This window comes from Borostomias antarcticus (genome assembly GCF_949987555.1).
Source record: "Borostomias antarcticus genome assembly, chromosome: 24".
Taxonomy (NCBI): Eukaryota; Metazoa; Chordata; class Actinopteri; order Stomiiformes; family Stomiidae; genus Borostomias; species Borostomias antarcticus.
In genome coordinates, this window is record NC_140257.1 from 13001265 (window position 1) to 13072490 (window position 71226).

Consider the following 71226-nt stretch of genomic DNA (forward strand, 5'->3'; position numbering starts at 1 on the left):
GAGCTGTATATTCCGATGTGTAATTTGTAACTTGATTTGGAGTCTTATCTGTTATTGAGCATGATCATGGAGTCGGCAGCAACATTTCACTGTGACTTTACACGTACATTACATGTGACAAATCTTGAATCTTGTACATGATGTTAAAACAGTGGATGTTGGGTGCGGGGTCGGCCAATCCTTTCAGCTGAGCTGTCATATCTAAGCATCACTCTCGGTATCTGATCTCAAGCCTGCAGAACAGGCCCAGGGTCGACAGCACATTCAGTTGTAGCATGCATGAGTACGTGAGTAAAACATGCAAATTCAGTGCAGCCCACAGTGCGCTTATGTGAATCCCATTTGTTGGGGGGAGGTGAGTGTCACTGACAAGTCTGAACTTATTTGGGGAAAATGGACCCAAGGCCAGGTATGTGATTTATACAAAAACAAGGTTGAGAGTAAGTTAGTACCCAGATAGCACAATACCAAAATGACATGGACAATATGGACAGTCCTTTATACATGCTTACTTTGGGGGTAGGGAAGGTGCAGACCTGCAAACTTGTCACCTTTTGGCTACAGTCACCTTTTTTATGTTAACCATGGTAGTTTCAGTGAATCTAGAGGGTTTTAGTTGTGTATGTCGTCACCTTTTTCACTACTCCAGAGTTTGCAGGTCTGAGGTGGTTCTGTTGATTTGACTGAATAGGAAACACACTTTCACACATGGGTACACAAGTAGACTTGTGTATTTGCGTTTACAACATATCTGCCCAAACTGGTTCTTCACCACAGAAGGCATGCGTGTGACGTGTGTGAAGGTTAAAATATAGTGAATGTTGTGCAAATATTGCAGTTCCTGGTTATCGGTACATTTGATTTCCTTTCCAAGCCAAGCCTTTCCAAGACATCCAATCTAATCTTAAATCAAATAGATGTGTTGTCCAACATCACAGGGTGGTTGGTTTACCCACCATGGTCAGTCACCTATGACCTTTCAGAACACACCCTGAACATACCAGGGACACACACAGACACAGGTTTCATTCATATACTTATTGTATATTTGTGGGGGCCCCTAAACCTAACACTTAGCATAACCTTTGACCCTAAGCCATAAGAATCTAACCCTATAATCTAAGCCTAACCATAACCCTTGACCCCTAACCTGCTAACCATAATTGTAACCCAAGCCCTAAACCCTAACCTTGTGGGGACCATCAAAATGTCCTCACAAGGGACGATTTTTTCTTGTTTCACTTCAAGTGAAAGAGGTCTCCTATATTGGCTCAAATGGGTTTGTGTGCTTCCCTCTGGAAAATTAGGGGTTGGACCAGTACGTACCCCCCCCCCCCCCCCCCCCTTCTTCATGTAAAGCACATTGTGTTGCGTTGGTGTATAAAATAAGGTACATACAATTAAATGTATCTTCTTTTCTTTCCAACTTTTTTGTAAATTTTCAACTGCTGAAACGCCAAATCTCCCCCTGGGGGGATCAATAAAGTCTCTGCATGTCTGTCTATCATCAAGTTTGATTTGATTTGAAGTATAGTTTAACAAGGACTCAGGAGAACCCAGTTTCACTCGGTTACACATACACTATGTATCACCATCATGTGTGTTCAGTTCAGTCAAGCTGTGGTTCTTTACTACCATTCATCTCAGAGCCAAACAGTGAGTGGACACTGGGGTTCCAAACAACCCCTTTGCAATAGAGTGACCATAATGATATAATCATGAAAAAGACAAAGATGACAACCACACTGGTAATGCATTGCCTGGGGTGATTAGTTTCACTCATTGACTTCTGCGGTTTGAATGGTGAGATAGGATCACGTCGGCAAGGCAAGTTTATTTGTACAGCACATTTCAGCAACATGGCAATTCAAAGTGCTTTACATGAGACATTAAAAGCATCAAAGTGCAACACATAAACGGTAATATAAACGAAATGCAAAAAATGACATTTAAAACAAAATACAGGAATAAAAGTTACAGTGCAGTGTATGAATAAATCATTATGCTGGTAGTTCCTCGAGGAACTGATCAGCAGACTCCAAGCTCTCTCTACTCACAGACACGAGAATGACAATGATGTCATTATGATTGTGCAAAACGGTAGTACCCAATGAGGTCATGACTATTTCGAGGCCTTCATCAGTTGTGCCACTGAGACACCGAGATTTATTCTCATAATATGACACAACGACCTCAAGGAAACGGTAACTAACTAACTTAGTCTCATCCTAATTTGTCTTGCTGATGTCCCAAAGGAATCATCTAGAACTAATTATCAAAGAACAATAGCCTACTAATCAAATCTGAACATCCTCTGAGTTGAACTGAATGTGAAGGAGTTTGTTCTGCTTTCTGTAACGCCACGGGACATAGTGGAATTCATGGTGTTCTGAAAGAGGAACACAACCAGGGCTGAAAATGAACACCGGCCAAATGCAGGTAAAATTTCCAATTGGCGACTAGATTTCGGAAGGCTATCTGAAAAAATATATATAGGCTACTTGGCCAGTAGATTTTTTCATCTACAGTCCCCTTGGCAGGTGACTCACCGTGAGACAAAAAGTTAATTTTCACCCCTGAACACAACCTGAAAGTGATGGTCTGGCCGTTTCGAATCCTCCCATATTGTCACATATCATACATCCCTTCAGGCATATACATCTTACTCATTTTCTCCTATATCTTTCTGTGGCTCAGTCTTCGTCCCGGCCACCCAGCGCTGCTGTTCTCCAGTCTAATTGTGCAACATTAACATGTTAACCAAAGGAAAGGTTTTGTTTGTAAGTGTGCTGGTGAAGCTCCAGCCCGAGGACAGTCGCTCTCCTGATTCTCTTCTCTTCTCCACCTCCACCGCCACACCCACAGAGCCAGAGAGGGAGGGGGAAGTGGAGCAAGAAACCAAGGCAACCGTTACATTCAAAAGCATACTCTTAGTATCCACACTCTCAGGTCTGCGTGGACCTCTCTTTCTCTCTCTCACACACACACATACACACACACACGCAGGGCGCACACCGATACATGGACCAAAGGGACGCGCATACGCACACAAGGCTTAACTGGCAGCTGCTGTCTGTGAAAGGTGTGACAACTCCAGTCACCCGGGGAAAAGTAAACGGAAAACTACAGTCCTTCACAGGGAGAGGATCTGTACAGGAATCTTCACCCGGAGGTCGTTAAACTTGCTGCTTCTCGCTGACTCTTGGATACACCCAACACAAGACCAGCAGGGATAGTCTAACAGGTGAGTGCTGCTTACTCTGACGAGGGAATATTTCTCACTCCCACTTTGAAATCTATTTATGTGACCTGTGACTTTAGAGCTATACTGTTGGGACGGTTGGGAGGTTTCAGAGGACTCGTTTTACATTCGTCTGAGCGGTTAGGGGAAGCAACAGAGAAGGATCAATTACAGCTCTCGTTGAGTTTCAGGTGTTGTAGGCTGCGCGTCCTTTAGAATGAGGCAGAAACAAACAGGAGAACCTGTTTTCAGGATGTGACTGTGGAAGAAATGACAACACCCTGCTTTGACAGAGAAACTAGGCTATGTGAAGTTGGAGTGAGATAGCCTACTTGCGTCGTGGTAACAATGACATGGATCAATTATCGTGTCGCAGTCACAATCATAGGATCAACTGGAAAATGTTGAAATGTTTCCATATTATAGAGAACAATTTGATTGTATTAGTGTACGAATATTTGAAAATAAGGCAGTGTGGCAGAGAAAGCGCACCTATCAGACAGTACTGTGACACGTACGTCTCTCTCTCTCTCTCTCTCTCTCTCTCTCTCTCTCTCTCTCTCTCTCTCTCTCTCTCTCTCTCTCTCTCTCTTCCTCTGGCTTTTTGTCCACAGGGCTTCAGTGACACAGTTCTCTTTAGAATCAAAACTCTAGCCTACTCCTAACCTTCAGCCACTGCAACACGGTACTTAAGATCTAGAGTCTACAACAGCAAATTATTTTAAAAAGGAATATATTATGGTGAGGTAATGCCACAATGCCCCAACGATGCATGCTTATGGACTTTCTTGGAAATTAAATTTAATAGCTTTTCAGGGAGTTAAGGGTATCAGTGGGGGGAACTAACATAAGGTTATTTTTAGTTGGATATGACACATAATCACCACAGACATAGTCACACGACATACGTAATGTATCATAAGGGCCACTATTCATCAATTGTTCACATTTACAAATAGAAATGGTGCTCAGAGAGCACAGACCTCCGCCCCGAATGCAAATTGAATGGGTTCTAAATTGCCCCATGCTCCACCGAGTTTCATTAAAGCAGTCTGGTAGTTTTTGTGTAAACCTTATCTAAAAAATGAATGGAGGTGAATGGTCGGCCCAATTCAGATGCACTCCAGAATTTAACAGGTTGTTAGTTGACCCATGCTACACTCCTCTACTTGTTGCATGAAAATCTCTGGTAGTTTTTGCGTAATCTCTGTCCAAAAAATGAATGGCGGTGAATGGCCGGACGTGTTTGTGTGGCTTATGGACCTGCCTCGTAATTTGGACCCGCTCCTAAATTGAATGTGTTGTTGGACAATCCTACATCCTTCCACCGAGTTTCATGAAAATAGGTCTAGTAGTTTTTGCGTTATATATATTGCTAACACACAAACACACACCACGAAAACATTACCTCTCGCCGTGCGCTGCCGGTGGCTGCGCTGCCGCTGGGGCGGAGGTAATCATGTATCTTGGCTTATGTAGTGTACTGTCTAATATCATTGCTGTATCGAGGGTTAACAATTAGTTAATTCGATTAGTGTGGGACTCATGTTAATGTTAGACATAAGATTGGACAGCACCTTTATTTTTGATTGTGTTGTTATTTTATATACACTAGTGTTCGGAGTGTGCCCGTTCTGCGCGTGCCCTTTCAAAACCTGCCTGTTCCAACCTATAGTTCTTTTTGTGTTTGCCAACAGTGATGACATGTTTTGTGGGCGGAGCCCAGCCTTGTGAGACCCCACGAGTATTAGAAAAGGGAGTGAATACTTATCTACATGTGATATTTCAGTCCTTTTTTTTTTATTATTCATTTGCAAAATTTTCTTAAATATTTTTTCTCTTTGTCATTATGGGCTATTGTGTGTAGATTTTTTAGAAAAAAATGAATTGAATCAGTTTTGGAATAAGGCTGTAACATAACAAAAAGTGAAGGGTTATGAGTACCTCCCGGATGCACTGTAAAGATATCTCTTAATATGATGTCCACTCACATAATCTGAGATGCAGATGTACTTCAGGTTATAACTGGTTACTTTGAGTAATACTCCAACACGCATTAGTGGCCCTGCTCAGGGGTCTTGGGGTCAAGAGAGATGAATGGGCGTCTTTCGTTATAGGAACAGGAGATCTAGCACTGTACTGATGATGTGCCGTGGCCTCTATGATTTCAGTACAAGGGTATGTACAAGGTTGGGAGGGTTTAGGTAGCCAAAATGAAGCCAAAATGAAGTGTGTTGCAAACGTGTGTGTTTATAGAGATCCTACGAATGACTGTAGATGCTAGCATGAGATCAAGCTAACTGGCTAGGAGAAACCTGTCATAACACCTGTAACCTAGAATAGTAAATAGTATGTGTGTTCATCATATTGGTCTGTGTGTGTGTGTTTGTTTGTGTGTGTGTGTGTGTGTTGGCAATAGAATGTCTCTCCTGAAAACTCACTTTTTTCAGTGGCCTTCATTACATGATGAGCTTAGCACCAGTATCTATGTATGCACTTTCTGTTTTAGTGCCTTTAGCCCACTGTACAGAACTTTGGTCAACCACAGGTGTTTTTAAATGCGCTTTATGAATAAAGTTTGACTTGACTTGACTAAGGAAATATAGGCTGTCTTATGTCATCATAACACAGGTAGTCGTCATTGTACCACTACTCGCCAGAACTCAGAAGTGCATCTCCTTTATAAACAAGTAACTAAGGGAGTAATCTAGTAAAGTCGTATGTTACTGTATATATGTTCCTTGGGTGATCCTAAGACATCCTAGAAGGGGTGCTCCAAAAATATTAAACAAGAAGTGAATTTCAATTCAAAATGGCCTCCCAAACAGTTGGCAGTTGACTCAAAAGGCAACTGAAGGACTTCATAAAAGCATGAAGTTTAGCATACACATTTCTCGGGTAGGCTACTAACAAATAAAAAGCTTTTGGCACTTTGATCACTGCAAGTCTTCATCAACAAAGTCTTGTTTTCCTGAGTTCACACTCTGACAGTTTTAATTTCTCCAATTTGGCGAATGCAAATCTCAGATGGCATAGCTTCCCTCCCTCTGAGCAAACCAGACGCTCTTGAAAGCCTTTGAAATGAGAACTAGCATTGTACAGTTGCTGATGCGCTTCCATGATGGTTTCCATGATTTCAGGAAACTGACAGAGAAAAGAAAATTCTTAAAACGTATGCATGCCTGGAAATCATTGTTAATTGTCCAAGTGTGCAACAGTGGTGATTCCTTTTTTGCAAAACCGCTAGCGGTTAAGTTCACCAGCCCAGCGAGAAAAAAATATTGATAGCCAAGCAGCATAATCCTTGCTTATGCTTATTATGTCACCAAAGTATGTACCTCCCTTATAGCTGGCTGTCTTTCAGGCACACGTTCTCATTAATACATGAGTGCCTGAGAGCTTTTGAGGAGCTGAGGTGAACCAGAGGTTAGCCACTGTTTCCGCTCCCATCACCAGGCTGGTCTTTCTCCAGACGAGAGGGAGCCTTTCTGAGTGAGTGACCCCATTAGGTACAGACCATGGTACAAACCGACTAATGATGTTTCTAAAGCTCTCAGGGTGCGAAGGGAGTCCCAGGCCCATGATCCCCCTTGGTGTCAGCCCAGGGCCGTGGCGGAAGCAGCCTATTCTCATCCTGCTTTGTGCTCCAGAGCTATTCTGACACCATCCATTGTGCTCAAACCGCTTTCCACGACTCTCAGCGATTTCAGCAGGTCTGTGCCTTAAACCCTCCATTATGACCAACCCCACTGACACATTTGCTGCGCTGGCTTTTACATTCAGTAGCGTGACCTTTGACTTCTCTGCTAATATGACCACTTTAGCGTAACTGTCACACAGAATTTGGACACAGATGTGTAATGGATGGGACCCTGTGGTGTGAAACGCATTTACTGTCTCTGTGTCAAAATATCATGTGACCCTCTAACCCTGGGTAAATTTTATTGTTTGTTTTTTGAAGCAGACCTATGATTTTATAATTGTAATACGGAACTGTCTGTTTATGTCATAACATCACTAAACCAGGTTAAAGTTAATTATGCCTGTAAAGTTCAAGTATGATTTTATCATTGAGGTAAAATGTCAATATAGTTTTTTTCTAATGCAATCTCCATGCTTGCATAACTCCCCTAATGATTACTCACTATCCTTGTTATTTGTTGAGCAATCAGTAGTCTTGGTATGCCCATTCTGTACTACTGCAGAGTTAGTGGCAGATCAATATTTATTAGCTGGATTTTGTATGCCCGGAAGTTCCGGACGGGAACCGAACATATAAGACTTAAAGCTAAAACTCTTCATTCATTCATTCATTCATTCATTCATTCATTCATTCATTCATTCATTCATCATTCTGGAATTATTCTGGAATTCATCATTGTGGAATTCAATTACAGTACCTTGATTAGCAACATGTATGCATCGAGATCCAACAATGGTTACTGTACAAGAGCGCTAGAGCACTAACTGAACCTTTGAACTGTCAATACAACCCTAGGCACGGACAATTAGGTTTATCTTCCTGCGGTCCCCTTTATCACCTCTCCTAATACACCTTATCACCTCTCCTGTAGTATATTACTAGTTACTGTAAGTTGTTCCCTTTGTTTCCATTGCAGAGCGATGATCGGAAGAGTGAGGCAGCTGCATGGGACCCGGTCGCTATGAGGCCAGCTGTGTGTGGCTCAGTAATGGCCGGAGTGTGAGCGACGCACTTAAGACGGTGGAGATGGTGTCTGGGCGGCCCTGACGAGTATCACCGCCACGTAAAACCAATGCTCTCTGCTGCATGTGGAGGAAACCTAGGATGGAACACGCACACACAGCCCTGGAACACACAGCCGCTGGAACAACCCCCACAGCCTCTACCTCCGCCACCCTCTACGCACACTCCGACACGCACAGTCCCGCCGCCGCCACAGCCGTACTTCGGACCTGACGAGAGACCTGGCCCGCCCCTCCCCAGAGAGAGGTCCGTGGAGATTCCAGGATGTTCATGAATTTCCGGCGCATCCACAAGTGCCAGGTTGTGCAGCTGATGACCACCTGCCTGGTGTTGTCGGTGGTGATGGTGTGCTGGGAGCAACTGGACGGAGGCGTGCCGAACCACGTCAAGGCCTACTCCTACCGCTACCTGGTCAACCGCTACGCCTTCCTCAACAAGAGCTTCACCATCACACGCAAGGAAGCCCGCAGCTTCAGCGACTACCGCTACCTGCTCAACCACCCGGACAAGTGCTCCGGCCAGGACGTCCTCCTCCTGCTCTTCGTCAAAACCTCGCCGGAAAACATAGAGAGGAGGCAGGCAATCCGCTCCACCTGGGGCAGCGAGACCTACATCCGCCAGGCCCTGGGGGCGACCGTGAAGGTGGTGTTCGCCCTGGGGGCGCCCCGGTCCCAGCAGCAGGCCCGGGCGCGGGGGGCGGCGGTGGGGAGCGGGGCGCGTCTCCAGGAGGCGCTCGTCCGCGAGGACCGCCTCCACGGCGACCTCGTCCAGCAGGACTTCGCGGACACCTTCCACAACCTCACGCTGAAGCTGATCCAGCAGTTCCGCTGGGCGCACGCCCACTGCGGCCACGCCCGCTTCTTCATGACGGCGGACGACGACATCTTCGTCCACATGCCGAACCTGGTGCGCTACCTGCAGGGCGTGGCCGAGAGAGGCGCGACAGACTTCTGGATTGGCCGTGTGCACCGGGGGGCACCGCCCATCCGACGCAAGGACAGCAAGTACTACGTCCCCTACGAAATGTACCCGTGGGCGTCTTACCCCGACTACACGGCCGGGGCGGGGTATGTGGTGTCCAGGGACGTGGCGGATAAAATCTACCAGGCCACCCTGACCCTCAACGCCTCCATCTACATCGACGACGTCTTCATGGGGATCTGCGCCAGCGCCATGGGCGTCTCACCTCAGGAGCACATCTACTTCTCAGGGGAGGGCAAGGCGCCCTATCACAGCTGCATTTACGACAAGATGATGACGTCGCACGGCCACGTGGCCGACATCTACGACCTGTGGAGGGCGGCCACGCACCCGCGGGTCAAGACGCTGAACTCTGGACTCCTGGGGAGACTGTACTGCACGGCCGTGAGGCTCGCCTTGCTCTGTAAACCCTACTACGTCGACACCTACCCCTGCAAGGCAGCCTTTTCCTAGGTAGCCCTGCTCACATGTGAATGTTTCTCGGTCCAAAATAGAGTGAGGGATTGTTTCGTAATAATACCTCATCGTTTTCAGTTGTTAAGTAAGCCTGAGAGGAGGCGAGTGTTCAGTGTTGCTGGAGGGCGGGAAAGGTATGAGTCATACTGTAGCTATTACTGTGGTATTACCAGGTGCTACAGGTCGTGATAGCTTAATGGTGCATTGAGAAGTAGACCTACTCCTGTGGGGAGGCAGAGACCGAGGGTGATGAACAGCAGACGTACCCCAGGGAGATGCTGTCCAGATGCTAGGTTGACAAATGGGACTTTAACTAAATTTATTTTGTTCTTCTCTTCCATCTCCTCCAATTAAACTGATTGTGAGAATGTGTACCTGGTCTTGAATTCTATTCTTCTCCACAGTTGATATACATGGAGGCTATCACTGTCTGGTTGTCAGGGGAACTTACTAGACCATCCATTTCTACAAACTTAAACATAATCATTAATATTTAATTAATTAAATATTTAATTAATGTGTTTGATGTATTAATTTATGTATTTGAATTTATATTTAAGTAAAGTAAGTAAACAAGCAAATGGCTACACAACAAGCATATCAAAAAGTTTAAGGTTTTCGATTGTTTATGTGTGTAAATCATTATTTGTGACTCAGACTTTAAGTGTGCCAAAAATGTCATGTTACGAGGTACAAAATCCCAGTCCAAATGTGTGCCAGTTAATGCATTATGTAATCTCCCTGATCATCAGTTGTCCATTAAAGAAGAGGTATTCACAGCAGTGTAACTCCCATTTCTTTATATATCCCTGTGAAACTCAAGCCAGTAATTAGGTAACAACTGGGCCTTGGAATAGGCTACCTTTAATTATTAAATTAAAGCCATCTAAGATGAAGATCTTATAAAATAGCATCTACAACCCTTTCATGTGTTTTAACTTGTCTCCATAGCAACAGTGGAATAAGGCTCATACCATACTGTTCTGTAGGGCCTGAGCTTTCCCTGTGACACTCAGTTACTACTACACTAGATTACATTTCAGACCTGGCTACAAAAAGACTTTCACAATGAAAATGTCTAATGTTGTGCTGCTTGGCTGGCAAGGGTCAAGAAACTAGCAAGGATTAGCCAATTGTGTCAAACCCAGCTGTCCATAAACAACAACAATTGTCTAAATTGTTTTAGGTCAGTGACATGTAGGCTACCAATGTGTGTAGGCTACCAGTGTACCAATACAGCGGCAAATGTCACATAGTGGTGGTGTTGTAATCAGTTCGGTTTTGTTTCGCATGTATTTTTGGCCGCCACCATTTTAGCCGTTTTGGATGTCACTGCATCACATTCGCAGAGCATTGTGAGATTTTTCCTTGTGCGCCGTTGTAGTTTGCCCCAATGTATTATCAATAGAATAAACCTGCAAATTACTCTTAAATTTGTACAATCGCTTCCACTGCTTAATTGACACAACATGTTTACAGTGCACTTGTTACAGCTGTAGCTGTAGTCTCAAGTCTGCCTCTGGAGGTAAGGAGCTCAGTGAATGTATAATCGGCTATGATGATAGGAATGTTCATTTATATATAGCACTTCAACTTCGCTCTTTGACTCCTTTGTGCAGAAGCCAATGCAATTTATTCTAGGAGGCCGCACGGGGAACAAGGAGAAAGAAGAATCAATTAACCCACTGGACATTTAGATTACTTTAGAGAGTGGGTGGTTTCTCATGGCCTCATTCTCTCCCATTACTCAACGTTTATAAAATAAATCAACCTGATAATTGATCATTCTTTAGGATGCAAAACATTACAATTATTGGAGGGTACACCACCAAACCAAGAGAATATAAAGATGTTGAGGTAATCCTGCACGTGAGAAGGTGCATGGCCCCCTCTCTGTCCCCTTTTAAATCATTTGTGTGAATTATTCTCTTTGTGAGGTTGTCTTGGAAACAGACCAGCTGTTTTGGAGAACAGGTAATCCTAACAGTGTCCCTGCTGTTCCTTTCTGAGACCGTACCATCATACATATAGAACACAGAACACGAGGGGCCGAGAATAGACATGAGGAGGAGAAATGTAGGCTGCAAACAAATACTGCTTGGCAGCCTTACACAAGGTTAAATGTATTGTTCTCTGAATGCAGAGACAGACATTACGCCCAGTCGAGAAGATTGTAACCAACATGATCCTCTGAGCAGCCAGACCAGTTCTCCCAAATCAACAGCTGTCATTTCTATGGTCTCAGCAGGAGCCAAACTGAGTTATGCATGACATCATGACATGGCACAGTGGAACATGGCTTAATAACGCATGCACAGGAGTGACGCAGATGACAGTCCTCCATATGAAAATCATATACTCCTCACCATATCTCCTACAAGTAGTCTTAAAATTGATTTAAACAAGAATCCTACTGGCTGTTCGCTTGTAGCATCTTGGTGTTAGTTATTAATTCATACTGTAGTCCAGGAGTCTCATGCTGCTATTTTGATTAACCTGGTTTTGTTGGGTAAAAAAAATTCTCTGCTGATTCTTGTAGCTTGGGGGAACCTTTTCAAAATACAGGAGGGTGCCAAGTGATAACCCTTGAGCATTTTCGTATTAGCCCGGTGATGAGTGGTGCCTGGTTTCCTCCAGACATAATGCTTGGTATTCAGGCCAAAAGGTTCAATTTTGGTTTCATCAGACCAGAGAATCTTGATTCTCATGGTTTGAGAGTCTTCTAGGTGCCTTTTGGCGAACTCTAATTGAGCTGTCGTGTGCCTTTTGCTACTTTTGCTAGTCTGGCCACTCTACCATAAAGGCCTGATTGGTGGAGTGCTGCCTGGATGGTTGATCTTCTGAAAGGTTCTCCCATATCCACAAGGATACGCTGGAGCTCTGTCAGAGTGACCCTTGGGTTCCTGCTCACCTCCCTGGCCAAGGCCCGTCTTCCCCTATTGCTCAGTTTGGCCGGGCGGCCAGGTCTAGGAAGAGTCTTGAGGGTTCCAAACTTCTTCCATTTACGAATGATGGTGGGCACTGTGCTCTTTCAAATGTCTAAAAACCTGTTTTCACTTTGTCATTATGGGCTATTTTCTATAGAATATTGAAACAAAAATGAATTCAATCTATTGTAGAACGTCTGTAATGTAATAAAACATGGAGAAGGAAAAAGAGGTGTGCAGACTTTCCGGTTTGACTGTACTTCCTGAGGCAGCTGAAGAAATTCGGACTACCAAAGAAAATGATGGTGCTCTTCTACACCTCCATCATTGAGTCCATCCTCACCTCCTCCATCACCATCTGGTACTCCACCGCTACAGCCAAGGACAGGGCCAGACTGCAGCGCGTCATCCGATCCGCCAAGAAGGTGATCGGCTGCAACCTGCCCTCCCTCCTGGTCCTGCACAACTCCAGGACCCTGAAGCGGGCCAGGAAGATTGCAGCAGCTGACCCCTCCCACCCCGGCCATAATCTCTTCATGCCACTCCCCTCAGGCAGGAGGCTGTGATCCTCATCAAGACCACATCTGCACGCCACAGAGGCAGTTTCTTCCCCATGGATGGCCACCAGCTTCTTCAACAAGGCTTGTTAAAGACACAAATAAATACTGTCCGCCTGACAATGTCTCATAAAAATGATTTTTTTTTCAGCGCTTTCTGGTGAATATCTATGCCTCACTTGTATATAGAAAGCTTCCCTAGTTCATAAGCTTCAATCTGAGCCCAAGTTGACCTTTCTATCTCAAAGGTTACACTTGCTGTGGCCAAAAATCTTCTCTATACCTAAAATCAGAGAAAACTGAATCTTCAGTCACTAGCCATCCATATTGGGGGTACAATGCAATTTCTTGCATTTAACAACAGGTTAATATGTATGGGTACTACTGCTATCTGAAGTGAACATGAAAAGTGAATACTAAAGTAGAAAATCAAATGCTTTTAAATGTTATTTCACATATAGCTTGTCCAATGCGATACACTCAAGTAGAAGCCAACCAACAATAGAGTAAACTTTATTTATTTATTATTATTTTGCATTTACATCATTTTGCCAGGACCATGTCCAAACAAGTTTTTTTCTGGCTCCCTGAGACCAAACAGGTCACATCACTTGTTTTGGCCCAAGGTATCCATGTAGGCTAACGAGAAATAACAAAGGAAAAAAGGCTAGCAGAAAACATCCTGAGGGCTGTTCCTGGCTCCCGGCCTGTTGTAATTGTCCTGGACATTGAAAAAACCTCTTGAAAGCAAACCAGTAGGTGCCTGCTGGCTCTGGTCCAGGTGCAAAATATTTATTTTTGTATAAAAAGTGGGGGTTACAACTGGGGCCAACATGGAGAAAAGACTTTCATCTTTCAAAAAATGTCTTCATTTCGGTAACGGAATAGGTGCCTGCATGACAAATGTCAATAAAAAAATAAAAAAGAACTCTGACCCCCATAACTTTAATAGCTGCCATCAGGTTATAAAAGTGCCTGAGTGATCCTGAGTCTACAGTATCTACTGTATCTATCTACATTGTTTTCCATAAACTCTACATGCAGGGTAGACCGTAGTCAAAGCGACCATGTCGTGGTCTACCTGCATAGCTGGGAGCTTTTCTGAGAGCCGGAGGGGCAGGATGGTGATGAATGCACTGCAAAAGTATAACCAGGCCAGGTCCAGCCTGGCTTATGTGCGTGGCTGGCTTGTTTCTGTTCAGGACTGGTAGGGCGGAAGCTAGTCATGCCACTGAAATAGCTGTGAATTGAAATGACATGAAATAATATCTGATAAATTAAGATAGGTCTTGTCGCCTGGACACATCAGTTCCAATGCTTCCTATGCTAATCCAACACAATAAAAGCGGGATAGCCAGTTAGCTCATGAGCTCACAACAACTAGCAGCAGCTTCCATAACATTAATGGTAGCGGTCAGTGGCTAAAGCAGTTAGACTGATTATTCCTGTAACGTTAGCTATTTTGCTGCAATTGGTTCAACTTCTGTTTCTGGACAAAGGTAAGGGATAAACCCAGATAACACAAGGCTAGCGGACCTACAGCAGGTCCCCGATGGACGAGCTGGCGGACCTCCAGCTGAATCCGCTGGCGGGTTCCTGGCCATTTGCACATCGAATGGCAAGCAGACCTCTGGTGGATTATTAGCGTCAGGGACAGCGGTCCGCTAGTAATCCGAAATGCTCCCGCTATTGCTCCACCACCATTCCACTGGTAGTTTATTGTCTATATCCTAGGCCCATTGGCTCTAGGCTTATGGATTTCTATTGCTAAATTAACTTACTCTGAACATTTTTTGGTAACCCTTTCTTTCATAGTCCCCCAATTACTAAACATTTACCTGGTAAAAAACATGCAACGTATAGCCTAATTTATTACTGAGACAATTGTTGTAAGTTGTAGAAACATCTCAAGCAGTGTCAGTGGAAACAAAATGCACCTCAGCTCACTTTTGGTTGTCATATCAAACTGTGTAGACTTGTGCACATATGATATTTTACCGCCCAGATATTTCTATAAAAGGTCCTCGAATTTACATGACTTTTTAGTTAGATCGGACATAGGCCCACCTAAGCCACCCACACATTGTATGTCTCAGATACCAAGTGGTAACTTTCCGTGCCATAACTGTGTATATTGTTATTCTATGTGTAGGGGTCACCAGTTCACTCACCCGAAATCGGGTGAAGTCATCAGGATTGGAGACAGAATCACCTGTAACACTAAATATGTGATCTATTTATCGAAATGTCCGTGCAACCTGTATTATGTTGGTAAAACAATATGTGAACTCAAGACCAGGATCTGTGAACATAAATCGCCAATCCGAAATCATGATTTGAAATCCTCGGTGGCGCGACACTTCACCAGCCTTCAACACAGCGTCAGTGAACTAGGGTTCATGGGTATACAGACAGTAAACTGACCACGGAGAGGTGGCGATAGAGACAAGGTTCTTCTGGAGAGAGAGACATACTGGATACACTACTTAGACACCCTCATGCCTAATGGGCTGAATGAGGAAATCTCTTTTTCATGTTTTTTGTGAAACGGAAGAAAAACTTTCTTTATTCAATTTGTTTTATTTTAATCTACTTTAGTTCAGGGGTTGAATACCAAGGTAATCTAATATGATAATCACAGAATGAAACACACATTTCCGGAAGAACTAGCCTATGTATAACCGTTTACTCAAAAAGAATGATGCCTCCACCCACACTTAAATCCTTTCTGGACAGGTCTGAAAGTTAAAACAATGTTTTAAAATAATTAAACATTCCCTATACACTGCACAACACAGGACACTTGTCTCATAATTTCAGTCTCCATGACTGACATGTATTCAGTAAGTGGCCTGGATGGAATGTGTTTGGATCTCAATGAATTGGCAGCATTGGTTCAAGTCCTATCTGCATTTTGGGAACCGATGTAGAAAGTTATGGATATTTCAGTCTCACTATTTGGATTTCCCCTCTTGAAAGCTCAAACTCTCTCAACAATGAAGATTATTAGGCCCAACCCTTAGACTCACCAGATACACACATGCAAACACACAAACACACACACACACACTTCACATGACAACAAAACCAAAAGGTTAAATAAAGGGAACACTGCAGTGGGGCTGACTGTGTGCTGAAAGAGTCAAGCTGAACTAGAACCTCACTTTTATGAATCACATGACATCTTCTACCTACATGTACTTTTATCCATGTGAGTTCAGGAATACCAAGTAAGTAAAACACCTACAGACACTTGACCTTTGGGCATGAAAAAAGGCTGACAGTTGGATGCATATACATGACCTCGTCATACACTACTATAGGTAAACAACTACTATCAATCTATTTTAACCTGTGAAATACAAAGATAATGCACCTAAACTCTACACTAACCAATGAAAATTGAAAGTCAGACACACATGCTAGGAAACTGCTCAAGCTCTTTTGTGTACAAAGCACAGGTTTCAAATGTAGTCCTAGACCTGCCATATTGGGGACCAACACAGGTGTTTCAATTTATCTGATTGGCTCTACTGCATAGAATCCTATGTGTAGAACTAATTAATTCATTTGAAACACCTGTGTTGGTCCCCAACATGGCAGGTGTACTACATTTGAAACCCATGAATAGACAATGCGGGAAATTAACTGAAAATTGCACCCTCTAGTGGTGGGCCCTTTACATCTTTGTGAAAGGTAGACCGTTTTATTAGTTCCCTCCGATTTCTTCGAGTGGGGACAATGAACTGGGCTGGCCTGCTCACAAACAACAATGTAGAATTGTCTTGCAAGGGAAACAGAACTGGTGATCCTGACAGACCTCAGTTTCAAATGTTTGAAATGGAAAGGAAATGGATGTGGACTTTTGGCCTGACAGCGTCAGTTGTTCCTCTTCAGATTGCATTAGTGGTAAACGGTAAATGGACTGCACTTACATAGCGCTTTTATCCAAAGCACTTTACAATGGCCTCTCATTCATCCATTCGCACACACATTTACACGCCAATGGCGGCAGCTGCCATGCAAGGTGCTAGCCTGCTCATTGGCCCGCCCACTGTCAGTCGAGCCCGGGGCAACGACCTCTTCTTCGCTGGAGCCGTAGACCCAGACCAGGCAGGTCCCCAGGCAGGAAACACCTTCCCCGGGCCCCCACATCCCAGTTCCGCCCTTGCCTCACAGACGCAGACATCCGCATTTGTGGGCTACACACCGCTAGCGTCCCTCTGTGTGTATCCTACTCCTGCTGCTGTCTCCACTCCTCCGCATCCACTGTCCAAAGCTCCTGGCAGATGAACCCCCGATTACTTTTGTGAAAAAATAATAATAAAAATGACAAAAACCTGTCAGAATATTTGGGGAACCCGTGAAAGACGAGCTCTGGACATGTAGTTGGATAGTTCTAGCTGAACAGTGTTTTAGTTTTTTCCACATTTCCCGAGCTGATTCGAAACCTTCAAGTTCATGTTACTGCTAAGCAGGCACCCTCTTCAGGTGGTTCCTCAAAAATGACCTCCTGTTGGTATTTTAATCTGTCAAAGGGCAGCGCAGTTGGCATGTTTCAGCACCTAGGGACCAATCCAAGTGCTCTTGTCAGTCTTGGTCAGCAATCTGTTCTTCTGAATGTTTTTGTATTGGGGTTCTTATGGGTGGAGGATCTTGTGACAGTAGAAGATGCAAACTCCACACAGAAAGGCCCGGGACATCGCCCCCAACATTGGTGCCAACAGCCCTGGGGAGAATGTGACCCCAGTGCAACCAAACGGGAATCAAACCCAGGACCTTGCAGTGGCGACAAATGCATAGTACTGTGCCACCATGCCACATGGTCAGAGGTAGGGTGTCTGTGGGTGTTCCTCTGTTATCATAGCAATAAATAAACATGTCCAAGCTGTACTTTCACTGTTCTCTCTGCTACGGTCAGGAAAGAGGGAAAGAGACCCACATGGCAAGCACAGAGAGGCTCAGGAAGATGTAATTTGTAATATTGTAATTTTGTTAATTATGAATTTGTAACTTCGTAATTTGGTACCGAGTAGTTTCTGTAGCACAATCTTGCAGCCGGCAGTAGCATTTCACTGTGACTGTAGCCTACACCGTAGCCTACCTACACCGTAGACTACATGTGACGAATAAAGGAATCTTGGATGGTGACACACCACCTCAAGCTCAACCTGGACAAGACTGAGCTGCTGTTCCTCCCAGGGAAGGACTTTGTCATCACCTTTTACGACAGAGTGGTGAAGCCAACTTCGACTTCCAGGAACCTGGGTGTGGCCCTGGACGACCAACTGTCGTTCTGCGCACATATCACATCTGTTATCCCTGGACTTTAAACTTGCCGCTGACGTGATAATGAAACTTAATCCAACCATAAACAACCATTATGTCTGGTCTCTGTGGTCTACCAGGTCATTTGCTATTTCGAAGTTTCAGACCAAACATTTTGCCCATGATCTATCGATTTGATCCTTAATAGCCTATAATTGATGCAACTGCTTTACTCTTATTGACCATTTCCTTTATTCATGATGAAAATAGCAGAGGACTTTGAAAATTACGCACATTGATGCAAATGACTAGAATGCAGGAAATTGTCACTCAATCTCATGGGGGACAGTCCCCATACCCCCACTTTGTGTCTCCCGGGCATGGGGCCAGTGGCGAGATGTCCCTTATTTTTCCATATTGTATGTGGCAACCCTACTTGCTGGGGCCCTGGTGTCAGCCATTAAACCCCTGGTACTTGTCCAGAAAGCTGCTGCTCACATGGTGTTCAACCACCCCAAGTTCTCCCACACAACCTCCCTCCTCTGTTCTCTGCAATGGCTCTGTAGCAGCTCGCATAGTTGAAAACTGTTACTAGCCTACAGGGAAATTAAAGGAACAGCTCCCTCCTACCTCCAGACCATGGTCAAACCCTGAACCCCTACAGGGCAATTAAAGGAACAGCTCTCCTACCTCCAGACCATGGTCAAACCCTGAACTCCTACAAGGCAATTAAAGGAACAGCTCCCTCCTACCTCCAGGCCATAGTCAAACCCTGAACCCCTACAGGGCAATTAAAGGAACAGCTCCCTCCTACCTCCAGGCCATGGTCAAACCCTGAAATCCCACCCCCGGACCACTATGCTCTGCTACCTCGGGGGGGGGACTTTACCCCGTCACTCCGAAGCCCTTACGGATGATCGACAGTCACGGCTCTTCTGTCCTGGCCCCTCACTGGTGGAATTAAACTGCCCTCTAACGTAATTAATTAAAACATGACATTTGAGCAAGTTCGGTTTTAATTAAGACCTTCATTCAAATTAGGGGAGGATGCACTCAAAGTCACAGTTATCTACTCTTAAATAGGTAAAGCACATTGATGAACAAAGTGAGAAATTGTACTTGTATAAATCAATCAAATCAGGTCAGCCACATTCATGGGCATCTCCTCCACTGTAGTGTTGTAAAACGTCTCGATGAATCCGTCCTCCTCAGTGACAAAGTTGATAGCAACTCCTTTTCTACCAAATCGGCCACCTCGACCAATTCTAGGAAAATGAAAAGCACAAGGTAAATCCCAAATGCAAAGTTTATGTAAAAACATCTCACCAGGCAAGATGCCACATCCCCCTTTAGAAATACAACACATACCTAGGAATATAATTCTCTCGGTTTGTAGGAAGGTCAGTGTATGACCTGGGAAACCTGTTGCACATCAATTCCACGAGCCTGAGTGTCAAAAGGTTGCAAAATTATGATCAAGTCAGATTACAGACATTGGATTCAGAGGCCAAACACTGACTGGTGTTGACAAAGCGAATGTAGTCTGAGAATAAGTAACAGAATTCTACCAGAAAACCATTGTGGAGCACAGACATCAATCTGCCAAAAGGTGTGACTGCTAGGTCATTGGGGACCGTCGCAGGGCAATGACATTTTGGGTTGCATTCTTGCGCAAACACACTACACCATCTATACCAAAATCTGATTAAGAAAAAGCTAGATGACAGGCCCCAAATTAGGCATTGAGGCACAAGTGTAATGTGAACTCACCAGTAGGTCTGTAGTGATGAGCACTCTGCTCGAGCCAGACTTAAACTCCCTCATTATCATCATTATCATTATCATCATTATCACCATCACGTCTCTCTCCTTCTGATCCATATCTCCGTGCTAGAAGAAAAAATATATAAAAAAATATATAAAAAAAATAAAAAGACTTGGAGGGTATTCCAAAGCTGAGTAAGCCCGACTTCTGCAAAGTAAAACCTGGAAAGCTATTTTTACCTCCAGGTTTTACTCATTACAAATGTCATGCTTACTTAGTCAGCCTTGTGAAACACCACCCTGCACTGCTTCAGTTAATCGGGCATCATGGAAACAGGATTGGGCCATGATACTGAGATAATGGCTTATCGACTGTGGTACTGGGCCTCGAGACAATAGCCAATGAACATTAAGAAAGAGGTTCGACCGCGTCTCATTTACAGCACAGCACATTTTCTCTCCTTCCACGCGTATACTCTGCTAGCATTATTGCATAAAACAGGAAATCCTGAATTCTACAATTTTAGCACCGTTCTTTTATGTGGAAGTTCAGATATACATGACATGAGTCGAGTAGTACATCTGCACCATTTCCAGTCTTACCAGGGCCTCGTGTGCATCTTCTCCATCAGCCAGTCGACTTTCCTCCTGGCGTTGAGGAAGATGACGGCCTGGGTGATGGTCAGTCTCGTACAGGTCACAGAGGGTGTCCAGCTTCCACTCCTACAACAGAGCGGCAGAAGTGTTACCGGCATGGTCGGTGACATCTTCCCAAGTACGGCGTACAGACAATTCATAGTCAACGCAAGCTACGCCAGCACGAGCTACGCAAGGCGACGTTGACGCGTCCTTGCGTAGCAACGTGCAGAAATTTTTTAACTAAATGCACGCGCAAGTGCCATTTCAATAGGGGCGCTGACGCAAGGCACTAAGCCCCGCGCGAGTGAACCATTTGCGTAGAGCCGCGTTCAGCCACGTCAGCGTAGCTTGCGGTGACTATGAACCAGGCCTTACAGTCAATTAAGCGCATTAGCCAAGAATAGCACAGAAGCTGACTAATGTAGCGTAGCATCGAGACAAAAGAGGACATCGGACATTCAGAAAGAGGTCCGTCCTCCGCCCCGACACTGCGCCTTTTCTGTCCTTCCCTGGTGTACCCATACTCACATGTCCGCAAGAGCCAGGCCTTTAAGGCTTCGCAATCACAGTTTTAGCAGGGTGCTTAGAGAGAAGGGAACCTAACAGTATACAAGCCAAAATTAAGGAACCCCCCCCCCCCCCCCAGACAAACAAATGTGCACAACACCTACCTCTCGTTCCACACTGATGTAGAACTGCTTGATACCCTCCAGGGTCAGCTCTTCCTTCACCAGGATGCGAATGGGCTCTCGCATTAACTTCTTAAGTCACTTCCAGCACATCCGAAGGCATAGTGGCAGAGAGAAGGACCACCTGGCAGCAAAGACAGCAAGTATACTTGTTAATAAACGAAAATACGGGATTTGAGTCAAGACACCGAGATTACGGCTTATCGACTGTGGTACTGGGCCTCGAGACAATAGCCAATGAACATTAAGAAAGAGGTTCGACCGCATCTCATTTACAGCACAGTACATTTTCTCTCCTTCCACGCATATACTCTGCTAGCATTATTGCATAAAACAGGAAATCCCGGATTCTGCAATTTTAGCACAGTTCTTTTATGTGGAAGTTAGGATATACAAAACACATGATAGTTGAGTAGTGAATCAATGATCAATGTTGCGCTTCGAAGCAAAGCACCTCAAAGTAGACATGCCAGGCTACGCACTTGTGTTTGTGCTCAACTTCTGAAATTTCAGATCTGATCCTTGAACCCTCGACTCAACATCTCATCAGCCTAGTCCAGGACAAACATCTTGATCCATTTCGGGGCTGTAGAAAAATCAGGCAATAGATATTGTCGAAACAAGTCTTTTTTTTTTTCTTTTTTTTTTTTTTTAAATGTCGAGAATAATAGGGCCTGCAAAAATACTACGGGAGCAAGAACAGTTGGTTGTGACCCGAGACTGATGCTTACACTGGCGAGTACTTACACAGGTATCTCCTGTTAAGCATGTCAAACACACGGCCCGGTGTGCCCACCACTATGAGGGGCCTCAGCCTGCAGCTTCTGCATCTCACTACGGACGTTGGTCCCACCGATACAGGCGTGGCAGGTGGCCCCCATGTAGTCTCCCAGAGCCAGAATCACCTTCTGGATCTTATGGGGAAACAAAATGGAAAAGAATAAACTTTTAATAATTGCACTGGATATTGCCGATTCAATGATGCAGACTTGGAATTTTGGCTGAGTGATCAGTAATATACAAAAGTTGTCTCCATTTCAGGTCAGTCCCGAAAGATGGTATGCCATCATTTCACTCGTTTCCATGGTAGAAGCTTACCAAACAATACGCATACATGTCAACAAAGAGCAGACGGCAAGCAAGACCAGTAAATCACCTTTCAGGTTAATGCAGTCATAGACGAGACTACACCAACTCCAAGAGGGGTCCAGCATTTTTTAGCGCATTGATTTTTGGATAAAAATTGAAGGGTTGAAAGAAAGAAAAAAAAGTACCTTGGTTGTGAGACACTGTCCCAATATGCTGCCTTGGTCTGAGAAACACCCAAGTTTATCCTGACCTCAGGGACAGCATACCTGCTGAGCCAGCTCTCTGGTGGGGGCCAGTACCAGAGCCTGGGTCTCCTTCTGATCCATGTCCAAACGCTGCAGAATAGAGATGGCAAATGTGGCCATCTTGCCAGTGCCCAACAGCTTGTGCGATGACATCATAGCCTAAGGGAGGTAGGATTAAACTTCTCATTATAACAATTAAATTAATACTGTTCTATAAAAAAAAAAAAATCACATCTTATAAATAACTTGAGTGATCAGTAATGAGTAAATACGTTATCTCCATGAATGGGTCAGTCCCGAAAGATGGTATGCCATCATTTCACTCAAATTAACAATATGTATTGAACTGCATGGGATAGCTGGACGTACATTTGATGCAAGGGATGATCGCCCTCTGTTGAATGGTTTTTCAAAACCATAAGCATACATTCCCCTGAGGAGTCTCCTTCAGGTTCATGTCATCAAAGCTGTCTGTAATCTCGTTCCAGTTGCTCTGCACAAGAGTTGAGGGTAGAATTAATTAGTTTCCCATTTCATCCTTGAAACAGAGGGATTTCCTTAATTTTACTGCAGTGTATTGTACCGATAATTGGTATAAGGGTTATAACATCATCTGTTGGATAAATAGACCTTACCTCAATGATACCATCAGGCTCCATTCCCTCTGGGCCGCCATGGTCTAGATCTATAGAGCTGCAAGATAAAAACATGTCAGACCAGTTGGCTAACTCAAGATCCGTGACATGGGGCACATCCAAGTAGAATCTGGATTCGGCTTTTAGGGTTCAGTAGACAAATCTCATCTTGTCCAAAGTAAATCAATGAATTTGCAACCATGCATCTATTCAGTACCACCTCTCTGGGGCTTCGGGGAAGCACGTGTTAGCTAACATTGGGCTGATAGCTAGCCTGCTAGGTCGGTGGCCCATGTGTGCTGCAAGCTGCGTGGAAACTGTCAATGCATCTGAAACTAGCTGACCACTCTTCGAATTAATAGATAGCTCGTAGCAAGTGTAGCTCGTAGCAAGTGTAGCGTTAGATAATCTAACAGTTGTATTTTCAAGCTAGATGACGTTAGTAAGTGGTAGGTAGGACATCCGCTATCGTAGCTAGTTGGCTAAGGTTAGCTAGCCAGCCATTTATTGGTAGGCCTGCTCGGCTTTTTTGCTAGCCACAAGTTTAAATCAAACAAAAATAAAAGTAAACTAGCCAGCAGATAACGTTAGTTTGTCATTACCAAAACTATCGTCTTCTAAAGTAAATAACGAGTGGCCAGCTAGCCTATAGTTAGCTGCAGCTAAGGAATCTGTTACCTAGAGGTGGACTGTCGAGGGTGGAAAGCCGAGGCCCTCAAAAAGCCTTGACGAACGCTCACAAATACACATAACTTTGCATTGCAAAGCAATCAAGTAACACGTCAACGGTCATCTATGTTTGAAATTTCAATATTCGTATATTCAATATTCATTTTAGCTAAGGTTTACCTGATGTAATCCGCAGAATCGCTAGACATGATCCGCTCCCAACTTCGGCATGCGACGGGAAAGATCGCTGATGACGAAGACAAGCGGTTTTATACTCTACAGACGGACTTTTCACTGTCCGACCTATCGGATCTATCCCCACGGTAATGGGCAAATAGTCTCTGCCTAATATATATAGTTGTTCTTGTTGTTGTTGTTCTTGTTTTTGTTTTGTTTTTTAACCTAGAAACCATCAGGATTGATGATGTGAAATATTACTGTAACATATATTACAAAAAAAGTCGGACTATATTTAATGGCGGATAGATATTGCAGTATGCCGCATGTGTTTAGGCTGTTGGATTGAAACTTGACAGGTTCAAATCAATGTGTAGTTGTTGTCGGTGCTGTTGTTGTTGTTGATGAGGGGGTGTCATTTGCCAGCACAGGAGCAAATCAACAAAGGTCTAGAATTGTTGAATTTGATTGCATGCAGGGGTGTAGTGGAGGGTAAACCCAAGTAAACTCAGTTACCCACCTCTTTAAAATGAGGCTGAGAGTTTACTCACCTATTTTCTGATCGAGGGAAAACAAGGTGGGTAAACTATGCACTCGACAGAGTTTTCCCCTCTGTATTTACCACTACACCCATGATATATATTTTTATGCTGCTACTATTATAAGTAATTTTCAACTGCTGAAACGACAAATTTCCCCCTGGGGTGATCAATAAAGTATTGTCTTATCTTATTGCATGGATTCATTTTTCAGTTTGTGTGGAGTTCAAACGTTTGTCCTTTTTGTAACTTGAGTTCATGAATTCCTATAATTCATATGGATGTCGAAACCCCTTTACTGAGTTTAATTTAGATACTCATCATTTTCTATTGTAGATACTAGCCTACCTTGTTAGAGTAGGCTAACCACTATCAGATAATCCACTCCATCCTTCTCCAAAGTCCTGCGGCTTTCTGTCTCACAACCTTTGAGTTCAGTCTTTCAGCTAGCTAATTATTTTTTCCATACCATTTGTTGCCTTCTTTCTTTTAGTGGTTTTACTGGTTATGCTCCCCTCCTTACTGGTTATGCTCTGTCCTCCTGATTCTGGCAAATGCCAAGACTTCTGTTATGCCCAAGTGCGCATGAGCGGAAAAAGGTGGAGGAGAGCGAGGTAGCTGGATGGGAAAAAGGGAGTCGGGCTATTACAAACATGGTGAGGAACACATTGGTTTATATCATTTCTCGTACCGTTATCAAGTTATCTAATACATATTTGATTACAATATCACCTATATGCAATACATGTAATAGGTGACCAGCGCAAATGATTGTTTGTTACCTTTGTTAAAGGATAAAAACAAAGAGCTAGTTAGCTAGCTGGCTTGCTAGCTACTAGAACTAGCTAGCTGTCTTGCTACTTACTAAGAATGCTCGCTAGCTAGCTACTTGCTACAAGCTATCCCTCTAGCTAGCGCTGGATTTTGAGTTTAATATCATTGTTCAATTAGCTAACTTGACAGCACTGTTGCAGCTAGCTACACAGCAAAAAGTAAAGCATGCTAACTTGGCTAGCTCGCCAATGAAGGCATTGATTGAAGGCAGTTACAATGACCTACTACACTCGATGGCTACAGCCAGCTAACTAGCGACATCTTAGCTGCCTAGCAAGTGGTAGTGGTTCAAGTGAGAAAGAACGTTCTAACGTTAACTTTAACTAAAGTTACATAGTGTATTGACAGAGTTAACATTAGGAGTTAGCTCATCAGCTAAGGTAGACGAGATGCGCAGACGTGAATCATGATTGGACGATGCCTGTTTGTATTGTCAGCTCAGTGTGGACTGAATAAGTTATGCATAGTTAGCCTACTTCATTGTTGTGCCTTGTGTGTAGCTGTACAGGCAAGAAATTCCTACCGGTAATCCCTGTGCGCCATTATCACTACATAATTCGGTTACGAGATTGTTGGCAAAACTCTTGGAGTGATGATCACTTGATCTATCCACCTTGACACAGCTAATTGGCTGGGTTGACGTTAACTTATTTTGATGTGCCTTGTCAGGTTTGCTGACCACTGCTTGCACTGGTATTCAACTTGTATTACTCATCTTATATTTAGCCATACGGTATTGTGTGGACTGACATGTTTGTCTGTGTTTGTTTTTACCTCAGAACAAGCTGAAGTCCTCACAGAAGGATAAAGTTCGACAGTTCATGATCTTCACACAATCTAATGAGAAGACTGCATTGACCTGTCTGTCCCAGAATGACTGGAAATTAGATGTTGCCACTGACAACTTTTTCCAAAATCCCGAGCTCTACCTTTCAAATCTGAAGGGAGCCTTAGACAAGAAGAAGCTTGAGCAGCTCTACAACAGATACAGAGGTAAAATGTTTTTGCATCTCAAAATTATATTGTCATCGATGAAATTGACAAGGAAATAGACAATCAAATTCTCACCCTTTATTCCCTGTACACATAGACCCTCAAGATGACAACAAGATTGGAATAGACGGGATCCAGCAGTTCTGTGATGATCTGGGACTGGACCCGGCCAGCATAAGTGTGCTCCTCATCGCCTGGAAGTTCCGGGCAGCGACACAGTGCGAGTTCTCCAAACAGGAGTTCATGGATGGAATGACAGAACAGGGGTAAGGAAGTTTCCTTGAGGTACCATCTCAACTGTGAAAGGAGGACGAGGCATTTATGCACCTAGATCAGTACACGTTTCAGATATATTTCCATTTATCTGATAATTACCTTTTTTTGTGTGTGAGGAGGGGGGGGGGGCTTCGTTAGAGCATACTTCTAAGCAATATTTCTGTAGTTTGTCTCTCTGCAATAAGTCATCTCTCCTTGGGTATGCAGGTTCTAATATGTACTAATGCATTTTTTGTTTTGCTCAGGTGTGACAGTATAGAGAAGCTAAAGGCTCAACTACCAAAAATGGAGCAAGAGTTAAAGGACCCAGGGAAATTTAAGGATTTTTACCAGTTTACATTTAACTTTGCAAAGAATCCTGGCCAGAAAGGTTTGGGTGAGCATCAGTAATGCTTTGACTCTCCATATCCATTTTCTGGACTCATATTTATCGATTTTCATCGGACTCATATTTTAGACATGTCCTGATTGTTTTACCTTTTCTAGACTTAGAAATGGCGATTGCATATTGGAATTTAGTACTGGCTGGAAGATTCAAATTCCTGGACCTTTGGAACAAATTTTTAGTGGTATGTTAAGCCTACCTAATTTTTTTGGTACCATCACTTTGCAACCAAATGTTCTAGCGTTTCTTGAGGCTCATGATGTTTTATTACTCTTTTTCTCTGTAGGAGCACCATAAAAGATCTATCCCTAAGGACACATGGAACCTCTTGTTAGACTTCAGCACAATGATAACAGATGACATGTCAAATTACGACGAGGAAGGTTTGTACTTTTATTACCAAGGCTGAATTTGTATCCATTGTATCCATTGTATCCATTGTCACAAGGGTCACAAGGGTCACAATTCATTCTTAAATTTGTTCATTGAGCAATTTCCATTGTTTCCCCCGACCTGCATTTAAATGGTCTCACTCTGCCTGCCTCTGTGGTGTCAAGAAAAAGCATGTTCTCATGCTTTGCAAGAAACATGATTGAGAGCAGAATGTTCAACGTCTCTCGTTGTGCATCTAATAGAGACGCTCATGTCGTTTGTTTTCTTCACTCTGAAGGTGCATGGCCTGTCCTCATTGATGATTTTGTGGAGTTTGCACGGCCGCACATCGGGACCAAAAGCACAGCTGTCTAGGGCTTCCTGAGCGGAGGAGCGTCCGCGATGCTGTTTATACAAGAACACACAACCAAGGTGGTGAACAGAGCACAGGGGACTGCACTGAGCTGAGATCTATGTTGCCTTTCCAATCCTCAGGACTTGAGATGTTTTACACAACAAAGACTATACGAAAGGCATATCTCCTCGTCGGTCGTCTTCTGGTGGTGTAGGCTTTTATCTTTAGTACGGGGCTTTTTTGTGTTGACTCTGGCCAGCTGGAGATGAGTCACCGTCTTGGACCTTACTGTTCCTGTCCCAGTGTTTAGTTGATGTGGTTGAGGTTCGCTCGAAGCAGCTGATACCTTGACAGACAAATACAGTTGTATCATAATCTAAACACAAGGATCGGCGAGGGAATGTCATTCTTTAAATATTAAATTGAATTTTAATACTTGGTGTGCATTCCTGATATGATTTTTTGTTTTATGAAACATTTGTGTGACAGACCAGTACAAAACATTGATTGTAATATTTTTTGTTTGTTTTTAATGCTATTCCATACACACAAATGTATAAGGTAATAAATGTTTAAATTTGGTATCTCTTTAATGTTTCAAACAGCCTCTTTGTTTCTTCTGTTGTTAAGGTGCACACTGCCCCAACCAATACTTATGTTGGATTGGCGGGCCATGTATATTGAAGACTGTTGGTTGCATTGGTTTGTTGGATTTTCGGCTGAATTTTAAACTTCCAACATTTTAAAATTCAAACAACTGCCAAATTTAAAAGGGAGTTGATTAGCAGGGTGCAGACACCTTTTGTCCTCCAAAGCCAGGTTGCATTAAAAGCTATTTATTTCATTGAATGTTCTATTCTTCATGCTAATTTTGATATCCAGAAAGAAATGACTTCTACGCGCTACCATACTGTCACCCTGACCCCGGCTGAGTCTAGAAATAAGGGAATATGATGACCCCTCCCCCTTATGATGACCCCTCCCCCTTATGATGACCCCTCCCCCTTATGTTTGGTTCCGCCCCCTTGTGGCGCGTGCAGTTCACAACCGGATGGGGTGGTAACCAACCTGACACGGTTGCTAGGGACCAACACTGAAAACATAGGGCAGTTATTAGTGCATGTCACTGCAGTTAAATTGTTCCAAGTAACTTCGATAAGATAGCAGAAGTGTCAAAGTTGCCACTACGAAACAATTGCTACTTTGGTTTGACGAACCTTACATTAGTGGTCTAGAAAAATGTCTAATATGGTTTTATCTGAAGTGGGTTGGGATGAGGGGTTTGCGATCCCTGTTGCTAATTCAGAGAATAAGGCACTGGAAAATGAGGTAAGTGTCTATTTTGTTTACAACAGCTCCATCTTGGCTAAAGTGATCACAAAAATCGTAAGCTGACCATATCTATCTTGCTAATTATAACGGTAGTCTTTTTCGTTGTCATGAGTTTGGCTAGGAACCAGCTAGCGGTTCGCGAGATCTGGATGGTCTCGCGAGGTTAAGCTAGCCAGTCACCCTAGAAGCCCAATGTTACCTAAACTTTGCACTCCTTGCTTTTCAACAGCTTCAGAGGAAACAAAAAGAGAAAATGCTCTTGGAGAACAAACTTGGTGAATACAAGGACACAATACAAGCCATGACAGAACACGTGAAAAACGTTAGACAGGAGTTAACTCACACTCAGGTACACTTTTATTCTATAGGCCTATTAAGTATTCACACACATGCATGACACAATAACTTCAGAATTATCTTTCAAAACCGGTGTGACTGAAGAGATGTTTTTTTTCTGTGCAGGCACTGGGCAAGGCCAGGGAGAGGGAGACAGAGTCTGAGATGCATTTCAAAGCCGTGGCTGAGCGAGAGATTGGGCGTCTGCAGCAGGAGACCTCCCAGCTGGAGAATGAGCTTGGAGGTCTGAGAGAGAAGAAGGACACCCAAGAGGTTCTCATTATCGTTACTGTCATTACTCATACTTTACAGATGAGAAATATTGGTCTGTTTTGGCAGAATACACGTTTTGAGTTTTCATCTGTGTTAGTTCTGTTGACAAACTGCCAGAGGTTGTATTTCATTGACTAAAGAAAGTAAATGATGAAACATAGTAGCTTAGTTACTACAACAAACATGCTATATCAAGTCCTACTACACAATTTTTTACAATTACTCTTTTCTTTCCCACAGAACAGCGTCTTCAAGGCCACCCAGAAGCTGGAGGAGTTGAAGAGCCAGCTGAACTGGGACCAGCAGACCTTGGACGCCTGGCTGGAAGAATCGGCACGCAAGGACCAGGACACCATGGCCATCATCAAGTATTCCCAGCAGGATGAGAGCAGGATCAGGGTAGGTCGTGGCGGGCTGTGGAACTACAGTCTAGATTTACAGTTTGATTTCTGAGTCCCCTGCAGTATTAGTGTAATGGAATCACATTGCTGGTTTTGTGGTTATAGTTCACTACTCAGGCTCAAATGGATTTGCCTAATTCTATTTTTTGTTTCACAGGAGCTCACTTTGGCCATAGAGAAGATGACTGTTGAGGCCAACCAAAAGCACAAGGCTCTGGACAATGAACTGACTGAGACCATATCAGCACAGGTCAAACTAGAAAGGGTGCTCAGAGAGCACAGGCCTCCGCCCATGAATGCATTTTGTTGGTGTAACCAAGTTGAAATGGTTAAACTAACTCCTCGGTATAAATATCACCAACTTGCACCATCGAAAATTAAGCTTTTCGGTGGCGTAGCTTGGTGATAATGGATTTGAACCTGGTACTATTTTAAGTTCTATGCTTTCCCTCTGCACCACTGAATGCACTGTGATTGCACAATCAACGAAAACAGTATTGACAGAGACCTGAGCAAAAGTAACTTCTAATGGGTTATAAGTTGGCCCATGCTTCTACACCCTTCCACCATGTTTCTTGAAAATCGGGTAGTTTTTGCGTAATCCTGCGAAAGAACGAACAAACAAACACGCGACTGAAAGCGTATACTCTCGCCCTGCGACATCGCTGGGCGGAGGCAAACATATCACACTTTCTTATGAATGGATGAACTGGCTACACCAGACCAAAACACTTTTCAGTGACACTGAGCATCGCACTCATTTGACTACTGTACTGCCCTGCACTTTGCCAATGGTTACACACTATTTTTGACACTGAGCAAGCTCATTTGTTCTTGTGCTTTTGGGAACAGATCGGACTGGATAAGACAGCAGAGAACTTCCGACAGGCCCATCTGGAGAGACAGGAGCTCATTCGCCAGTGGGAGAACACCATTGAGCAAATGAAGAAAAGGGATGCAGAGATGCAGCAGTGTGCTATGGTGACCACTAGATGGCAGCACAGACTACAATCTTAAATGACTCAGTAGTAAAACACAGAATGGACAAATGCTGGTGCAGTTCAGAAACCTTATAATAAACCATACCCTTTCCTTAGTATTACACATGTAGTGCCTCTGGAGTTGCATTATTTTATTTGCCAATCCATCTTGTTTGTAACTCTCTAATAACTTTGAATGGATTCATCACTTTCAGCTACTCACCCAAGTCAACCAGGACATCAGAGAGAAAAACAATGTGATCAAAGAGAAGAGGAGCTTCCTGGAGAGTGAGACGCAGAACAACAAGGAGTACGAGAAGCAGATCGCCCAGGCCGAGAGGCAGGCAGCCAAACTGAGGCAGGAGTTTCAGGAGCAGGAGGGCAACCGCACCAGGCTGCAGAGTGAGGTCAGTCCTCTCTGAACGCCGTCCACCACCGTCTCAAAGACTGTCGGTTGGCCAGTTAGTCGAGGCGTTTCGGGCTGAAAACTAGGCTGACACATTTCCAGTGTGTTGCATTCCCCCGTTTGACTGCCCCTCATGTTCTCGTCTGGGAATCGTTTTCACATAATTGGTATCATTCTTTTTTCTAGCTAGAGAGTCTGAAGGGCACCGTGGACAGAGCAGCCACAGACATCGAATCCAGGAGGTCACAGCTTGCTAGCATGAAAAAGGACATTCAGGATAAAACTAACAAGTAAGATCAAATCACATGAGCGACTCTTTGTTGTTGATAATGGGTTTTCTTAACAATGTTCTCCCCAGATTAGTGTGATCATTTGTGTGTGTGTGTGTGTGTGTGTGTGTGTGTGGTGTAGAGTTAAGGGGGCCAAGCTCCATAACGCAGCCCTGGAGGAGAAGCTGAAGACCGTAACAGAGACTGCCCTCACTGTGGAGGAGAGGGCCGCTCAGATGGATCAGCTACTGAAGGATGAGGAGCAGGCCATCAAAGTGAGAGGTTTTATGAAGAACGCAGAATTGGCCCCGTACCTTTTATGTGATTAAACCCGGCCTTCCCATAACCAGTATTCCTTTCTGTGTGATTTCCCCCTGTGACCTGACTGATTGCGCGGCCGTGTTTCTGTGGGGTCAGGAGATTGATTCGCAGCTGCATCGCCACCGGGAGGCGCTGTTCCGTAAGAGCCAGGAGCTGCGTGCCCTGAGGGTCAGAGAGAAGGACTCTGCTGCAGAGTTGTCTGGAACCAGGGCTGCCCTCTCCAACATGGACGGCCGCCTCAGCAAACTAGACCAGCATTCCCACAAACAGCAGGAGATCATCTACCACCAGGTAAGAGAGAGGAGGCGGTAGACCTCGTTATTCCACAACCTCCCGTCTTTGACGCCAAACTAACTCTCTTTCCGCTCCAGAACTTCCAGATCCAGCTGCTGGAGAAGAAGATGTCTCGTCTGAGAGGGGAGGTGAACACGGAGGAGAGACGGGGCCTGGAGAAGAGGGCCAACGAGCTGGCGGTGAGCCTGGAGGAGAAGAAGAGAACGGCCGCCCTGCTCACCACCCAGCTCAAGAAGCTCCAGGTCATCCGACAAAACCTCACACACAGCCGAGACGACGTGTTCAATTCCAGCCTTGGGCCTTTCTGATAAAATCCTAACATATCGCTGATACCAACCATCCCACCTAGCCAGTTGACTCGGTTTACCTGACAAGACCGTTGTCTCACTTCCGTGTCACTTCTTTTGTTTCTGCTGACAGGATGACATCCGCTGTGTGAGGAAGGAGACAGAAAAGACTGGCGCTGAGAAGAGAAACCTGACCTCCAAGATCGAGGAGCTGCATCTGTTCAACGACACCACGGACAAGGAGCTGAAGAAACTGAGGCTCAAGAAGCTGGTGAGCAACATGGGCTGCAGACGCGCCACCATCGCTATTCCCTTTCTGACGCACTTACTGTTACCACAAGTGCTGTGGCCGATTTACCTGGCAAACAGTATAGTACAGTATACCAGATGATGTAAGTGTCTGACAATGAGAGGTCAGGGAAGAATTTTTACAGCTCACTTTTCTGGCCCCCGGGCGATTTTTGTTTTCTTCCCTCTGGAATATGTAGGGGTGGGACCTATGCCCACCCCTCCCATCACTCTCTGTAAAGCGCATTGTGTTGCCTCTGTGTATGAAATGCGCTATACAAATAAAGTTTGATTCGGTTTGATGATGAGCCACGCTAGTCACAGACACGGCTTGCCCCTTTGACCTCTGCGGCCCCCGCAGGACACCATGATGGAGGACAGTATGCTGAAGCTGGAGGTCAAGCGCCTGAGGGACCTGCTGTACAACAAGGCGGACAGCGTGCTCTCCCTGGAGAAGAGGAGACTGCAGCTGCAGACGGCCATGAGGGAGAGGGAGGAGGAGGTCAAGGTCCACAGGGAGATGCTCGGCAGACAGGTCAAGATCATCGACCAGGAGCGCCAGGGGCTCAGGTAACTTGCCCCGAGCACCCTTTTTGAAACCCCTTTTTGGGTTACTATTCGGGGTGAATAATTTTAACGGAACCCGTGGCTGATCTCATATCAAATACCGTCTCTAGTATCTTGCTACTTGAAAGAATCGCTCTACCGAGAGTGTTCTTTGTTCTCAGTGCTGAGGTGCACGAGAGACTGTCCAAGATCGATAAGATGAAGAAACGCTACGAGATCATGACCGTGTCTATGGCAGCCCCCGAGGGGGAGGAGGAGAGGTCACAGGCCTATTATGTAATAAAGGTGAGAGGTCATCGGGGCACTTTGTGACATCATATTTTGACGTTTGCCCGTTGTTGTTATATGGCAAGCCGTTGTGTTTAAACCACGTGCCCCTCACTAGGCTGCCCAGGAGAAGGAGGAGCTCCAGCGCGAGGGAGACGATCTGGACGCCAAAATCCGCAAAGCGGAGAAGGAGATCCGAGCGCTGGAGAACACGCTGCACGTCGTCAACAGCTGCAACGCCACATACCGCAAATCCTTCAACAAAGTGACAGAGTCCAGTATGTATGAGGAAGCATCAACAGCATTCAGCCGTCACACCAGTTCACCTCAAGGAAATACTCGAGGTGCACTGAGTGAGTGAGGAGAGAAGACTGCAGCAGGACCCCTCCATGCACAGACAGTCTCTTTCACTTTATGAAATGACGAGAGTCAAGCCTAATTTATACTTCGTGAGCCGTGAGCCACATTTTTTGGCTCATGGCTCACGGCTCATAGCTCTGTGCATTTATACTCAATGAGCCGTGCCCTGCTGTGTCCATGCGATGCTATGTTGTTACCAAACAAGAAAATGTTTCTCATCTCCTAGCAACACAGCACGCTTCGTCTCTCCAGGCCAGTCAACCAATCAAATATGTGCGACATATGATGATGCGGTGTGAGCCGCTAGACATTTGAGGTGGTACGAGCCAAGCGGCTCACAGCCTGCGAGACGTTCCAAATGCCGTCAATGAGCCAAAAATGTGGCACACGGCTCACATAAATTAGGCTTTAAGAGAGAAGGCTTTCTAGAGTTTACAGATTCCCTCATTAATGTTATCAGGTTGCCTATTATTATTGGGTTTAAATCCCATATTTTGCCACAGAGGCACTTTTGCCTTTGGTTCCCAGCCTCACTTTTTCTTCTCCAGAAATCCATTATTGAAATTCTGATTTAAATGCTTCAACAGCGATTTATATAATTGTATGATATGGGATGAACATATGTCTGAGTCTGAAATTCCAATCTCAAAACGCTCCAAAAGTCTTCATTTACGTATTAAAATGCCCCAGACCCCTCCCACTTGAGTTTGGTTTTGGGTCTTATCACCTTTTTCAGTACTGTAGAGTTTGTAGGTCTGGATACCGCTGCTAAGCAAGGACAAGGAAGTACACAGACAGGCCTGACCCGTTATTCTGTGTGTGTGTGTGTGTGTGTGTGTGTGTGTGTGTGTGTGCGTGCGTGCGTGTGTGTGTTTCCAAGGTGAGGAGTACCAGGAGAAGCTGAAGCTAGAGGAGCAGAAGAGAGCGGCCGAGCAGAAGTACAAGTACAAGCGGCGGCAGATCCGAGAGCTGCAGGAGGACGTCCAGGTTAGCGTAGCCTCGCGCCACGCCCGGTCTGGTTCACACCGCCACTGGAGACAGGCAGCTGGAGCAGCGCCATCTCAACCAACACAACCTCTTTGTGATGTTTGTGTATAATTACTCCTCTCAGGTTCTCTTTTTTTTCCTCTCGGTATCTCCCTTTCTCCGTAAACCTCTCCCACGTTCAGTGTGTTAGGTTTGTCCTCACCTGATAGTTAACCTCTCCCACGTTCAGTGTGTTAGGTAAACCTCTCCCACGCTCAGTGTGTTAGGTATGTCCTCACCTGATCATTATCGCTGTCCTACTGTGTTCATCACCTACTATAGGGTTGGCTGCTTGTATTGAATTCTCCTGTGTTGCTACAACAAAAGAGGATGAAAATAGACCCGTTCTACAACTCTTGCTTAATTAAGCGTCTCTCTCTCTCTCTCTCTATTCATCTATGTGGACATAGTCCTTATTTGATCTTACTGACACTGTAGGTATTGGGCACTGTTGTCCTTTCTGATGTAGCATAAGCTTTCCCCCCATAGACATCTCTCTCTCTCTCTCTCTCTCTCTCTCTCTCTCTCTCTCTCTCTCTCTCTCTCTCTCTCTCTCTCTCTCTCTCTCTTGGTAGGGCATGAACAATGCCCTGGACAGTCTTCTCCGCGAGAGGTCCGTGGAGAACGAGAGGACTGAGGAAACTCAGTCTTGCATCCTCTCCATGAACAAAGAGCTCACTTCCCAGAAGGAGAAACTGGACAGGGTCACCAAACAGGTTTGAAGTGCACCACGTCACACAATTCCCATGTGTTGGATTGAGTATGGATATGAAGTGTTTGATCTCTCTGAATGAGGCCTACAGTTGGTGTCTTTAACAAAGGGCCTTTGTGATCAAGCACTACAATTGGGACCCCCTCGAAAACGAGATGATCCATCTAAAGGGGTTTATCCTGTCTCAATACATTTCTATATATATATATATATATATATATATATATATATAACAAAAAACAGCAGTACAGCAATAAACGGTACTATGAAAGCAAATAAAAACGACAAAAAGTCGTACCCTGCCCTCCCCCCATGACAGTGCTCCAAACTGATCAAAGAGATCCGGTCAGCTAAGAAGTCAAAGGAGGAGACATTTGAGGAGAAGGACATTCGCCTGAGGGAGCTGAAGGACTTCAACAAAACCATCAATAAGATGCTTCTGGAGACCATGGAGGAGCAACCGGACCTCAGATCCACTCTGAACATGTACTTTGTCCAGGTAACCTCACAACTGTAGAAAATGCTCCGTAGAAATCATGTCCAAAAATGCATTTTATACCGTTTTATATTGCTTATGATGTATTGTGTAACCATAGCACCTTGATCTCACCGGGCACCTCAATGGGCTCCCCTGGCTAAATAAAGGTGAAATAAATGAATGAAAATGCTGACTGTGACTCCAACGTCTTACATTAGGTGCCCTTTTCCCAGTAGTCAAATGAATGTCCCTCTTTTGAACCGCAGGCTAACCTGCGCCTGCCATCTCCTGCCTCAACCCCATCCAGCCGCCAGAGCTCAAAGCCCAGCTCAGCCCGTAGCTCTGTCTCTCTCAGGTAATATGCTTCTCGCACGTTCCGTTTCTTAAACCACCTCTCCTGCCTTAGTCCCACACGTGTCGTGCGTCTGTTTGCTGTGAACCGCAGGTCGTCGGGGTCATCGGCGAGCGGCGGCCCCGCGGCAGCGCGCTCTCCCTCGGTCAGGACCCTGGAACTGGGCCTGGGGCTGTCGGTGACGTCCCCTCCACTCAGCGCCTCCCCGCGGGACTCCCACCCCCCCAGCTCTGCCAGCAGCAGCAGCCGTAGCAGCCGTAGTCAGCGCAAGAGCCCCTAGGACAGCTCCTCCCCCCTCCTCACAGCAGCACCCTACAGCTACAGGCTAGCACAGCAGCCGCTGGGTTACTGCCCTTAGTGTGTGTCACCATCACAAGCACTGGGACGGGTGTCTTCTTAATTTGTACTGATGCATAAAAAGTTGTTTTTGAATAAACTACACTATCAATTACTTCCGATTTGAAAGTGCTGATTAGAAAAATTTATATTTTTGACTTTTTTACCCATGTTGTTCAAGCTCTATGTGGACATTGTATGGTATATTCCTTGATAAATGTGTTTTCTGCTGACAAACTTTGTACTGTATGTCTAAATGCATCCTAATAAAACAAGACGGATGGCTGCTGTTCGAGTCACCTGTTAGAAAATTGTATCTATATGAACAATGCATTTTATCTATATGAATAATCCATATATTAATCTGTGAGGGCCCACGTGACACACTCCTGGTGAGATAGACTAATTCATGTGTCTCACTTTATTAAAATCCCTCACTTGATCAACCGTGCCCAAAGGGCCTGTGGGCTTAGACATGCCATCATGCCTTTAGATGCTTGGCCTATTTTGACTTGCGTTTGAGTTTGGATCGTTAACTGATTCGTTGCAGACCCCGTTCCTCCAGAGGAACCAGTAATTGATTTGTGCTGTCTTCATCTGTTCAAGTAGCAGCGGGATCCCTGTATCTCTTCTCTTGTACCTATGAAGAGCAGCTGTTGTTTCATTTAAAGTTCACAGGAATGTCTTCCTGTACCCATTAATGATCACTTTATAAAATAAAATGAAAAGTGTATGTTCCCTGTTGAGTTGTTCTGAGAGACTGCTCTTGATTGAGCCTCTCTATCACTCTCCTTTACAGTACATTGCAAATAAATTATCATTCTTGTTACTTTTCAGGCGTGTTGGATACGTGCCTTCATTTCAGAGGATTGCTAATTCATCTTAACCCCAGCACATCCAAAAACCTTTGAGGTGACACACAATACAGTTTACAGTCAATTATTTCTGTAATCTATGGCCTAATGTACAGACATTTGATGTGTCCGACATTTGCTGGAATCACTCAACCCTTCAATGAGGTCTTTGAAAAGCTGAATGGCTTTGTAATGAGGAACTCCCTCACTCAAAAGGACACACCTTCCTCATACAGGACAGCCAGGCAGACCAGGGAGGTCTAAAGAAGACAAACACGGTCGCTGAAAATAATCACCCCATAGCAGAGCTCAGCCATAGCCCACACATCTCACAACTCATCATGCTGCTGCTGGTCTTATTTGTGGGATGTTTCGCACTGTCTGCAGGACAAAGAGGTATGGAATAAAATATCAGTTATATGAATTATACACTAGACTAGGCTCATGATACAGGTTTAAGTGTGAAATGAACCAGAACAAATCAAAATGGAAAACGTGTTTGTTGACGGTGGCCCAGTTGCTGGGAGAGAGAGTGTAACTTCAAACAGGACTATGGTTGTGTTCACATGTTGTATATGACTGTGCTCTAATTCTTACATCCCCTCTGCAGCCATACCATCGACTACTCCATTGACTACTACAGACAGTCCCACATATGATCCTCAAAGTCCCACACATGACCCTCATTTCCACCAGTCAACTGCTGTCCCAATGGAAAGAAGTAGGTATTCAAGCGTTACCTATTCCAGTAACATTTTAGAATAACTATCCCAAATAAATAGTTAATACAGTAGATGTAGATCATTCACAAACGTATTTCTTAATGACTTGTTAAATGTATGTTAATAGTAGGTTAATGATTTAGAACTGTGCCTTATAACTAGTTAATAGGTTGTGAACAAGCTATTAGTAAACCACGTATTAATGACTTGTTAAATATTTGTTAATAGTTGATCCACCTATACAGCTGCCTCATCTGGCCTTCCATCAGGGAATCTATCTAAACACAAATAAATGTTTAGAAGTGAGTCACAAAACATTATGTAAAGGCTAGTAAATATATTTGATAAGACCATGTCAATAGTTTAGACCTTATTGGGTTTTCGTGGCTGTTCTCATCGATAGATAGATAGATAGATAGATAGATAGATAGATAGATAGATAGATAGATAGATAGATAGATAGATAGATAGATAGATAGATGAGAACAACCACAACAACCCAATAAGGTCTATAAACTATTGACATGATCCTATCAAATATATAATATATATATATTTGTTACTCCCTTCTAAACATTTAATTAGTTTTTTGTTTAGATAGGTTCCCTAATGGAAGGCTAGATGTGGCAGCTGAATAGGTGGATCAACTATTAACAAATACTGTACTTAACAAGTCATTAGTACGTGGTTTGCTAATAACTTGTTCTTGATCTATTAACTATTTATAAGACACTATTTTAAATAATTAACCAACTATTAACAAACATTTAGCAAGTCATTAATAACTCATTAACTAATAGTCTGTGAATGATCTATAAACTATTTATAAGGGATAGTTATTATAAAGTGTTATCATGTGGCTAACTGTAATCAAGGCTGGTTGTGATCAGATCACACATGCTATATATGACTGGGCTCTAATACTAATATCCCCTCTGCAGCCACCATCAACCATGTCCCCTTTCCCCCAACCACTGCCTCAATGGAAGGCGGTAGGTATTCAAGCGTTACATAAACATTCCAAAGAATTATGGAACTCAAAATGTCTTCATGCGTTTCTTCACGTATTGTACTGTAAGCATCTCCACTGTGTTTACTCTCCATAGCATTCACAATCCTGCGGACAACTGTAACGTCCTATCAAGAGATAAATCAGACGACAGTTTATCCGATTGTGCAAAAGGTAATCTCTTTATACTCTTTACTGTACATAATAGTCTTGGAAAGTCTCCTTTCAGCTGTGGCGCACTCCTGGCCATGTGTATACAGGCAACTATTATGAATGTGAATAACGTTTTTATACAAGTGAAAGTTATTAAGAATATTGATGGTATAACTAACGTATGAATTCAATGAATGTGAGACAAGTAAAGGGTGACCATATCTTTCCTGTAGCTTGAGCTTTGATGGTATAACTGTAACGTATGAATTCAATGAATGTGAGACAAGTAAAGGGTGACCATATCTTTCCTGTAGCTTGAGGAGCTCATTAAGAACACTCATCCACAGCTGAACCTTCGACTGACTGTGAAGAAGATCCAGAAAGTGTGAAAGCAAGTTTCTTTTCATGAATTCCATGCTTTTTGCTTTTGTCTTCCTGTTGTCATTTCATGTATATGAAGAGTATTCTGGTCAGTGTCTGATTGCATTTACCTTGGTGGGAGTAATATAAGACCACAGCACCACCTGTAACAGAATCCTTTTAGCCTAAAATCCTCAAAGGTCTTGATTTTCTGTTTCCTTGGGATCTCTCTCTCTCTCTCTTATATCTGTGTCCACTGTATGATTTATAAGATTCATATCCAATAAACTGATGGTATAACAAGCATGTCATTGTTTGGAAATAAAGATCATTGTGATAATTTACAGTAGGTTTACACACAACTTACACAACATAAGATCTGACGATCAACCCAAATACAGGAGCACATACCAGTGGCAGGGCGGTGGCCGACACAAAACTGGATTTTATGTTGTTGTTATGACTGAACACTTGTTTTGTTTGACAACAAATTCATCACAACACAAAGAGTAGTCTGTACTGCATTAAAACAATACAACATGACATTTAAGTCAGATGACATGGCATCAAAGCCACAAAATGTTTGAACTCAAAATGCTTCTCTGGTAACACAACGCATACACACTGAGCACTGTAATAGGATAGCTATAATCTCTGATAACATGATACGTTAAGATTGTTCATTGTAAACCTAGAAAGAGGCATCATCTACAGTAGGCTACATCTACATGAAAGAACTTCGCTGTTTGGAACAGGAAGAGAAAGAGATGTGCAAATGATGAAATTATCACTTACAGACATAATGTTCCTAACCGTTTTCATGAAATAGAAGACCATTCTGGGTTAGTTCTAACAGCAACTGCTGAAGCCTTATTTATATGGTGTAAGACAAGCTATGGCTCATGCTTCATGACTCGTAGCTCTAGGCAATTGTGTTTAGCTTGGTTTCCATGGCAACCGAATCACCAGCTGTCTAAAAATCTGTGTCACAGATGGGATGGGAGGCATTGTCTTACACAGTAAATTAGGCTCCGAGGTGCTACAGAAAAGATAACATTTTTATGTAGACAAATCTTTTTAAAAATTACAACTCCTAACACAGAGATTACTGCATGGTACCAACGTTATACTGTAATACTATTGGCGCACAAGCCTTTTTAGGGGTGGGAACCAAACCTCAGACATCTCAGACAGAGATAAACTCAACATTAATTTCAGACCCTTCAACATTTTTAAAATGATAAATCTTAATCAATAATCTTTTTTTGGGGGTGGGGGAGATGCGGGGGGGTACTTTTAGTTGCCGTTACCTTTACCTTTCCAAAAGCTCTGTGGATGTATTTTTTGGATGATTTGTCTACATAAAAATGTAATCTATCACCTTTAACTCAGTAGATTGAGCAGTTGGCCGTTGCATAGTCGAGGCAGATCCACTCGTTGGTGTACTGCCTGTATCCGTCAACTTGACTGAGTCCACTGCCTGCAAATGTGAAAGGGAGGTACATTATATTCAGGATATTGATGTAGAGCCTGGCATTGCCCTGTAGAGGTCAGTTACCCAGATCTTGGGTCAAAGGCAGCATAGGGAACCGTTCTGCTCTCACCTTCTATCAGGTTCTGGAGGCTGCAGTAGCTGGTTCCGTTATCCGTCAGGTCTGCCCAGGACTCGGACACTGAATCACCCTGGTGGGAGACGGGAGATATGTCAGGTCTATTTAAAACACAGAGAAAGACTCCCTACAGGGCTGCTAAGTCTCAAGCATTGAACGTGAGACACACGCATTTCAGCCTCTTCTCACGCTCACATGCCACACTTGACAATTGTCACGCGGAGACCCCCCCCCCCCCCTCGCCCCATCAACTACTCGCCCGACAATAAAATTAACGGGGAAGGGAATAAATCTCACTCCAAGCTTTTGGTCAAACTTGGCAGCCCTGCTCCCTGTGTGTGTGTATGTGTGTGTGTGTGTGTGTGTGTGTGCGCGTGTGTGTGTGTGTGTTTGAGGTGAGCTGAGCCCCCTGTGACCTTTGACCTGTCCGTGCCTAGCTTACTATAAAGCGGCACACAGTGGCCTCCAAGGGATCCATGGTGAAGCTGAGGTCATCCACTTCCTTGGTCCAGGGAGAGGTATGTTTGGCTCTAATGCGAATGGGGGATACAAACACCAACTGGAACACAGAAACAACAACAAACTCTTCAAAACGATGACTCAAACATAGGATACCGCTAATAAAGGAGACCACGCATTCTTGCAGATAACGCGTGTGATTTGCACGAGAAACATTTCAAAGCGAGCAATCACGAGCTAGGTGAGGCACAGGGCTACCGTAGGCCTACAGAGAGGACGCGCAGGGTAGGGTGTCTCCTACCTCATACAGGCAGGTCTCTCCCCCGGATTTGCAGCTGGCCCTGGTATTCCAGGCGTTGATCTGGTTCACCAGAGCCACGTATACGTCCCGACAGGGGATGCCTACTAACCTGCAGGACCGCGAGAGACAGAGATCGCGTCATCACACACGCAAACGTGTTTCCTGATTGGGTCACCTGTGAAAACCCTGAGGGGATTCAGGGTTGTTAACTCATTAACAAACGGTCACCTCTCTCTCCACTGATAAGGCTATTTCACACACAGGGACTGTGTTTATAAGCGTGACATCCATAACCGGTATGACAAATCGTGAGGACTGGAGTGTGCGGTCACATGCGCTGTACCATGAGTTTCACCCGCTTCTACACTGTTAACAGTGGGTGAATCTCATAACTTAAAATGAATACCAGGATGAAGTCTGTCTTTGTCTGGCAAGTCACAAGATTACTCGACTGTACGAATTTAGATGTATGAATTTAGATGTTATAAAATCAGTCAGCTACAGTAGGCTATAAATATAATCTATAGGTCATTGTGGATGGATATAGTCCCTGTCATTACTCTTTTTATGCTACTGCCCCCTTATCTAGTGTCTTTTACGTTACTCTGTATCCAGTGTCCTTTTCTTTCCAGCTTTACTGTAATTTCTACAGTTGAAACCCAAATCCCCCCCTGGGGTATCTATCTATCTATCTATCTATCTATCTATCTATCTATCTATCTATCTATCTATCTATCTATCTGTCTGTCTGTCTGTCTGTCTGTCCGTCCGTCCGTCCGTCCGTCCGTCCGTCCGTCCGTCCGTCCGTCCGTCCGTCTATATCTAATTGATCTATTGATCATGGTTTCTGAGTAAATAACACTGAACAGACACAAATGCATTCTAATTCCATTCATATTCAACACTAAACTACTTAAATAGCAAAAGAAAAACCTAGACACCTATTCAGATCCCACAAATTCATTCAAACACATACAGTATGGTCACCACACCCATTACACACACAGATGAACCTTTAGAACAACGTAAAATAATACCAAACTGGACCTGTCTGAACATCAAAAACGAACACATCTCTTTTACGCGATCACACAAACACACATTCAAATGTATTCGAACAGAAATAAGTGGGACATACCATATCACTTTGCACTGTGCGTGGAAGTGCTCCTGGGAGGTGGCGAAGAAGGAGAACCCTAGAATCAGGGCTGATGTTAGGAGCAGGGATTTCACTTGCATGGTGGAGAAGCCAGTTGTGAGTCTGTCCTCTAGGGTGCTGTGGAGTGTGTGGAGCTGCGGTGACCGTCTGCTGGTGGCGTCTGGGCCTTATAAGAACACCGGCTGCCCACTACCTCAGGTCATGTGAAAAGGTGAGGGAGGGGGCCGGTGCAGCATTGATTATCACGGTTCGGAGCATGTGAGAGCCAGTGGAGAGAGGGGAAATCCTGTAGTTGACTTATCATTGATGAACAGTGAATACAGGCAATTGAAGTTTGCTATCAGGGGGGTTACGGTCGAGGGGTTGCTCCTGTGATAAAGTGGCATACATTTGTACTGAAGAAGATAAGCAAGAGCCTTGTGAGACCATCCTGATTTTGCAAGCTCACATTCTGTTTCTCTCGCCAATCAGTTTGGGTACTCTCCATAGAGATCCGTTTGTGCCAGATCAGAAAACGATCTCGCAAATCAGCGTTGGTTCTGAGGAATTTGAAATACAAACAGCTACACTGAACGGGCTTAGATGTGATGGAGTGGTTGAAGTTCACGTATGATAGATGGTTCATCCAATCACCTATCAAGAATTTTTGAAAGTGCCTGACCTTTTGACCCCTCTGGCGCATCGGGTTAGGTAAGCAACACTGGGTCAGTGGGCTCTGAGAACACACCTGTCATATTCCAGAATGTATCTGAATGGAGAAAGTATAAGTAATCAGAAAAATAAAGAAAAAAGTACAGAAAAAAGGTACCACTGGGTACTGGTAGCGAATTTTAGGTACCGTATCGGTTCAAATGTGAACGGTACCCAACCCTACTGTTATTGTTTTGGGCCATTATTCTATTCCCAACTACGAAGATAGAGCTACAGGAGCTATGACTGACAGTGGCGTTATTGGTGGTGGTGGCGAGGGTTTTTGTGAGTTCAGGCTAGAGTGGGGGGATGTACCAGTCTGGCCTGGAGCTCCATAGACATTCAGACACCCAGACATCCAGATTTCCAGCCTCTGTTCCTCCAGGCTCCATGCATTAAGCCCCAGACTTCCAGACATCCACCAGACTTCCAGACCCCGAGACTGGTTCTCCTTCATGCTGGTTCTTCCAGACTTCCAGACATCTAACGCATCTTTTTCTGGTTTATGTTATGTAAAAAAGGGTTTCATATCAGTGCAAATTGGACAACATGCGCCAATACCGCAACAATACAATATCTGTGATAGTCTTTTGTGTCTTGCTGAGAAATGGTGAGAAGAAAGTGATGGCAATGCTGTGAAATTAACTTTCTGTGTAGTGAAGACATACTCATAGATTATTTATTACATATTTGAGTTAATAGAGGAGTGAGAAAGGGGTAGGAACCTACAAGTGTATACTTCTTCATACTCCTTTTAGAACACTGTTATTGTTTTTTGTTTGTTTTAATCTGTTTTTATTGTGTTCGAAATAAACTTTCATTCATTCATTCATTCATTCATTCATTCATTCATTCATTCATGTCTCATTAGCTTTCTGTGTAGTGAAAACATACTCATGTGTCATTAGCTTTCTGTGGAGTGAAAACACTCATGTCTCAAAGGTTCATGACAAATATTAAAACTTTAACATATTTTGTAGCATGTCTTTCACTATGATGGTCATAGTGGATATAAAACATATCAAAATGAGGAAACAGACATACAAATCCTATACCTAGCATCTACTGTAATCAGTGTGGAGTACCCACAAGTGGGTGGATTGATTTGTGGTGATATGGCTGACCAAGGCTGTTATCAACACAGATCCATTGTTTGTGATGACTGCATTTTTACTGGAGTCGAGTTCATTGCATTGTAATGTTTTGCTATTGTATGGCTCCCTCTTCTGGAGTATACAGTAGGCATTTTGACACACAGGCCTATCCACATATGAGTTGTGAACGCAGAGACACAGACCAGTCTAGCAGCTACAAATGAACAGAAGAGGATGATGCTTTCCCCATGACCCAAGGTGAAAATTTGAATGAACTCAACAGTCAAGTCAGTCCAACAGTCATGAACTCAATAGTCAATATCCTGAAATAAAACCACCAAAAAATAAACAACTACCAGTATTTAGAGATGTAACACTATCATTCTACTATACTAAGAAGGGGAGTTTGATCTGGTGCAATTTAGAAAATAGTTCAAGCTCTTGATGCAACTTAGCAAGGAAAATCCAAAAGGTGAATATGAAAATAAAATTGGTTTACTTAATCTATACAATACAAGAATGTTTCAAATATTCCTAACACTCACAATTGTATTTACAAAAAAAGACAAAGAAAGAAAGAAAAAGAAACCATTGAACAGCACTTCAAAACTCAGAAAGACTGAACAAGACTAAAGAAGGTTTGAGATGAGAACCCTGACTAGGAAAGAAGATCTGAGATTAGAACAAGACTAGGAAAGAAGATCTGAGATTAGAACAAGACTAGGAAAGAAGATCTGAGATGAGAACAAGACTATGAAAGAAGATCTGAGATTAGAACAAGACTAGGAAAGAAGATCTGAGATGAGAACAAGACTAGGAAAGGTTTGAGATGAGAACAAGACTATGAAAGAAGGTTTGAGGTGAAATTATACCATAGGAGGAAATAATACCACAAGAGAGTGGTAGAGAGAAGGTCTGAGGAGGAGAGAAGACGGGTGAAACTGGCTGCATGATGAAAGACAGGCTGAAAAACGTTGACATAACACTTGCGTACACGTGGCACGTTGCCTTGTCTATTTTGAGACGTCACCAAGTCACCAAGCAAAACAACTTACTCGCTGACTCGGTTATGACTGCTGCAACAGTACAGGGTTGGTTTTGGTTTTGGCCTTAACTCTTGAGTTTTGGTAATTCTGATTTACTAACAATTGGAAAGAACCCCCATTATTCAATAGAATGTAATTGTATTACAACTGCAATGTAAACACAATAAGTGTGTGTTTGTGGAAAAACCCTGTGTTCGACAGTTGGTAAACTCTCAGGACAGGACTAGTGCTATGTGCTGCATGGAGCAAACACAGTGGACTACTTCACACTTCAACACTTCATATAGAATATTTTGAACAATATTCAAGGTTTTTACATAAGGAGTGTATTGTATACACTCATACCGTCATTGGAAAACAGCTGATAATCAATAAGACTTTGCAAAATAATCTTGATAGCAAAATAGTTCAGCCGCCCGAAAAAAAAATCCATTCTCAGTTTCTTCCCATTTGTAAGTACCTGCTCCTCTTCTTTCCCTGAGCCCTGAAAACATTTGAGATCACAGCCTGATACTTAACGATGGATATCATGGAAACAGAGTTAAACCCACGCATGCCTCTGTCTGTGTGCAGACCAGTAGGCTCTGTGCTCCAAGCACGTGCGCTATGCAGGGGTGGGGATCGGCCTGATCCCGTAGACCAGCAGTCCCTCACTGGGTTTTACTGTCGCCCGGCTTCTCTGGTTCCATGTCCAGCTCGGTGAGACAGCAGTAACACACGATCTGGGTGTATTTGGTGACCATGGCTGGCATGGAGAGAGAGAAAGAGAGAGAGAGAGAGGGGAGAGAGGGAGAGAGGAGGGAGAAGCAGGGGGAAAAGATTAAGTTAACTTAATCAGAGCTTATGACAATAAATCAGACATTTGTGGCGATGCATGTAGCATCTTGAAAGTGATACAGAGGGCCCCCGGCACTGATAAACATAGCTCTCGGACATCGTGGAGCCAGGAAAATGGCACATGGTGTCTTTCAACTTCGCTCCATCACAAGCCATGGCGGACTCTTTGCAGAACAACAGATCTGTAACTGTGGTGATGGTGCGGTAAGTTGGCGATGAAAACCAGGGAAGCCACAGGGGGGGACCGTGGAATCCTCACCATTCAGCTTGCCCACAAACTTCGGCCTCTTCTCCTCTGGCAGGTAGATGGCCACGTAGTAGACAGGCACTCCGGACAGGGCGATGCCGATGCCTATGAGGGAGTTGATGGTGTCTCCGTACAGCGGAACGATGACCAGGAAGAGACTGCACAGGCAGTAGATGATGGGGAAGAACAGGGTGAGCTGTGAGGAGAGAGAGAGAGAAGAGAGAGATGACGCCTAGCTGGAGGACTGGTTGAGAGAGAGAGAGAAGAAGAGAGAGAGAGAGAGAAAGAGAGAGAGAGAGAGAGAGAGAGAAAGAGAGAGAGGGTAAGAAACATCTAGGTTGCTGGTTGGTGGTGGTGGTGGTATTGTGTGCGCGCGTCTGTGTGTATTAGTGTGTGTGTGTGTGTGTGTGTGTGTGTGTTACCTTGACGGGCCTGTGTCTGTCCGGCTGGGTGACGCGCAGGTAGATGAGCCCGGCCACAGACAGACCCACGTAGAACCAGTAGCTAAAGCTGAAGTAGTTGATGAGTTGGAACACGTCCTCCACACACAGAAAGATCAGGCCCATCACCCCCTGGAGGAACACGGGAGCTTCTAGCGTGAAATCGCTTCAGAGATGTCCAAAGCATGCATCATGGAGATAGTAAATTGTAAATGGTTGATTGATTGAGTTTATTTATGGATTGAGTAAAAACAGTAATCCAAGGGATGACATTTATTTCCAACATGGTCCTTTGATATTTACATACAAGACAATAACGCTAAACATTTAATGGAGATAGTAAATTGTAAATGGTAACGATAAATGGACTACAAAACGCTTTTATCTAAAGCACTTCACAATGGCCTCACATTCACCCATTCACACACACATTCACACAACAATGGCGGCAGCTGCCGTGCAAGGTGCTAGCCTGCTCATTGGGAGCAATGTGGGGTTCGGTACCCAGTACACAGCGGTCGAGCGATCACTCACGTTGAAGATGAGGGCCGGTACAGGCGTGTAGCGCTCCATGTGGATCAGACTCAGGCTGTCTGGGAGGTGTCCCTCTCTCGCCCCTACGAAGAACAACCTGGGCGACAGACAGGTCCGATGAAAAACAGACACCGATGACTGATTAAAAAAAACAAAAAACTATGGTAAACCTTCTTAAACTATAAGGCATGTGATAGGGGTTGAAGTGACCACCATTAGGCTTATTCAAACTCCTGAGATTGACTGATATCAGTACCTGGAGGCGGCGATGATGGAGGCATTGAGGCCCCCGTAGCAAGACATGGCCACAGAGATCGGTATGACCCAGCTGAACGGGCCTAGGACCTTGTTACCAAATGTCTGTTGGATTGAAAGAAAAAGATTCAATAACATAGTTCACATTGGTTATAACATTGGTTATAACATGGTTCACATTGGTTATAACTCCTGCTTTGACTTGAGAAATACAATTGTCTCTCTCTATATTGGGTTAGGGTTCGGGTTAGGCTTAGTGACCAGATCTAGAGTTGGAGGTCAGGAGCCTCACCACGGCGACAGCGTCGCTGGCCAGCAGAGAGGGCATATCCAGGACGACATAGTAGGCCACGTTGGTCAGCAGGTAGATGATGGTCACTATGGGCATGGAGATGGCAATAGCCAGAGGCAGGTTCCTACAGGCAGAATACAATCAAAACAAAACAGTCAATTATGTCAGCTAACTCTAAACAGAACTACTGTAAACAGAAGATATTATCTCTTACTCTTCATATCCAACAGCATGTTAAGTATAATACAGTAATACAGACAGGTACAATAACCATAGAAACAAACGTTCTATTGTTGAAATATACTTACCCTTGATTTTAACATTTGACTCTACTCTAACAGTCACATCCAACCTCACCACCATGCCTTTCTACCATGACTGGCTGATTATCCCTATCCACATGAATAAAGAGCAGGAAGCCCAGATAGCAAGCGGATCTGGGCCATATACAGGCCAGATCTAGCCCTTGTGGCTGTTCCGGCCCATATATGGCCCAGAATCATTACACATCCGCTTGCTATCTGGGAGTGATGAGATAATATAAGGTCACAGACGTTAATATTATATGGCCACATTGTGACGAGGGGTGTACAGCGTGTGTGTGTGTGTGTGTGTGTGTGGGAGGGAGGGGGGTGGGGCGTTGTCTGTTTTTAGACTAGAACAGGGACCAGTGGATATTGTTCCACTGTGTCAGTATATATCTAGGGGCTTTGTTGTGGCATGTATAGAACAGGACGGGGGTCTGTGAGTGTGAGTGAGAGCTTGTGACCACCTCTCAGGGTTCTGGATCTCCTCTGTGACAAAGTTGAGTGTGTCCCAGCCAGAGTAGGAGAACAGGGCCGAGTACAGGGCAAGGGCAATGGGACCAGACTCCAAAGCAGAACCCTCAAATGGGCTTTCAAGGTTCTGCGTCTGTCCTAGGAGGATGGATAGAGAGAGAGGATAGAAAGAGGCAGACAAGGTTAGAGATGAACACAGAAATAGTTGAGATTGAGTAGATTTTGTATTCTCTCTATTATACATATATATTAGGGCTGTCAAACAATTAAAATCGAATTAATTACATGATTTGTAATTAATTAATCTAATTAATTGTAATTAAACGCATATATCACTTTTTGCTGGGAAAACCCCCCAAATGAAGTTATTTAAATTAAAAGACATTATTTTATTGTGGCAAAGGAGCAAAGCATTGGATATACATTACACAATGTGGCTTTAAGAGGTCAATATATTGTTTTATTAAATTATTATTTGCAATATCTTGTTATGTGTAAGTCTATCTATCAATCAATCTGAGCAACATATTCAGCTTGTGCCAATACGGATGGATTTGAGAAGCTATTGTGCCTCTTGATGGCACAGAGTATGCTAAGTATGCAAGATTATTCAACTAAATGCCAAGAAAGGTTGGCCTTCGGCTAAATGGCAAGAAAACCAAGATTATCGCCTTCAACATCCTCCCGGACCATCCACCTTTAACAACAACAGGAGGCACTGCTCTGAAGGAAGTCAATGACTTCAAATACCTGGACTCATGGGTCAACTCGTCAGAGCAAGATCTTAAGTGAGGAAGGCGCTCGCATGAAAGACTCTGAACGGCAGGCATGGCCAGTGTGTGGAACTCCAACCTCTCCCTGACAAATCAAGCTCACCTTCTATGTGACGGTAGAGTCTGTTCTCCTCTATGCTATGGACCCTGAAGCCCACCCAGCAGAAGTGCCTTGACAGGTGTTACACCAGAATGCTGCGTGCGGTACTTAGCATCAATAAGAGCATGTTACCAACAAGCATCTGTATGAGAGGACACCCAGGATGTGTGAGAAAATAGCAGCCTGGAGAATGAGGCTGGCTGGCCACTGCGACACAAGAAGCTTTGAGAGCCAACCCAAGCCCCCAGGAATCGAAATCTAAAGTGAAGGCCTATTGAACCGCGCCATCTTGGCTAGATTTGTAGTCACTTGGCTATTTCCGGTTACTTTTGACTTGCGCAGTTGAGCTTCTCTGGCCGACGCGCGTCCACGCACGTTCCCGGCTCTCCCCGCTTTGATTTAGCAATGAAAACCGGCTTGCATATTAACCTGTTTTTGTCAAATATATCAATTGGAGAAATTATTTTTTGATCCTGGCATCTTAGTTTTAACAGGTTAAATATAATTGAACATGTTTTGTTTGCTAGTAGATGGTATTCATTCCGTTCGCGATAACGTTATTGCAGCCAGGCTAAATTCCTCCAGGGAGCCAGTGACAGGCGAGTTGAAGAGCTTCACTCCCCGCCAGCAGGAGCTCTGGCCGCGGCTACCGCATCTCGGAAAACCCGCTGAGTTCATGGCTGCTATTTCACACTCGCCCTTGATCAATCCCAATACCGATCCATGGTAATAATGAATCAATCGTTCAGATCAGATCGGCAGTGCTGCATGCATGTTACAACATCATTGTTAGCTTTATTAACATAACCATAGCCTACATTTATCTCTCTAACGTTAGGCTATCCATCTTACACCAGTCGGCCATTCGATAGCTGGAAGCGGTCAACGCCAACGTTGACTGAAAACACCCAAACTCGTTTCATGTATCGTTTCATCTTCATGCTACACATCAACTCCTTTACATTGTATGTGAATAAATTCCTGTTATTCTAAAAATATCCCATTTCTGTCCATTCCTGGAAAAGGCTAATAATTGCTGTCAAATGATCACTCCAGTTTATCACCGTATCCCACTACCATTTCAACTATGCACAGGAGGTTGTCTTGTGGTCATTTTCATTAAAAAATGATTAGCCTGATCAGTTTGTTGTATGTATTAAGCCCTTTTTGAGCGGTATGCTTGTATTAATAGCTTATAGCTTGCCATACTCACCAACCTTGGGACCTCAGAAATAGGGAGCATTTCCAAACCAAATTGCCAAATAACCAAATTTATTCACATACAATGTAAAGGAGTTGATGTGTAGCATGAAGATGAAACGATACACTGAGTTTGGGTGTTTTCAGTCAACGTTGGCGTTCACCGCTTCCATTTATCGAATGGCCGACTGGTGTAAGATGGATAGTGTCATGGAATTTAACACACAGTCTCAAGACTATTCAGATGCATATCCTTTCTATTCATCAAGTCCCCTGAAAACCCCTAGGTTTCAATCTCCCTTTATGATTATAAACACCCAACCCTCCCTTTTTGTAATTGTAAACAGACTCCTCTGCTTCGCTCTTTTGTCCAAGTCAGAAAGGCCACACCTTGTCCTTCCTGCCCTGACTCAGACCTTTGTCTATATTCAAAGTATATTCAAAGTAAGTTTTCATCCCCCGCCCACTGGGTGATATCCGACTCAGCCAATCAAATGACACCTACTACCTCGTTGGTTTGAAGCAATATAAGGGGCAGTTTGGCGATCTGACTTTCACTTCTTCCCTGATAGAATCACTCTGTGTTTTATTATTTGAAGTCCGTTTGCAACCGTATTGTTTCTTAATAAACCTGACTGAACATATTTTGAGCGAACCCAAGCTTTGGCAAGTACTCTCATTTTTCAAGCAACTACAATAGCCTAACGTTAGAGAGATAAATGTAGGCTATGGTTATGTTAATAAAGCTAACAATGATGTTGTAACATGCATGCAGCACTTCCGATCTGATCTGAACGATTGATTCATTGTTACCATGGATCGGTATTGGGATTGATCAAGGGCGAGTGTGAAATAGCAGCCAGGAACTCAGCGGGTTATCCAAGATGCGGTAGCCGCGGCCAATGCTCCTGCTGGCGGGGAGTGAAGCTCTTCAACTCGCCTGTCACTGACTCCCTGGAGGAATTTAGCCTGGCTGCAATAACGTTATCGCGAACGGAATGAATACCATCTACTAGCAAACAAAACATGTTAAATTATATTTAACCTGTTAAAACTAAGATGCCAGGATCAAAAAATAATTTCTCCAATTGATATATTTGACAAAAACAGGTTAATATGCAAGCCGGTTTTCATTGCTAAATCAAAGCGGGGACAGCCGAGAGAGCCGGGAACGTGCGTCTACATTTCAGAGAAATGTGAACTTTTTCGTGGACGCGCGTCGGCCAGAGAAGCTCAACTGCGCAAGTCAAAAGTAACCGGAAGGCCAGAAAAGCACAACTGCGCAAGTCAAAAGTAACCGGAAATAGTCAAATGACTACAAATTTTGCCAAGATGGCGCGGTTCAATAGGGCTTCATTGTTGATAGCGGCCAGTGAATGGAGTGGCTGTATCCAGTTTATATAATACATCCATGGAGCCAACACACTGGCGTCGATTAGGAGGGCGTCCCACGCCAACATACGTGGATGTACGTAAGAAGGACACTGGAGCAGAAAGTAGTATTTGCAATGCTTCCATTAAGTCCTTGTCTTCTACCGTAGCAATTGACCTGCAGTAGGCTACATAGCAATTCATTTTGCGATCGAGTTTGTAAATTTCTTGCTTTTTGTCCTTTTTTTGAGGTAGACTTAGCCTACTGATTCTGTGCTGCCTGCTCTCTGTAGCCTATATGGGGTCTCCTGGGCAAAATAGATTAATAAAAAAAAAAGAAAAAAAAAAGAAAAAGTTTTTATATATAGGCTATATATATTTAATGCATTATTTTTTTCAGAATTAATTGATATAATGAATGTGTTAAATTGACAGCCCTAATATATAGAGATATTTTTTAAATTTCTCTATTATTTTTTACATTTCTCTATTATACATTTCTCTATTATACATTTCTCTATTATTCAAGTTGAAATAATCCTCCTCTCCTCTGGTCTCACCACTGGCGATCTTCATGACCCCTATTGTGATGATCAGGAAGAGGGACATGAGTTTGGTGAACGTGAAGACATCCTGGACCATGGTACCCCACTTCACATAGGCACAGTTAATAAATATCAACGTGCCTGAAAAAGAGAGAGGGAGAGACAGAAAGAGAAAATGAATAACGATGAATAAAGAAGAAATTCACTGATCAAACAAAACAAGACCAGGCCAGCCTGGCTTATACTAATAGGCTACAGTATTAGCTGTTCTTAATAGTTCTGGCCAAATTTCATTGCCAGCCTTATGCACTTCAACTTTAAGTGGTGAATTAAGTCGACCAAGACACAGTGGCTTATCTGGACATCTACACATATTTGATGTTAAAAGTGTAGTGTGTGATTTTTGGTGGCATCTAGTGGTGAGGTTTCAGATTGCAACCAACTGAATACAATTATGTGGTGCCACATGGCTGCCTCCGTGGAAGGGCCCCGCTCCATATGTAGATATAAAGTGTTAATTTTAAGCTAACAAAAAAATAATTATTCTCATTTTCATACACAAATTAAAACATACTTATGAATATTATTTTCCATTTCTGCCAAGTGTACACAAAATTCTGCAACAAAATTATACACACTGAACCTTTAAATACATGTGGGAGAGTTCATTAAGCATACAGTATTCAAATTTACTACTTGACACTAGTTGACTAGCTATTGATTACATTTTAAGAAGCTATGTATTTACCTAGGCGTAGTTGTGCTTGGGGTTTTTGCATTGAGAATGGACTCGCACTCGCACGAATGCAACCAATGCAATGTGAAATTTTAACTGGCCCACACTCAAAAAAGTTGCATATGTGATAATTTTTGTCATTTTGATCATTTTGAGCCCTGATTTGTTAGCACTCTGAGATTTTAGCAATGAGATTTTCGAATGAAAAGTGCATTATAAATAAAATGTATTATTATTATTATTATTATTATTATTATTGATATTAGCCTCTCAAATTGTCAATCAAATCACATTATGTATAGCTAGCTTACATTGGTTTACCAGCTAGTTAGCTAGCTAGTTAGCTAGCTAACATAACTTTACTTGACCAGTTGGTCGACTGATATTAACAAGCTAGATAGCTCTCCTCTTAAACTGTCGGCCAGGAATGCTTAGTCAGCAGTCAGCGCATGAGTAGTTAACAAAGAGCCACAAAGAGCCCCAGAGTGACAATAAGACAATACCTATTCTAGGGCAAGATAGGCTCCACCCATCAGCCTAAAAGATGCCAGGTGTGATGGCATGTCTGTGTGTGTGTGTGTGTGTGTGTGTGTGTGTGTGTGGGTGTGTGTGTGTGTGTGTCTGTGTGTGTGTGTGTGTGTGTACACGTGTGCATATGTGTGTGTGTGTGTGTGTGTGTGTGTGTGCGCGCGCACTTGCGTGTGTGTGAGAAAGATGCATGGCTGAGTCACTGCATTGCTGCCCTCTCACCGAAATACCAGGACACTGTGCCACTCTCAGACAGTGAAGAGAGAAGCCATACAATGCAAATGGGAACGGGCTATTTAAAAGCTCTGGCACCTTCTCAGGACACTTTTAGTCTAAATTGCAGCCGTTGCCAACCCACAGGCACGTCGGGGACCTCTCGTGTTGGCGTGAAATCACAGTAGAAGTGGCATGTACGAAAACAATTGCTACCCATCACTTCCCACAACTCTCACTTCACAAAAATACCTCATGTTAAGACAAGAGTGCTTTCACCCATCACTACCGCTCCCCTCAAACACAAAGAACGGTTCATTCTCGACACAGCAAAACCATAAACGCTCCCTTGATAGCTCAAAAGGGAACCATCTCACTATAGAGGTCCACAAAAAGGTTTCTGTTCCAACCAGGCCTTGCATTCCCCATCGGACAGGCGGAAGCCGCCTCCTCTCTCTCTGTGGTGACTCGGAGGGGCTGAGGACAGAGGGGTCGTCCTCGACAGAGGGGTCGTACGGCAAGATGGCGGCGCACACGGGTGCAGCGGCTCGACTCTACCTTTTAATTTCGTTGTACCAGCAATGTCACAATGACAATAAAGGAAATCTCTTGAATCTCTTACAGAGGCAAGCAGCGGCGATGAGGCGAATGGCGTCGTAGGGCGGCGGGCAGGTGGGGAACATGGCCTCCACCAGGTAGTTGGCGAAGGTGAGCGAGATGATCGCCTGGCTGGCCGGCTCGATCAGCAGGATGGACGTCCACAGGCGGATGAAGGCCAGGAAGCCGCCGAACGACTCCAGGATGTAGGCGTAGCTGGCGCCGGACTTGCCGATGGTGGTGCCCAGCTCGGCGTAGCACAGGGCCCCGAACACGGAGAAGACCCCGCCCAGGGCCCAGATGACCAGGGACAGCCCGTAGGAGCCGCTGTGCATCAGCACGCCCTTGGGCGAGACGAAGATCCCCGAGCCGATCATGTTGCCGACGATGAGGCAGATCCCGCTGATGAGGTTGATCTCGCGCTTCATTTGCATCTTCTCCTTGCCGCCGCTCGCCGCCTTCAGGTCCTCGTCGGACTGCGCCCGCGAGCCAGGACACATTGTCCGCGTCATGGCCGCCAGCTGCTGTCTTATCATGGCCCCGCCGCGGAGGGTCTCACACAAAGGCACACGACACAAAGGGCTTGTTCACCCTGAGAGCCAAGAGACAGAATTAGATGGTGCTTATCTTTCTAACTCACTTCCTTACATTTTTGGGTGAACTAACCCTTTAAATTAAGCTTAGAGAGTGCTACCAAGACCCTGACTCCATGTTGTTGTTGTTTTTGGAGTCACAACAGGACCAAAAGCACTGTGGGTATTATCATGGTAGTGAAAACACAATTAATTCCATTTCATTAAAAAAAAGGTATTACAAGGTAGACAAGACTATTGACTGATTTGAACCAACACTGACCACTAGTTTGATCACTTCCATGATCTTTTACAATTCTAAACAAAGAAAAGAAGCATGGACAAAAACAACCAACGTTGAAACAAAAGATGTACATACCTGCTATGGTAAATAGGAGAACAAGGGAGCCACAGAGAAAGTGATAGATCAGGGATTCTCCTTGTTTGAGGATCAACGCTCCCAGATGAGTTTTCTGAATCGGACAGTAGGAGCTCAAGGCTGAGAGGCAGCAACAGGACGATCGATGTCGCAATCCCCAGCATAGGGTGTTTTTCCAGCCTAGACGCACCACTCTCAAGTTGCTATTTTGGGGGTGAGGGGGGTGAGGAGGGGGGGAGGTCAGCACGAGAGCCCCCCTCTTGTGGGAACTGTGATAACATGGGATAAAACTGAATGGGATGGGGTCAAACTGTTCCAGACCCAAATGTTTATGTAGAGTCCTGGGTGATATTGTTGAACACTGAAATCCCATCTTCCCAGACATCACTCAGTTGTGACAGCTGTTTGCGCCCATGCTCAATGTCTCTGTAACTATTATGGGATGCACCTCAGTTGGTCATCCAACTGAATATCTTATACCCTACATAGTATGACAAAGAAACATTGAATCCTTGACTGTTTAAACTGTATTGACTTGGTCTATGGGGGAAATTCATAATTCGTCACAGAGGGCCCATGACACCAACATGCCCCAACAGTGTCGGGATGGAGGTGTAAGATATTGATTCTGGCCAGACTGAGGCATCCAAGATGGCGCCACACTAGGGACAGTCAGTTACAGCAGCAGTTTTTCATTATTTATGTGCATGTTTGTTTCGTTTGTGTCTTTTTATGCATATTCTACTGTAATTAGTCCTTGAATAGGCCTATGCCTTTTTGTTGTACCAATCTATCTACGCCTGGGTGTTGGTACAGTAGGAAGAGCAGTTCTTTGTCAGAAGTGAGTCTGAGGGGAATCTACTGTATATTAAGATCTGTGGAAAGAACATCCAAGAGAAAGAAAATCGATGGAATTTATCCACTTTATTGACACACTAAGGAGTAGCAGTTTTTGAAACTTACCACAGGAATTTAATCTTTTGCCAAAAATGAGTTTCCTACTGTATGAATACATATTCTTTGATTGGAGTGTTCTTGCATAATGATAGCAACATGAAAAAGTAACCTACAAACCTACCTCGGCAATGCTTAGAAAGGCAATTATAAAAAAACACCTCCAACAGACATTTGGTAACAAGGTCCTAGGCACCTTCATGATAGTTTTAGAGATAGACACATGAAACAGAAATGTAACTAGAGAAATTTCACCACAACATACGTTTAAGACTAACATCAAAGGCTAACAGATATGTTCTAATGGGAAAATATAGAATATCAATCACCGCATCAATGACAAGGCAGTTACTGTAAGTCCAGAGGTTTTACCTTTCTGGCTCACTCTACACGGCCCTTGGCACAACACATTTCAATTAACTAAAGTCTCAGCAAGAACTCATATCGCGGAGTCTACCTTTTAACGACAACATAAAAGTATAAATAAAAAAAAGATGATCTTAAACAGTTCTCCTTAATTAAAAGATTCCAAGAGAACTCAATCCTGGTTGTAGCTACAGTATAGTGCTGATTCAGCATCATTTGGGGATGTGCAGTGGTGATTATGACGATGATGATGATGATGATGATGACGATAAGGCCTCTTATACTTAGTTCTTGGTTCCCTCTCTTGACGAGACACTGCATGCACACATCTTTGACCAAGAGAGAAACCAGCTCTACAGACAGGAAGAGGAAGCCAAGCACAGCGAGGGACAGGACCGCCTTTGATGGGGGAAATTGCTTGACTATTACCGTACAGCTTGTACTGGCACTTACGAATCTCTGACTAAGAAGAAGCAGATTAATGCTGGATGGTTGACAGATGGCCTGTGCTCTAGGCAGAGGAACGCAGTCATAACAGTCATGATACAAGCACCCATGTGAGGGCAGCTGATAGAAGGAAGTCTAAACATTATAAACAAGTAAAGCTCATCACTCTAGTAGTCAGTATCATTAACAACTGCAAACTGTTGAGGACTGGAGATTGAATTCGAACTCATCAATATTTCAACTCATTCATATTGGGTGTGTTATGAGGCTGAATATCAGGACAGCCGACCTCAGCTCTCTGTTGGAGCTACACCAACGAATCCCTATATTTAGCTCTCGTGTCGATGTTGCACAAGACCAGGGTCCATCCCTTCCTTCGTGTGGTCACAAACACTCCCTAGACAAGATCAGTTTCGTCCTTTGTGGCAACACACTGTGGTGGAAAACGCATGCCTGTGTACACATTTCTGACTAAAACCCACAAGATTTAGAGGAATTTATACAACACAGATGGAGCAACAGTACATCAATTGCCTGGCATACCCAAACAATAGACATGTTGGCTCAACATCATATTTGAGTTATTTGCCTTTTTTGGTGACAGTGGTATTAAGACTAACCAACAGAACTGTCTACCTAATACAGTAATGTGTCGAGCGCGAGGACTCACTCTATGCTATATACAGTACCACACTCAGACCCTCTGAAGACACTGAGTAGATATTATGATGTATACTGTACTGGGATCTACTAGGCTACATCCCATCTGATCAAATAGGTGATAGGGCCCCAAAAAGATGACATGATTATAGCTTTTATCTTCCTTCCCAAAGTCTGACAATTACCACCCCGTTCTTGGTCTAAATATTACAACTCATATCTGCTTTGGCCCTGTAATGTCAACGAATCAAAATCAGTAGTGCAATATCTTTTTAAGAAAATCAAAACGATGGAACAAACACTGAGAACGGGTCCATTTCAGTTTCGGTCTCGGAAACTGACTTTCAGTTCATCTCCATAAGAGAGACAACTGAAAGTGGCTTAAATAATGACCTCAAATGCACTGAAGGACTGGAGCCCGATCACACAAACCAGTACGCTAAAACATGAGCGGAATGCTTCAAAACAAACAGTTTTAACCATAAAACATGAACATCATATACTATCATTCTCCAAAGCACTGGCTACATCACTTGAGACACTCAGTCTCTCAATATATAGCCTACGCCTCTGAATGGGGGAAAACTTGGTGAGCCCAACATGGTTCGTTCTCAGCTTGGTGAACTATTACAAACATAGTCAGTCCGCTGTGAGAGGGGACAGGCAGTTACCATGACGACGATAACAACACTAACACCAACACCAACAACAACAACAATGTGTCACACTCCCACACTGAATCTAAAGTTCAGAGTTCAACCCCCCCCCCCCCCCCCCCCCCCCCCCACCCCCCCCCCACCAGGACCCATCCTTCTCACAGAGCCCTCCGGTGCAGTCGTGCGCCCATCTCCTCCGTGTGGGCCCTCTAGTGGATCTTCCTGATGTTGCAGTACGACGCCGAGGGCGGGGGCGCCGAGGGCGTGGCCGCCGCCGCCCCTGCGGGCGAGCTGAGTTCGGGGGGGTAGGGCTGCAGGCCCAGCTGCTTGTTGTCCTGGAGCTTGCGCGCCACCACGCGGCAGAAGTCGTCGCCGTGCCGGTGGCAGGTGTCGAGGAGCTGGCGCACCTTGGCGGTGCGCGTGCGCTGGTGCACCACCAGCTCGTAGTCCTCGTGCATCAGCAGCGAGCGGGCCAGCAGGGCGTCCAGGCTCTGGTTCAGGCACGCCTCCGTCATCTGGTGCACGATCTCCTCCCGGCGGACCGCCATCCAGCGGGCGATGGGGCCGGGCGCGGGGGCGGGCGGGTCCAGCGGGGGAGAGAAGTCTGGGGGGGCTGTCGGTTGGATTTGAGATAGAGAGAGAGAGAAAGGGAGGGGGGGGGGGTTAAGATTTAAGAATGTTATCACACTCTACGCGATGTGAGCGCGGTGGAGCCGAGTGGCGTTACCTTGAGCCTGCGGCTGTGGCTGCTGCGGCCTGAGGGAGGCGTTGTCCTGGCGCGTCTCGTAATCGGCGGGGGGCGGGCCCGGCCTGAGGGGGATGTTGAGGTCGTTGATGGGTCCGGCGCGCACGGGGTAGTTGTTGAGGTTGCTGTCCGGGCTGGGGGGCCTCAGGGGCCGGGGGGGCTCCAGCGATTGGGACATGAACGACAACGGGGGCTCTGGAGAGAGAGAGAGGGGGGGGGGGGGGGGGGGGGGGTGAGACTGCACACCTAGGTAACCGACAATGAACGCTACGAGTCGGCCATCTCTCCTCAGACTGACACAGCTGCCACGGCGGCGGAGGGAGGGGCTAACCTTTAGAGGGCAGGATATTGCTGATGAGGTACCCCGGCTGGGAGATCTCCGTCTCCTGCGACGAGCAAGACCCTGAACCCGAGGTGGAGCTCTCCTGTGGGAGGGACACACACACACACGGCCATTTTTTTCCGTTGGCATCCGCCACTATAAACATTGATGACGTGCTCGCTTTTTCTCTTTAGGTATATATTCTAGAAAGACTAAACCCAGGGTGTTTTAAGACCAGTGGGTGCATTTGAGCCACTGACTGAAAGTACAGCTGGTCTCCTAGAGGAGACGGAAGCCATTTTGGCCCGTGCTCTGAGGTTCTGACCAGGGCTGGTCAGGCGGTCGCTGAGTTCCCGCTCACCGGCCAGGGACTGTGGTTGCTCTTCAGACTGTGCAGAGGCTTCGCCTTCGCCTTCCTCTCCTCCTCCTCCTCCTCTTCCTCCTCCAGCTTCTTCGCATACACGGGGGTTTGCATGGCAGAGCAGCAGCCTGTCCTCGTCATCAGCTGCAGACAGAGAGAGAGAGAGAGAGAGAGAGAGAGAGAGAGAGAGAGAGAGAGGAGAAGGGCAGGGGAGAAATGGGGAAACAGTGCATCACAAATTTGGGTTGTGCTTCCGGTGTCCTTTCCACTTTCCGCCATTGAAGAAAAACACGAAGGGGGTGGAGTTAAGTCAAGTCACAAGTTATAACGTTCCAAGTCTCAGTCAGTCAGCAGTGACTTATCAAGGTCGTAGGACACAAATCATGAATCGCGAGAGCTTTTCCGTCAGTATTAATCTGACCACGTTAGACTACGGCCGCCTCCGACTGACCTTTGACCTCTTGACCTCCAGTACGGCCTCCAGCACGTGGATCTCATCAAACCGCCTCAGCATGGGCTCCAGCACCATAAGGCAATCTGCAAAGGTCACAGGGCGAGCTCAGGTCACAGGTCAAACTCAGGCCAGCTGCAGCTCGAGCACAGGTCACCTTACTGTCTAACCAGATTGGTCCCCCGCATCAGGGTGTACGCATCACAATGCGCATCAACTGTAGCAGAAACTGCCATTATTATCTGATACTTTCCATTCAGACATGCACGCCACAAGAGCGTTAGTCAGAAGGAGAGGAGAGGAGAGAGTCTCACTGAGGAAGGAGGGCCTGTCGTCGGGGTTGGCCGTCCAGCCGCAGGTCATCAGGTCGACGAGGGTCTCCCTGCCGGGGATGTCGGCCGGGAGGCTGTCCGTCCCCGTGTCTGGACGCAGACCCCTCAGCACGCTGAACATGATCTGCATGGGGTTGGTCGCCTCTGCTCCCCCAACAACAGAGCCCACGTCAGCTCACACACACGTTCGCTAGTTTCGCGTCTTCGCGTTCCATGTCAGACGTTACAGTGGCTGTACGCCATGACGAAATCTACAGGGGACTTTAAGGTTTAAGTTGTTGCTGTTTGTAAAGTACGGGTGAAAAGGTAATTTGTAGTTGGAATAAAATGTGGGTTGAGTACTGTATGTGTGTGAATGGAACCCTCTTGGGGCAGGAACACACACATAACGGCTAGAAGAAAAAGTGAAAAAAATGTACCCTCATATGGTATCCTCCTGGACAGAACCTCCCACATGATGATGGCGTAACTGAAAAAAACAAACAAAGCAGAACTGTGATTGGCTACAGTACAGACAGGCATTCCCCTGCAGAGAGAGAGGTGAATCCCCAACTGGCATCATACATTTAATCACACGACATAACTTGACACTTCTCAGGAACAGTGACTTACAGGAAGTGAACAGGGAAGTCTTATACGTATGCTATTTTTTTTTTACTATACTCACAAGACAAATGGCTCTTTTATAGAGCGCTAAAGTCTGACATCACACTGTAGTCCAAACTGTGCCTAAGGAAGGATTCTGGTTACCAGTGTTTTTGTCTAAGAGAAAAATGACTTCATTTCCCCCTAGGTTTTCTATTTCTACAACCGCGGAAGTTGCAGATGACATTTCCAAAATGACGACATCACTTGAGAGAGGTGTACTGGCCTACAAAATGACATCACGTGAGAGAGGTATACCGGCCTACAAAATGACATCATGTGAGAGAGGTGTACCGGCCTACAAAATGACATCACGTGAGAGAGGTATACTGGCCTACAAAAGGACATCATGTGAGTGAGGTGTACTCACCTACAAAATGACATCACCTGAGTGAGGTATACCAGCCTACAAAATGACATCACGTGAGAGAGGTATACCGGCCTACAAAATGACATCACTTGAGAGGTTTATGAATGTCTGTCCATCTCGGAGGGTCACGCTGAATACTGTACAAGAAGTACAGTCCCTTCCTACCTGGCTGTGCCTGGGCTGAAACAGGATTTTCCTGCAGTGCCGCGGGCAAACGCTGCTGCTCAGGACAGTCTGTCTGCATGCTAAGGATGCCTACAGGCTGACACAGAACGCCCCACGCCGACATTCCACGAGAACATGCGCGGGGAACGTTCTGGAAGCGTAACCTAAACTAAGGCTGAGGTAGATGATCCTTGATCACTGCCTGCGCGTTTCTCCCTAAAGTAGTCACCTTGGGAATGACCCAGCTTTTAAACGGATGTTCCTGTCTAAGCCGTTGTTAATGTTTCTTTCTGACCAACGTAGGGACTAGAGGACTCACCTGTACATGTCGTGTTTGACATCTGCCCGCCGGCTCTTGGAGGGTTCGTACTCCTCGGGGGGCATGTAGATGACGGTGCCCCCCATCTCCGGCTGCTTGGACCCAGAGCACTTACTGATGGACAGCTGGCGCCATTTTGAGAGGCCGAAGTCTGCAATCTGGACAGAATATCAGAAGGCTCACCAGAGAGATAGAGCAACATCCCCCAGCATGCAACTCTTCATATGATCCAGTTATACATTAGCTGTTACTGGGTCATTCAACTTTATACAGAAAAAAGGCAAATTAACTACATAGAGCCATTTTATAATTAAACTGGTTCATGTTTGCGGATAGCAGCTTTGGATAATGAGGAGCTCGTTCATATGTAAATCCTCTGCTGCCCTCTTTCCAGTGGGTTTGAGACAGTTTAATAGGCTCTGTGATTACTTAAAGGAACACACAGCCTTTTGGGGAAATTAGCTTATTTGCCAATTCCAACCGAGTCAGATAAGAAGATACACACCTTTCTCTTCTCTGTGCCGTTAGCCTAGCTTAGCCGCAATCACTGGAAGTGCTTATACCAGTTAGCCTAGTGCCCTCAAAAGTGACAAAATATACATTCCATTTCCAACAACTCCAAAACCTTCGTATTTACTTTTTACATGTTGTGACTTGTGTAGAAATAACAATGTTAAATGTGAAATTGTAATTTTCCAAGCAGACTCAGAACCATTTTTCTTCTTGCCGTGCCACTGCTGCTTGGGCTCAGTGATTCACGCAGCACCTCTAAAGCCTCGTTGTAACTTCCGTCAACAAAAAGACGTGCTCCATGCAATCACTGTGCCCAGGCAGCGGGCAGTATGGACCGGTATCTGCTTCAAAAATTACAATGTCTCATTTAAAATTGTGATTTCTACACATGGTAAATATAAAACTTGTAAATACAAAAGTTTTGGAGTTGGAAAGAGTATCTCATCACTTTTGGAGCTAGGCTTACTGGTATAAACCACTTCCAGTAATTGCGGTCTCAGTGCTGACATCTACGCACAGAGAAGAGAAGGGTATGTATCTTCTTATCTGACTCTGTGGAAGATGGCAAATGAGCAAATTTTCAGAAAAGTTGGCGCGTTCCTTTAAGTAATAAGCACTGGCTCCCTGTCTCATCCCGGATCAACTACAAAATCCTGCCGCTCACCCACAAATTCATCAACAGACACGCACCTCCTTATCTACAAGAACTGATCACTCCACAATCCTCCTCCCTCACTCTCAGATCCTCAGACAGTCTGCTCCTCCACCCGTACCCTCAGATCCTCAGACAGTCTGCTCCTCCACCCGTACCCTCAGATCCTCAGACAGTCTGCTCCTCCACCCGTACCCTCAGACCCTCAGACAGTCTGCTCCTCCACCCGTACCCTCAGACAGTCTGCTCCTCCACCCGTACCCTCAGACCCTCAGACAGTCTTCTCCTCCACCCGTACCCTCAGACCCTCAGACAGTCTTCTCCTCCACCCGTACCCTCAGATCCTCAGACAGTCTGCTCCTCCACCCGTACCCTCAGACAGTCTGCTCCTCCACCCGTACCCTCAGACCCTCAGACAGTCTGCTCCTCCACCCGTACCCTCAGACAGTCTGCTCCTCCACCCGTACCCTCAGACAGTCTGCTCCTCCACCCGTACCCTCAGACCCTCAGACAGTCTGCTCCTCCACCCGTACCCTCAGACCCTCAGACAGTCTGCTCCTCCACCCGTACCCTCAGATACTCAGACAGTCTGCTCCTCCACCCGTACCCTCAGACCCTCAGACAGTCTGCTCCTCCACCCGTACCCTCAGATCCGCAGACAGTCTGCTTTGCCTGTTAAAATTGTGTTCTTTTTGTTCAGTGTTTTGTTATTCTATGCTTTTAAACCGGTAGCACTCTGAGATTTTTAAATGAAAAGTGTGTTACAAATAAAATGTATTATTATTATTATTATTATTATTATTAAAGGGCACCGCACATGCTAAATCACTTTTTTTATGTCTTTATCATATACATGTTGGTCTCAGATGGTCCTACCAATGTACAAAAGTTGATATCAAACAACCCAGTCGTTTGTTTATGGTCAGCACACTTTCTCCTGTCCTGGAAGCTCCACCCTTCAAGCCATTCCGATGTTCAGAGTTTTCCGCGTTGTTACTGACGTTTTTTGGTGACGTAGATCGAGGAGCATTATCATAGTCCCGCCCAGCAGATCCCGCCCTAGCGCCCAAGCTTCCAGGCCGCAGGTGTGCCTTTTCCAGCCGAGTCGAGCGCGTCACATCAGGAATTATGCCGCATCGCTGTTCTGTTTTTGGCTGCAAAAATCCACATATATCGCTACATCTTGTCCCCCGCCCCTCCCCCACCAACGGGGCTTTTACAGGAAGTCCATTCATACAGAAGAAATAAGATAGTTCAGGAGTGAAATGTGAGTGTTTTTTTCTACATAGGACATTAAAATTAACTTTTCTGTGACCCCAGAAACCGATTTGAGGTAGGTCAAAACAGCATATGCGGTGCCTTTAATAATATTGTCGTCATTAGCGAAATTGGGGCTCCCATAGTGGTCCCATGGCTACCATAGTACTCAGAATACTCTGTTGTGGAATTCTTGCAATTATTACACTGCCCCTGCCTTTTTTCTGCTTGCCACTCCATCCTAAGTATTACTCTACTATATTAGCCGTTTTGTATCAGCAATATCTGGCCCACAGACTAAGAAGTTTAGACTTTAGACCAAGGAAGGAAACACACACACACACACACACACACACACCTTGACATGAAACTCCCCATCCAACAGGATATTTTGCGTCTTCAGGTCATGGTGCAGAAGAGGCGGAGTCATGTTGTGCAGGAAGTTGACCCCCAGGGCGATCTCATACAGAATCCGCAATCTCAGGGACCAGGCGAGCCGAGGAAATAGGCTCTTCTACACATGGCCAGGAGGGGGAGGGAGGGAGGGAGGGAGAGAGAGAGAAGTTACATAATTCTTATTTCTTTTCCTCTCAGTGAGAGAGGAAAAGTACAAGTATTGGTAATTTCCAGAAAGGAAATGGGCTCACTGCTTAGGAATTTAGGCCTGACTTTCCTCATGTGATTTTGCTGATATTGTCTGTTCCTTCTGCTGCCAGTATGGCTCAATGTCAATAGTCAGTACAACACACCACTACACACTGCCATACACAGTTCATTCAGCATTTGTGCCTACAAGCCATGTCATGTAGGCCTATCGTACTTGTATGATTACAGTCGGTGTCTGTGGTGTCTGTGGTGTTACCTCGTGAAGCAGCTGATCCAGGGAGCCGTTGCTCATGTACTCTGTGACTATGCAGAAGAACTCGGGCTCGTTGCACACGCCGAAGATCTGGATGATGTAGTTGAAGCGGGCCTTGTGGAGGACCTCTGCCTCCTTCAGCAGGAAATTCCTCTCCCTGGAACCAGAATAACCTTGAATACATCCAATCTCATTCTCATCATCAGAAATGGAGAATGAGCTAGGTGACCAGATCAGCTGATGATAGAGAGATGAGATAGATAGATCGATTGATATACTTGACTGATCCCCCCAGTAGATAGATACTTTATTAACCCCCCCCCCCCCCCACACACACACACACACACACTCGCACACACACGCACACACACACTTCTCCCCAGCCATCCCGGGGGTGGACATCCATTCCTATATAGAACTCTTAACGTTATAATTCTTTCCTCGTCTCGGAGAAGAAACCAAGTGGCATACGGCATCCCTCCGTTTAATATTAACCCGAATATGGGTTAAGATTAAACGGAGCCCCGTCTTTTCTTTGAATGGACGTGTGCGTCATTGACACCCAGACAGACAATAAGGAATAAGACTTGCGTGCCCTACCTTTCGCCCACGGGAGAATCCAACTTCAAGCATTTGATCGCTACCGTTGTCCGCCAGTCCGAATGCTGTGCCTTGAACACGGTTCCGAACCCACCTTTGCTGAGATAGTGCAAGTCCGTCAGCTTTTGATAGGGAATCACCGATAGAGTGCTAGTGAGACTGCAAAGGTTCACACAACCTGTGTGCTCCATTATTGTCGGCCTACTGGACTCCTTGAAACGATTTATACTATGAGCGAAACCGAAAGAGGAATGGGGAGTTCCCTTTTTCGCAACTAAAAGCCCCCTGACAGGCCACAGCACAGAACAGACTCATTCTCCAGGTTGACGTCGTCATAAGCATGGAAGGAGATGATAGATAATAGCAGGTTGCTAACAGAACACATTGATACGTTGTTGTTTTATAGGCCTTGGGATATCTCCCACTTTAAGAGACAAACACTCGCTGTAGGCTATCAAACAAGCTTGACATCTTTACACCCAAACTCGCTGGCAAAAAAAATGTGACACCGACCAAATGTTTTCGCAGGCGTGTGGTTTGTTGTTGGTGAGGAGGATGGTGAGGGTGTTCCGGGTTTCAGGGGTGCATTCAAGATCCAAACACCATCCGCTGGGATCCCGTTTTCTCGCGCTCCAAGTGATTACTGTTTGGTGCATCAGCATAATTATTTCCAGACAGATTTCATGACACAACTCCGAAAGATTAAGGAAAGCTGCAGCTTGCAAGGATATTTAGGCTATGTGCGCGCATACGGGCTACCTATGCCTGGAAATGGTGGGATACGGATACGCCTACGACCAGAGGAAAACTTTATAAATAAAGTTAACCTTACGAGGACCATTTGAGACTAAGTAGTCTAACTAAAATAGAGTTGTGTAGGCTGTTGTACTAGATTAATACTTTTCGGTTTATATGCGGAATTCTGAAATAGGGAAGATTGACACAGGCTAGATGTAATGGCCTGGGCAAAAACATCTCCGACTCCAGGTCCATCACCACCGACTCCCCCCAAGTCTGCGTCTCTTATCCCCTACTCTTCTCCCGGAACGCCCCCCCCCCCATACCTTCTCCCCCACGAACAGCTGCACCTCCATCCTCCAGTCTGTCAAGCTCCTGAAGTTTGCGGACGACACCACCCTCACCGGACTCATCTCTGGGGGAGACGAGTCTGCCTACAGGTGGTAGATTGTCCAGCTGCTGTCCCGGTGAGGCCAAAACAACCTGGAGACCCCCCCCCCCCCCACGGCCATCAGCCTCCTCAATAAGGCTTGTGTCCCCCTCTGACTATAATATTGTCTCTATGTTATAGGCGACACCACGACCGAAAGCAAATTCCTATAGCCTAGCCTACGTTGAAAAACGGCATGACAATAAAACCAATTCTGATTCTGCTGAACAAAAATATCAATACTTCTACTACTAGCCTATTACTACTAGCCTACTAATAACAATAGCCTGATCGGAAGTAGAAGAAGAATGCAACTGCCACATGATCTCATACAAATTGCTTCGTTTATTTCCAATACAGTTTATGTGGGGATTTCCCAGATGTTTGAGGTATGGGGGAATAATCTGGATTTTGTTGCATCACTTATTTTAGTTGTCGCACTGAACAAAAGGGAACTTCCCTCCTTGTCAATCATCATTGTCTAAAGTGTGTATATGTCATATATTTTGCGCTTTCACATCTATCGAGTTTAGAACTAACGTTACAACTTCCAAGATCATGGCCGATATTTTATCGAGGGGTAATGCTCAGTTTACATCACTAGGTGGCAGCATAGTCCTCCGCCGTGCAGGAATTAGGCAAAGGTTATCCTTTTAATGCATGATGTTTGGATTGATCTTTTAATCATCAGCATCACATTAATCTATTTTATAGAACATCTTTGATATATCTATTGTGAATTTGATTCAACCAATATCCATTGGTTAATGGAGCTGACCTGATCTCTCATGCTCTGTCCATTATCTGAACAGAACAATGGGTTTATTAGACAAGTTAAAATAGAATCAGGGTATGAACTGTTGTACAGTAATTAACTTGCAGACTTTACTTAATCAAAACAATCCAGCTGCAATTTGATTGATATTTGATATTGATATTTGATTGAAAAAATGATTTATCAAAACTGAAATATCGGTTTTGCAAATGAAGTCTTCAAATGTCTTCCCCTTATTCCCTTTTCCTAAATTGATGACTTTCATTTTCACACTCCACTCAAGAACAGCCAATTTACAAATAATTAAGGCAGTGCCACTTCAGCATACAAGAGAATATATATCCTTCCTTTTAACTTGTACAGTAAGCCCTAAGGTCACAAGGGTCAACTAATTGAGGGTGTGGATGTAGGTTCAATATGCTCAAAGGGGGATTATCAGGAGGTCTTCCTATGCTTATTTTCTCTAGTAAACTGAATTGTCTTGATCGAGTTCTATGTCAGTTCTATGAACCTTAAAATATCATTGATAGAAGAATGCAAAGTGTGGGTGTGGCAGTTTGAATAAAGAAAATACGTTTTCAATCAAAATAAGTTTGAAATGGCAAATTGGCTTGGGGGGGGGTAAACATTTCTGCTCTAAACCATTGATGTAAAGTAAACACAGAATCCAAGTACATTATTTTCTATGCACTTGGACCAAGGTTCAATCCTCAACTATGAACCATGCTACGGCTTTCACACAATAAACTATTCTAAACTATATTCCATGGACCTGGTTTGGCTCACTGCTGATCCTCTTCACCTTGGCAGAATGTCCTCCCCAACCATCCCTCATCTTGGCTGACCTCGCCATCCACTGCTTGTCCAGCTCTAATTCCACCGCGATTAGTCCCAAGAAACCTTCTGGCAACTGCATAGAGCTAATGTTTCTCAATCCCTTAGCACCACTTTTCTGTGTTGGCCCTAGGCCCAGGGATCATTCCAATCACTGCAGGGACAAACTACTTCCTCAGACCCTATTGGTGACGAAGGCCTTTAGCAGATAGAGGTAGGATGATTAGTGAAGAATTTGAGAGGCACTTGTCTCCCAGGGTCAAAATCAGGCAGAGTTCACATCAAGTGTTTTGGGTTCAAACAGAACAGGTGGCCTCAGGGCTGAGGCTTAAGGTTTTAGTTGAGCCCAGGTCTCTCTCTGGTCTCTCTCTGTCTCTCCAGCAGCCAGCTCTCTCCCCAGCCTCTCTACACTGCAGATTCCATAGATCTCATTTGCTGGATTAGCCGACCCTGCATGAGTTTGTCGGCAAGCAAGTCAACGTAAGGATGCCAACTTCTTTGAATCGGCCGAACTTCACAGAAGACGACATATCTTTCTCAAAGAGGTGTGATTAAGGTTGCCTTTGCCAAAAGTTTAAGCCAATGAAATACAACAAAAGATTGAATCACCTGTAAAACTGCATTAACCTGCTTGGGGACTACAGATGCAAGCTAGCTGGCATGGTGGCTATGTCTGGTAGGCCTACAGACATAATTTATATGGTCTGAAGTTTTAAACTGTACATTGTCCCTGCTAAATAAAGTAATTTGTATAGATTAAACATGTATAACATCTGAGTAATGTTAGAATGAGAATGTTTTAATTCTCGTCTTCCCCA

The 71226-nt window shown here is 44.6% G+C and overlaps 6 protein-coding genes across 6 annotated transcripts; 3 read left to right on the forward strand and 3 right to left on the reverse strand.

Moving 5' to 3' along the window:
- Positions 1–8231: 8231 nt before the first annotated feature.
- Positions 8232–9401, forward strand: b3gnt5b (UDP-GlcNAc:betaGal beta-1,3-N-acetylglucosaminyltransferase 5b; the record flags this gene model as incomplete). Its single annotated transcript, XM_084457779.1, has 1 exon — positions 8232–9401. The coding sequence occupies one exon, from the start codon at positions 8232–8234 to the stop codon at positions 9399–9401; it is 1170 nt and encodes a 389-aa protein (XP_084313905.1).
- A 9582-nt stretch (positions 9402–18983) lies between these two features.
- eif4a2 (eukaryotic translation initiation factor 4A2) lies at positions 18984–24095 on the reverse strand (the record flags this gene model as incomplete). Its single annotated transcript, XM_084457816.1, is given in 22 exon segments — positions 18984–19421; positions 19525–19560; positions 19562–19602; positions 19927–20046; positions 20509–20528; positions 20531–20604; positions 20606–20643; positions 21231–21323; positions 21325–21372; positions 21731–21734; positions 21736–21760; positions 21763–21799; positions 21803–21834; positions 21996–22048; positions 22050–22162; positions 22604–22718; positions 22720–22741; positions 22952–22984; positions 22987–23021; positions 23023–23075; positions 23218–23275; positions 24067–24095. Coding segments are annotated over 22 exon segments (1212 nt in total). The 3' UTR covers positions 18984–19288.
- Positions 24096–25210: 1115 nt separating this feature from the next.
- On the forward strand, positions 25211–28327 carry dcun1d1 (DCN1, defective in cullin neddylation 1, domain containing 1). Its single transcript, XM_084458162.1, has 7 exons — positions 25211–25258; positions 26216–26429; positions 26527–26695; positions 26951–27081; positions 27192–27274; positions 27377–27473; positions 27761–28327. Exons 1-7 carry the CDS (start codon positions 25256–25258, stop codon positions 27835–27837), a joined length of 774 nt encoding a protein of 257 aa, XP_084314288.1. The 5' UTR covers positions 25211–25255; the 3' UTR covers positions 27838–28327.
- Positions 28328–29056: 729 nt separating this feature from the next.
- On the forward strand, positions 29057–37046 carry ccdc39 (coiled-coil domain 39 molecular ruler complex subunit; the record flags this gene model as incomplete). Its single annotated transcript, XM_084458275.1, has 20 exons — positions 29057–29146; positions 29379–29498; positions 29612–29758; positions 29999–30157; positions 30317–30409; positions 31012–31140; positions 31355–31546; positions 31732–31835; positions 31957–32089; positions 32232–32426; positions 32507–32671; positions 32850–32987; positions 33366–33574; positions 33733–33856; positions 33957–34116; positions 35079–35185; positions 35800–35940; positions 36256–36435; positions 36681–36769; positions 36860–37046. 20 exons carry the CDS (start codon positions 29057–29059, stop codon positions 37044–37046), a joined length of 2862 nt encoding a protein of 953 aa, XP_084314401.1.
- Positions 37047–47175: 10129 nt separating this feature from the next.
- Positions 47176–56521, reverse strand: LOC311325669 (Y+L amino acid transporter 2). Its single transcript, XM_084458396.1, has 9 exons — positions 56032–56521; positions 53948–54073; positions 49937–50081; positions 49165–49288; positions 48874–48977; positions 48618–48714; positions 48066–48215; positions 47656–47839; positions 47176–47304 (listed from the first exon to the last, which is right to left on the reverse strand). Exons 1-9 carry the CDS (start codon positions 56516–56518, stop codon positions 47210–47212), a joined length of 1512 nt encoding a protein of 503 aa, XP_084314522.1. The 5' UTR covers positions 56519–56521; the 3' UTR covers positions 47176–47209.
- A 3728-nt stretch (positions 56522–60249) lies between these two features.
- On the reverse strand, positions 60250–67822 carry ripk2 (receptor-interacting serine-threonine kinase 2; the record flags this gene model as incomplete). The annotated part of the gene is made up of 11 exons (XM_084458276.1): positions 60250–60653; positions 60768–60980; positions 61117–61210; positions 61469–61612; positions 61920–62005; positions 62234–62395; positions 62671–62720; positions 63751–63908; positions 66531–66686; positions 67035–67188; positions 67632–67822. 11 exons carry the CDS (start codon positions 67820–67822, stop codon positions 60250–60252), a joined length of 1812 nt encoding a protein of 603 aa, XP_084314402.1.
- Positions 67823–71226: the final 3404 nt, after the last annotated feature.

Bases quoted from the DNA above. Each gene is read 5' to 3' on its own strand.
- dcun1d1 (XM_084458162.1), top strand. The intron at 27,082-27,191 runs GTGAGCATCAGT...TACCTTTTCTAG, and splicing joins TCCTGGCCAGAAAGGTTTGG to ACTTAGAAATGGCGATTGCA. The intron at 27,474-27,760 runs GTTTGTACTTTT...TTCACTCTGAAG, and splicing joins GTCAAATTACGACGAGGAAG to GTGCATGGCCTGTCCTCATT.
- LOC311325669 (XM_084458396.1), bottom strand. From the start codon at position 56,518: ATGACGCGGACAATGTGTCCTGGCTCGCGGGCGCAGTCCGACGAGGAC. The intron at 50,082-53,947 runs GTGAGACCAGAG...CCATCCTCCTAG, and splicing joins GGTCATGAAGATCGCCAGTG to GACAGACGCAGAACCTTGAA. The intron at 48,715-48,873 runs GTACTGATATCA...TCTGTCGCCCAG, and splicing joins TCCATCATCGCCGCCTCCAG to GTTGTTCTTCGTAGGGGCGA.